General features: G+C 38.3%; 5 protein-coding genes and 1 pseudogene across 5 annotated transcripts; 3 read left to right on the forward strand and 3 right to left on the reverse strand.

Moving 5' to 3' along the window:
• Positions 1-1,848: 1,848 nt before the first annotated feature.
• Positions 1,849-2,796, reverse strand: OR52R1 (olfactory receptor family 52 subfamily R member 1). Its single transcript, XM_008524632.2, has one exon. It carries the CDS (start codon positions 2,794-2,796, stop codon positions 1,849-1,851), a length of 948 nt encoding a protein of 315 aa, XP_008522854.2.
• A 15,062-nt stretch (positions 2,797-17,858) lies between these two features.
• On the forward strand, positions 17,859-18,775 carry LOC103553229 (olfactory receptor 51F2-like; annotated as a pseudogene).
• A 4,582-nt stretch (positions 18,776-23,357) lies between these two features.
• On the reverse strand, positions 23,358-24,305 carry LOC103553886 (olfactory receptor 52R1-like). Its single transcript, XM_008524640.2, has one exon. It carries the CDS (start codon positions 24,303-24,305, stop codon positions 23,358-23,360), a length of 948 nt encoding a protein of 315 aa, XP_008522862.2.
• Positions 24,306-41,295: 16,990 nt separating this feature from the next.
• Positions 41,296-42,247, forward strand: LOC103553902 (olfactory receptor 51F2-like). Its single transcript, XM_008524664.2, is given in 2 exon segments — positions 41,296-41,472; positions 41,474-42,247. Coding segments are annotated over 2 exon segments (951 nt in total).
• A 4,772-nt stretch (positions 42,248-47,019) lies between these two features.
• On the reverse strand, positions 47,020-47,964 carry LOC103553893 (olfactory receptor 52R1-like). The gene has a single exon (XM_070626694.1). The coding sequence runs from the start codon at positions 47,962-47,964 to the stop codon at positions 47,020-47,022; it is 945 nt and encodes a 314-aa protein (XP_070482795.1).
• A 17,592-nt stretch (positions 47,965-65,556) lies between these two features.
• Positions 65,557-66,489, forward strand: LOC139084307 (olfactory receptor 51F2-like). The gene has a single exon (XM_070626695.1). The coding sequence runs from the start codon at positions 65,557-65,559 to the stop codon at positions 66,487-66,489; it is 933 nt and encodes a 310-aa protein (XP_070482796.1).
• Positions 66,490-72,089: the final 5,600 nt, after the last annotated feature.

The raw sequence follows: 72,089 nt of genomic DNA on the forward strand, positions 1-72,089 counted from the left end.
TGATTCCTCTTAAAGCACCTTCATCTGATGTTAGTTTTAGTAACTTAGCTTGAGTTCCAGAACCTTCTTCACTACTGGTTGACTTTGCAAGAAAGCTGGTGAATGAGGATAAAAACACAAATGCAATGAATGTGATGGATATGTTTATTACCTTGTTTGTTGTGATGATATCACGGGTGTATGCATATATCCCAACTTATCAAAATTATGCTTTAATTTTGTAAATTTGTATTTTTGTGCATATTTTTGTATGCTCAGAACACATCAATAAAGTTGAAAAGCTTGAAAAAACTAAAGGAAAGATAGTTCTCTAAAAAAAGCTTAAATTGTTTAAAGGAAATTGAATATTAACAAATATGATTAAAATTTCTAGTGGCTTTCTCCCTACCTTTTTTTTTTTATAGAACGCTTTATTTTTATTTTATTTTATTGGGTTTTTTTTTTTTTTTGAGGAAGATTAGCCCTGAGCTAACATCTGCTGCCTATCCTACTCTTTTTGCTGAGGAAGACTGGCCTTGAGCTAACATCTGTGCCCAGCTTCCTCTACTTTATATGCGGGACGCCTACAATAGCATGGCTGGACAAGAAGTGCATAGGTCCACACCCAGGGTCAGAACCAGCAAACCCTGGGCCACCAAAGCGGAATGTGTGCACTGAACCGCTGTGCCACCAGGCCAGCCCCTCTTTCTGCCTTTAACTGTGCATAATCTATGTTCAGAGAAAAATTTTCTTCCTCATTCTTTTCCAAAACTTCTTCATTCTGAAATCCACTGTCATCAGAGAATCAGCAAATTTTGGAAAGAGAGACCAACACTCAGCAAACCTAATCCTCATTGTTAGCAGTCTTGAGAAGCTGTGATTCTGGCAGCAATTTTACACTTAGATTTTCAAGCTTTTCTGGAACTAACTTTATTCTGGAGTGCCTCATCCTTTCAGATTGCCAACTCCACTCCTCTAGGCTTTGGCACTGAATTAACCTCTTCTGTACACTTTTGCTGTTGTTTCAACTACATTTTTCTCACACTAAAATTAAACTTCCACAATTGAGAATAATTTTTAAAAGTACATAAATGTGCAAAAAAAACATTAAAATGCCGCAAATCTCACTATTCTGAGTAGCTATTATTAGCCATCTGATGTATTTCCCGAATCCTTTTCTATGCACATGTAGGCCTTTTTAGAATTGGCATCAGTGTTATGCACCATTGTTTTTACTTTTTTTTCTTGTTTAATATTATGCCTTGATAATTTTTCAAATCCTTAGATACTCTTTGCAAATGCAGTACTTAAATAATACATGACATTCAATTGCTCATTGCTTTACCTGGTTTCTAGAATGTTTTCCGGTTTTCATTTTGATAAATAATGAATCTATGAATGTCTTTGTATCTTTTTTCTAAAATTCTATTTCTATAAGAGATTCCAAGATGGGGAAATTATATGCACTTTTCAACTGTTTTGATGGAAATTTCTAAACTCCTTCTTAACAAGGTATACCAACTTATATTTCTACCGATGGTGTAAAAATAATTTTCGCCTTAGTGGTCTGTAGAAGATGGCATTTCTTTCAAATCTTCACTAATTTGATAGGCGAACATGTCTTTTAATGTTTTCTTGTGATGATAAACATAGGGTCAATTCAGCATTTATTCTCAATAATGTCTCTCAGAGAGCTCTTGTTACGGCAATCCTAAAAATTGTTTCTTTAGCTTCTGGAGGTTGAGGACCTTTGAGCCAATTGTTCAGAGAAGACTTTGTGACAATATGTGATGGCCTGGCAATCTTTCTGCATTTATGTCCCCAGATCAGTGGGGCGATTGAGGTTGTTGTGATGTCATGCCTCTTGGATCAGGGGTCTTTGCCACAACATCCTTGAATAACCCTGTCCCTGATCTGTTTGGTTCTAACTCCGTAAATGATGGGGTTGAGCATGGGAGGGACCAGTAAATAGAGATTAGCGAACATGATGTGTACCACTTGGGGCACATGATGTCCAAAGCGGTGGGTGAGGAAAGTAAAGAGGGCTGGGATGTAAAGAGCCAAGATGACACAAATATGGGAAGCACATGTGCCAAAAGCCTTGAGCCGGGCTTCACCAGAGGGCAACCCCAGCACAGTTTTCAAAATCATCACATAGGATATACTGATGACAATCGTATCAAAGCCAACCACAGAGAAGGCCACAAAGAGCCCATATGCACGATTTATGGTAGTGTCAGCACACACCAGCTTCAGCACAGCCATATGCTCACAGTATGACTGGGGAATGACCTGGTTGGGGCAGAAGGGCATCCTGGAGACCATGAAGCAGAAGGGGCTCACCCACAGCAGCCCTCTCATCATCACTACTGCCCCCAGTTTACCCACCACAGATGGAGTGAGGATACTAGGGTGGCCGAGTGGGAAGCAGATAGCCACATAACGGTCCAAGGCCATAGCCATGAGCACCCCAGACTCCACAGAAGAAAAGGCATGAATGAAGAAGACCTGGATGAGGCAGGCATGGTATTCAATCTCATGATCATGAAACCAGAGTATAGCCAGCATTTTAGGTTGGGTGGAAGAGGAGAGGACCAGGTCAGTGATAGCCAGTATGGCCAGAAACAGGTACATGGGCTCATGCAGCGTGTGGTCAGTTCGGATTATATGAAGGATAGTGATATTGCCAACTATAGCCACAACATACATGGCACCTAGTGGAAAGGCAATCCAAAATTGGGAATGCTCGAGTCCTGGGATCCCAAGCAGGATGAAGGACACAGGATGAGAAGAGTTGTTGTCTGAAGCCAGCATCATAAGATTGTTAATTTGTTCTCTATTGAGAGGGTAATCTACTCTGTGCTGGTGATAACAACAAATTAATTGTTATTTTTATTTATAATCTTTTGGAAGGAGTAATTGAATAATAGAGCATTTCGGTTTAATGGTAAACTGGAATAATTTCAACTGTTTTAATAAATGGAATTTTGCAACATAAAGTGATGCTACTCTTTATCCTTGACTCATATTTATGTCATTCAAAAGGGGGTCAGAACATACTAACTGCAAGTATAATTTTTTAATAACAATCAATATTTTTCTTATAAGTAAAATCTGCTAAGGGATTTTTCTTTCTGTAAAAAGTCAGATCATAAATATTTTAGGCTCTGTGGGCCATGCAATCTCTGTTGCAACTACTCAGCTTAGCCATTGTTGAATGAAAACAGTTGAAGTTAATATATAAATGTGTGAGTGTGATTATATTTCAATAACCTTTATTTATAAAAACAGCCTGCAAGCCAGATATCGTCTGCAGGCAATAATTTTCTAACTCCTGTCCTAGATGATAAATTTTCATAAAGTCAGTCCTAAACCATGCACTATCCCCAGTGCCTCTGTTTTTGGAATAGAGTAAGAGTTTAATAAGCATTTGCTGAAGCAAATAACAAATAAATGCCATTATTCAGTGGCAATGAATTTATTACCTGAGTTTCTGTATCTTAAAACGTTCTGATAGAACCCTCTAAACACTACTTTGACACATTCCCACATGAGAGTTATGTCCATTTCTCATACTAGAGGCTGCTCTGCAGGCCAGTAAATGATTTTGTGAATGTCATCCTCAGCCTATACCTGCATTACATGGATTGATCGTACTGTCTGACCTCTCTGGTGACCACTACCTATCTCCGAGCCAATGGCACAAAAATTCATCTTGTTCTTACCCAAGACCTTTTCAGTATTTAAACTCCTCATGACCTGAATCTTTGTTTGAAAGTGTTAGTTCTTACCTCCTCCATAATAGAAACACCTAAATAGGAAGAATATCTTTTCAAATCCCCCTTAACAAATCACCTCTGGGGACTAACAAATATTTCATTCACCTGGACCCAATGGTTTCTCAAAGGTTTCTGCAAGATCCCAAATAGACCTAACCTCTTTCTGAGTTTCTCTAGATTTATAACTTGAGAGAAATGGGACTCAGACTTTTTGAGCCTTGTTCCAAGTTGGAAACTTTACCATCCTACCTAGATAATAGCTATAAATTTCCTCAAAACAAATACTCCTATCTACAGTGTGGTGAAAATTCAGAACCACACGCATTATGTTAGAGGATCTAAGTTCTGTTTTATCCCCTTCTGCCTGGCCTGGTCTTCCCAAACAGTTATATATTCTGTTTGAGTTAGAGTCTTCCTCTCTCCTTCCCTTTTGCCCCCTGTAAGTCACCTTCCACTTGTGAGGACGTAGTCACTGAGGTTGAGGGACACCTGGAAAAGTATACATAGACCATTCTCATTCCTACACTGGGTTCTAGTGAAGATGCTGGCTAAAGATATGATTTCTCCAAGTGCATGATAATCTCTTAGATTAATTATGGAAGACTTTTCTATTTTTATATACATAACTATAAGCTTTTAAATTTTATTGTTTCTAACTCTTGCAAAGCCTCTGCGTCCTTATTTTACAGTGAGAAAAATAGAGCTCAGAGTAGTTATATGATTTACCCAAGATCACATAATAAATGAACGCCAAGTGCACAACTCCACACCCAATGCTCTTGGTGGTATACACCACTGTCTCTGGCAGATAATGATTGATTGGGAAGCTCAACTTGGTTTGGGTTAAACAGAGATTGTTGCCCTATCATGAAAAAGGCAGATACAAAGGGGACTTGCAAATTATATACTAAATTATGGACGGGTCTGCATTTGGACTCAGAACCCCTGCCACTTCACTGGACTGACTCTACAATAGAGGCCAGGCTGGTCTTCTGGTGTTTCTGGGTACGGGCTATTTTCTATAGGATAGCATCTTTCTTAGATTCTGCCCGTAAGCCTTAATGGGGAACTCACCTCTTCTCCATACTGGTTTTGGGATGGTTATTCCTCTCAACTAGAGTTCAGCTAATCATATTCTGCAGTCCATTTCATAAGCCAGTTTCTTCTGCTTCTTCTATATCCCAGACTCTCCAATGACTTTTGCCCAGAACAAAGCTTCCTCATAAGAGATGCTTCTCAGCTTCCTCGTTCCATTCTCCTGGCTCTGGTATTCTGCTCTCAGATTTTCTTTCCTAGGCAGACAGTGGAGGAGTAGAGTTGATCTAGGACTCACATCTGGAGTAGGAGATGGGAGCCCTTGACTAGTGCCTTTTCCTCTCTGTGCTTTCCGCTGCTGTCCCATGAAATCTGGTGCCTTCACTACCTGCAATTCCCTTGTGTTTTTTCCCTAACAGCTTTATGAGCTCAACATGGACAGAGTTAAGACTGCAAGTCATGAGAGTGGACAGGGAGTTAACCAATCCTCAATCATTTTTGTCCAGCGTGTGACGTTTTCAATAGTATTTCTGATAGAAAGCACAAATTGCCAGCTTGCTGCTTGGTTGAGGGATGGAAATGTGCATTCTCTAAAGGGTAGGAAAAGGAAGAACAATATTAATTTCCCTTCTTGCGCAACATTCCTTCCTCTCTTCCCTGCTATCAAATATGCCTTGTAACTGCCACTGGCTAGAACTCTTGTGAGCCTACTGCATACTGAAAGGTGAAATTAAGTCATCTTTTTCAAGCATAGTAGCTGGGGCGATTGCACGTTGAATTTCAGATTCAATTTTCTGTTTCCCCGAATACAACCTAACTTTTGAGAACTCAGTGTAGCTTTTGGTTCAGAAAATATGGCAACAACAACTATGTTCTCACACTGATGGAGCTCAACTTTCATCTGTGAGTGTGGGCTTGAATACATCAAGGGTACTGACTGGCTCTGTTGGGCCTCAATTACTCCACTCATTATAATACGGAAATAGTTGTGCCACTCAACTCAACCATTGCTCAAGCCCAAAAGGATAAAGAATGAAATGGGCTGAGATCTTGCTAATGAATACCTTCAGGGAAACAGTTAGACTGTTTTCTAACTTTGGGGTATCTAAATATAAGGCATAGAGCAATATTGCTGGACCAATGTCAGGGGGTCCAACTTCCTTTATGGAGGGATTGTGTATGGAGGCAGTCTTCCTTCTTTCTACAGTTTCCCTGGAGGGCACAATGCAAGTAGTGAGTCTTCTCCCCATCTCAGAAGGAAGCTCAGCAATCTTGGATCTCTGGACCTGGAGCCCCCAGTGAGTCCAGCCATTCCTCACAGTGTGTTGCCTTGGCTTCCAGCTTCTTAGAACCTCTGTGAGTCCTACCCCTCTCTGGAAAGGGCAGAGATGTCTGGTACAAAGGGAACCACTCACCATGGTCTCTGCTGTATCTCTGACTGAGCCTGCACATGACCATAAGCAGATCTACCTGGCTCCTGGGATTCAGCCTTTAGCAGACACCATGGATTAGGCCCTATTTAAACACCTCCTAAGGTCTATCCCTTCCCTTCCCCCAAGCATTAATTCTCTCCCTCCTCCTAAACCTCACTGCCTCATACACACACTAGCTTCCTCTGAGACTGGAGACCAGAGCTGGAAGCATTAACCCCTAACTTTCCTCTCTCCTCTGTATCCACAAAAGGAAAGGCAGGAAATTTGAATGATTTCTCAAGAATTTGTGTTGCTGAGATTACACGAGTGTGAGTTTATCACTATGCATGTAGTTTTTGTTCATCAGAATGTGTCAGTTTACAATTGAAGGGATATTTTGTGCAATGTGAAAATATGTTGATAGGTTATGTATGTTAATGTGTCTATCTGAGAGATATGTTAATAAACATGTTTTGGGGGCTGGATTCGCATGTGAATGTGAGTGTGTATAATCTTGTGTGTATGTGCAAGTATGAATAATAATTTGCATTAAATACACATATTTAGTGTGGTAGCGTGGCTCTGTGAGTGCAAGGCCATTAAATACACATGCTTTCCAAGGAGCTCCAAAGCTGATAGTGTGCGATTACGTATCAGTGTGCAACCTGAACAGTTAAAGCCTATGCATAGCTTCTACTCTCTCAATCCCTATATAGGGCCCAGCTGGCACTTTTATTTATTTTTTCTCAGCATTCCCTGATATAGGAGATGTCAAAAGAAGATTTGAGCTAGATGTATTTAAAAACAGAAAGTAAAGATTTATTTGCAAAGAGTGCAAAGCAGTAAGATTTCAGAAGTTATGCCTCACAAAATCCAAAACCCAACATACATTTTTAGGGAAACAACACAAAAAGTGACCAAGGTTATCAGGTTTACATTAATCTCTTTATGGTAGAGTGAAATCAACATATTCACAAAGCTTGTTATTTATTTTAAGATATCACCATAACAAAAATCAGGGACACATATGCTATGGTTAGGGAGTACAGGTTTACAAGAGATATTCTACATTTTACTATTTTGGTGATCAGGCTGACTTTGTAATTTTGCGTTTATCTCAGGTTGCAAATTCCTTTTCTTCTTCTGCTTCTTTTAGCTGGAGTACATGAAGCACTCAATGTAATGAATGTAGAAGAAAGCATCAGGTTCTTCTTTTTTTTTTTCCCCATAGAGGAACTTTTGTCCCCAAACAGAATGCGACATCTAAGGATAGGACCTGAGTTTCCTCATCTCCTGGGTCTTCCACAGTGCCAAATCCCATGGTGATTCCAAGCAGAGGTGACACACAGGCTCTTGTGGAAGTTACTTGTTAGGCCAACCACACTATTTTTCAAGTTAGGTGGGCATGACTTGCTTAAATGAGTGTATAGTAGAAAGATCAGTCCTTCTCTAATTGAGCCACCTACAAGGGCCTCATGGTTTGTGTCTTTCAAAAGCTGGTACCTCTGCAGGATGCGTTGAGGACTTAGACATCTGGCTTATAGCCCCACTCTGAACCTACGTTTCCATTCAAATGTGTAAATATTTCTTGGAAGTGTTGAGAGCCCAGTTGAGGTTGGTTACCATAAACTTCTAGCTATACCAATCTGTGTGTTATGTTTTGTAGGGTTGCTAAGGCAGAGCCAGAGAAAGATGCCTGCAAAGGAAGTTTTGATGAAAGAATATTTTGTTGAGGATATTCAAGTGAGAATCCTGAGACACTTTAGTTTATCTATGTAGAAAGCTCATCCAAATCCGTAGGCTCATATTCCTTATACCCGCACTTATGCTGATCTTTGTTTCCACGGTACCTCAGTCACTCATGTGTGGACAGCACTAGGACCTTGTCAAAGCGCAGAGCTACTCAACCTCTGAATTCTGGAGATTTCCACTCTAACATAGCATCTTATCTTTTTCGTTCTTCCATTCATTCGATATTTTCTACATTCACAATTCCTTTAAACTCTCTGTATTTTTGAAAAAATTCTTTCACCTTTCTTTTCTTTGACAGTTCTTTTCTATAAATTCTAGTCCTTGTAGTCCATCATTTTAGTCATACTCATGTGAATAACCTCAACAAATATTTATCCTTCATAGCTATCTTCCATAGAGTTATTGCCTCCTGTTACCCTTGTACCACTGAGCAGCTGCTAGAAACAATATCCCGATAAACAGTAACACAATGATTAGATCAGGGCCATCTCAAGTTCATGGTAACCAACTTTACCTGGACTTTCAAACTAACCCAAAATATTTTTAGATTTCTCTCCCTTTAATTGTGCACGGACATGATGTTAGAACATTATAATAACTCACCTCTCTAGCTAACTATATTATTCAGACTCTGTCCTCTAAGTTACAGAAATGATCTCCTCTTGCTTTCTCTATCACATCCAGAAGCAGAACTTCCAACCACGATGTTGAAGATTAAACCTCCTTCTTTGGAACTGCAAAAGTGTAATGTGGGATGGCTTTTTCCTGTCTCATTTCTTCTTAATCACTTAAGTAAGCTGCTATCGCCATCATTCTTTCCACCATCCAGGGCTCATTACCACATTTAAATAAAGAAATCAAATATGGTTAGTTGGGAAATATCTAGGTCTATTCTTGCTGACGTCAATATTGTAGTGAAGGGTCTATACACTGCAAAAAGACAAGAAAATGTATGTGCATTGATTGGACAATTGTTATGGGTTGAATTGTGTCCCCCTAAAGATTCTGTGCCCATTGCCAATGTGTGTAGGGGATTATTTTTGGGTTCCTGGGTTCAATTCCAATGTATGTGTTGGGGTAGGGATTCCCATACAATACCAAGCAATTCTCCGACACCAGGGTTTCTGAGAACTCAGCTCAATTCTGACACTATCTACCTGAAGATAGTGTCAGATTCCACAGTTTGAGGACTCAGTCCTACCAGACTGCACTCTTCCACACACACATCAGACAGCAGTTGCAAGCCCAGGCAATCATTTGTGCTTTTGATCAACTGGATACAAATTGGAAGGTCCAATGACCCCCTCGAACTCAGCATGCCAATCACAAGTCCAGGTTGTTACCTGTACTTTTAACTGACTACCTACAAACTGGAGGTTCCTATGATCCTTCATCGGGGTTGATTAATTCACTAGTACAGATCACAAAACTCGGAGAAAAATTTACATACTAAATCACCAGTTTATTATAAATTGTTGTAACTCAGTGACATCCAGATGGAAGATGCATAGGGCAAAGTATGGGGGAAGGACCTGGAGCCTCCATGCTCTCCCCTGTACCCCATTCTCTGAGCACTTCCATTTGTCCATCAACCCAGAAGCTCTCTGAACCCTATCCTTTTTGTTTTTTATGGAGGCTTCATCATACAGTCATGACTGATTAAATCATCAGCCATTGGCCATTGATTCAACTTCCAGCCCTCTCCCCTCCCCAGAGGTTGTTGGGAGTAGGACTAAAAATTCCAATCCTCTAATCACATTGTTGGTTTCCCTAGCAACCAGCCCCCATGCTTAGGTTTTCTAAGGGCTTTCCAAAAGAGACACTTTTTGCTCTTCTCATAAAAAAAATTACAAGGGTTTTAGGAGCTCTGTGTCAGGAATGGGATGAAAAACCAAAGGTATGCTTATTATTATTAATCACAATGTCATAGGGATTTCCCCCACACTACCCAGCAATTCTTGGAGACCAGCTGGGTGTCCTACATTTCAACTCAATTTGACACTATTAATTTCAAGATAACATCAGATTCCACAGGTTTAATACTCAGTCTTACAAAACTGTCCCCTCTCACACATACTTCAGTGGGCTATCACAAGTCCAGGTCCTTACCTGTACTTCTGATTGACTGGCTATGAATCAGAAGTTCCAAATACCCTCTCCTTGGATTTGATTATGTTGCAAGAGTGGCTCAAAGGACTCAGGAAACCCATTTAAGCACTAGATGATAAGTTCCTTAGAAAGGGTACAAATCAACAGCCAGATAAAGGGATACATAAGGTGAGGTCTCAAGCAAAAACTGAAAGTTCCAACCCTCTATTTATGATTGTTTCCCTGATCACCAGCCCCCATCCTAAGTGCTTTCCAAAGTCACCTCATTAACTACAACCAAGTCATGGAAGAAAGGGGCTTCTTTGAATAATAAGACACACAATTTGACTTTTCTGGTTCTGAAGCAATTTCAGGAACTAAGGACAAGAGATTAAATGTTATAAAAATGAGGCTCCCACTGATCTTATGACTCAGGAAATTCCAAGGGTATTGGAAGTGTTGATATATATTTTTTTAAGATTGACACCTGAGCTAATATCTGTTGTCAACTTTTTTCCCTTCTTCTCCCCAAAGCGCCCCAGTATATAGTTATAGATTTTAGTTGTAAGTCCTTCTGGTTGTGCCATGTAGGATGCTGCCTCAGCATAGCCTGATGAATGATGCCATGTCCATGCTCAGGATCCGAACAGGCCAAACCCTGGGCCTTATCAGAGTGTGCAAACTTAACCACTCAGCTGTGGGGCCAGCCCCAGAAGTGTTGATCTTTAACAAATCCAGTTACTTCTCTAACAAAAATGGGTTTATTCTGAGCCAGCCCTGATGGTCTGGTTTTTAAAATTCAGTGCTCTCACTCCTTTGGTGGCGTGGGGTTCATTTCCTGGTCAGGAAAGCACACTACCCATCTCTCAGTTGCCATGCTGTGGTGGTGGCTCACATAGAAGAATATTAAGGACCTATGACTAAGATATAAAACTACACACCAGGGCTTTGGGGAGAAAGAAAAAAAGAGGAAGATTGGCAACAGATGTAAGCTCAGAGCAAATCTTTCCCTGAAAATAAAAAAAAAAAAAGGGTTTATTCAGGATCTGCAATGAATTGTGATTCCAGGTCTATAACCATGGCCAGCCACTAGTCCTCCAGTAGCAAGTGAGGAGAGACTTTTATAGAGGGGAAGAGGAAGTTGGAGGGCTATTGTAAACAAAGAGTTCGAGATGTAGTGGCATTTCATGGCTCAGTTGTGACAGTCTCTCATTGGTGAGCTTCTTGCCTGTCAGGAAGAGGAAGTCTTTCTTCTTCCTGTTGGGCTCTGCAATCATCAGAAGGCATGAGAGCTCCCCTTTCTGGCTCCCCAACTCCAATTCAATGAGGTTTGTGTTTATCAATTTGACAGAAGCTATGAGCCAGGAGCTGTGGACAAAGACAAAACATAAGTGAGAAATGACAATATCGTAATTTCCCCAAAATTCATCTGTTAAAGTTCTAATCCCCTAGTACTTCAGAATGTGGCCTCATTTGGAAATACGGTCATTGTAGATGTAATTAGTTAAGATGAGATTGTACTGAAGTAGAGTGGGTCCCTATTCTAATATGACTGGTGTCCTTATAAAAAGGGGAAATTTGGACACAGAGATATGCACACAGAGAGAATGCCATGTGGACATGAAGGCAGAGATCAAGGCAATGTGTCTACAAGCCAAGGTTTCCAGCAAACCACAGGAAGCTAGGAAAGAGGCAAGGAACCGAACTCCTTAACAGCCAACAGAAGGAAGCAACCCTGCTGATACCTCAATCTCAGACTTCTAAGCTCCAGAACTATGGTGCATATATTTCTGTTGTTTAAGCCATTCATTTTGTGGTACTTTGTTATGGCAGCTTCAGCAAACTAATACAACAATAAATGCATTTCTATTCATTATTCTAAATCTTCATCTTCAAATCATTATACTTCACATGAGCCAGTAAATTGTTAATAATAGTTCTAATGAAATGATATGTCTAGACAGAGACCCTATACAACATATTTGCCTCATTTTACAAATACCCTGTAGGTGGCCTTGTACATTATTGAAAAAATTATAAAGAGAGCAGAAAATCCCTAAACACAATTAATTGATTTTAAACAGATATCAATGCACTTCAGTGACGGAAAAATGCCTTTACGGTACTAGAACAATTGGATATCTGTGTGTAAAGCAAAATGATCCTGAATTGCTACCTGAATATAAAAATTATTTATTTGAGATGTAACCTGAACCTCAACTTGAAAGCTAAAACTATAAAGAATGTTAAAAACATAAGATAATATTGTCATGAACTTGAGGAAAGCAGAGCTTTGTTAGACAGGACATAAAAGGCATTAGTCACAGAATAAAAAAATATCAACAACTGAACTTATGAAAAAAAAAACCCAACAATAATCTACTACAAAAGATACCATTACTAAAGTGAATAGGTAAGCCACAGGTGAAGAACATATTCACAATGCAAATATCAGAAAAGCAAAGTCCACAATCATTAATAGGAAGACAGACAACTCATTAAAAGTTAAAGCAAATGGTTTAAAGAGGCACTTCATAAATGGAGGTAAATGAATGGCTAATACACATATGAGAAGGTGCCTAACATTATCATTCATTAGGGAAATGAAAATTCAAGCCACATCATGATGCCAATGTAATTCATTAGAATAACTAAAATTGAATACATTGACTATGCTAAATATCTGCCAAAGTGTGGGTCAATTGGAGCACTCATACACGGAGCACAGCCACATCAGCGATCTTTTTTGCAATTCCTGATAAAGATAAGCATCTTTTTGGACCAAGTAGTTCCACTTTAAGTTGCATACTCCAAAGAAGTGGTCTATATTTACACCAAAAATGTCAAGAGATTTTATAGTCGCCATAGGAAAAAAAGCTAAAGTGTGGAAACAACCCAAATATCTGTCAATATCTGTCAATAGAGGTAAGTTAAATTTTGCAGCACTCATCCAATAAAAACTACAAAGCAAAGAAGCAAAAGAAGGGAAAAGAATAAGGAACTGTAAAAAAGTATATATAAAACTATATATATATTTTTATATAAAAAGTATATATAATATGTATATATATATACACAACATATATTGCACTATATATATATATATATGTATATATATATATATATAGTGCAATTTCAAATGACCAAAGATAAAGAGTAGGGACTAATGCTTTAAAATAGGGAAAAGATGACCTGCAAAGGAAAGCCAATAAGTTTAGTTTTAGTCTACACAAGTCTAGTAATGAAAGGGTGAGATTTGTTTAATAGGTTCTATAAGCCAGCTTCTACTCTAAATGTTTTAAAACCACATAGTTACATAGTCTCTACAAACCCAGGAAATGGATATCAATATCCTCATTTTAGAGGTAAAGAACCAAAGGCACAGAGAGGTTAAGGTGTTACAGTGTAGACATATAGAACCAGAGTTTTATCCCTAGTATTATTCACTATATTAAACTAAATCTTCAAGTGTTCAGAGACCATTATTTAAAAGCTAACTGTTCTATATACAGCCAATCTATCAATAAAGTTTAAGAGAAAAAAAGAGTGGTTTTACACAGGTAGGAACAAACAGAGAATGTATAATTTATGCATCATATCCACTTTTTTTCAGAAAAACTGGATTATGTGTTTTGGCAAAATGAAATGGATATTCAATATAGTTCAAGAATTTATAACCAAGTATGAGTGGAAATTCCTCAGGGGAGCCACATAAAGGAATCTCAGAAAAGAAAACATTCGACATGCTCTGAAAATGCCGACTGTATTAAAGCCTTGCACAAAATATGGCCTCAGAGCAGCAGTGGCGTCAGAAGTTCAGAACTCAGGCCCCACCCCAGACCTAATGAATCAAAATTTTCATTTCAATGAGATCTTGAGGATATTTATATACTTATTAAACTCTGCAAACATTTAATTACCATTATGAATAAATAGTGATAAGTCGTTCGTGAGATGATGAAGAAAGCTTGTCTTTGTCCTGCTAGCAGGCAAAAATGAAAGATAATTTGAACTCCAGAGAAAACAGAAACTTGTCCCAGGAAATCATGGTCCACTATAAATTAAACAGAAATTTGACATAAATACTGGCAACTGAATCAATGTAAAAGGAAAAAAATTAATTTTATTTTGGGGACTGGATGCCTCCTTTTCTAGAGATATGTATTTAGTGATATAGGATATGTCATTGTTTTTCTGGTCACACCATGTATTCAGGATTCTGTGTGATTAAATAATTTTTATTTAATCATATTTCAATCAAAATGTATTTGCTTTAAAGTTCAAACAACTAAAACGTGAATATGTAATATTTAATCATAGCTACAGGGCCATATGTACATTTATATATCTTATTCAGGGAAATATGCTCTAGGTGACTAAAGATGAAGATGGAGAAAGAAGAGAAGTGAAGTATAAGGACATCTCTTGCGTGCACCCTGTTAAGCAGTGAATAGAATATAAAGTTAATGGAGGAAAAAAAGAATGTTTATATTCATTGAAGAATATTATAGAGATAAAATAATTAAAAGGGAGATGGTAAACATATCATTTAGACCTGCTTTCAGTCTAACCGTGTAGTGAGCCCCCTGGGAATTTCTATTCCTCTCACCTAGGATCACACTGCTCATGTGATTATATTATCTCCAAGCCCTAAGGGTCTCTGGCAGCAGGGCTGGGTTACATGCTGGGCTCCTTATAGAAGGCAAGGTCTGAGAGCCACCTACATATACACTTGGCTGGGCAGTGAGTGGAAAGAGCAGCTCTCCCTCTGTTGGGAGTCCGGAAAGAGGCTAGGACCAGCTAGAGCCAAGAAGAGGGACTGTTGAGAGCTAACCTGGAGGCCAAGGGATAGAGCCTGGGAAGGACAAGGGGTGGGGAGGCAGGTACTTAGAGGCAAAGGACAGCAAATCAGAGAGGAAAGAGTAGAGATATTGGGAAGAGGGGCTCAGAGCGACAGGCTGAAGCTGAAGGTTGTGGTAGTTAAGTGAGAAAACAGCAAAAAGTTTTCATCTTTGCTATTCTCCTGGGCCAGAATAATACATTCCTATATCTACCATTTCCTTCATGACCAAAACTTCTGGACACAGACATCTATTTACTGTTATTGCTCCTCTTCCCAACTGGCTCACCATCTATCACATTTCAGACCTTCACCAAACAGAAACGTAGTCTAGGTTAAAGCAGCTGCAGCTGCATTCTTTTGTCTTGGCCTTCTAATGCATAAATGCCGTGCTGCACTTATTTTGTTTATACATTTCTTTTGCAATTAGTTGTATTTAAGTTTGATGCATTGTTCTGTATCAATATTTTACTTAATGGCTTTAATTTCATCTTACTTAAGAAAGCATTCCCTAAAAAAGTCATAAATGTATTTTCATTTATTTATTCTAATGTTGTTATAGCTTGTCTTGAAATTCTTAATGCAAATACTGAGATGCGTAAAATAGGGATCTTTTTATATTTTTTTACAGATCATTAGTAAACTCTCCACACATCATTTATCACATATCTGTTCTTTTGCTAATGTTATAAGATGCCGTTGTTATCATATTCTTTATCCTTATTTATACATTTTTTAAATAGTATTTCTTTCTGAGGATATATATTTTTAAACCTTTAACTATTGCATTTTGTTGATTACAATAGCTTTGTATTAACTTTTGTCAGATGAAATGACATCCTCTCTCTCTGTCGTTTTCAATATTATACTAAACAGATTTGCACATTTATAGTACCTAATATATTTTAGGATCCGTCTGTCACTATCCATTGAAAACTCTTCGTGTTTTTGGTTGATAAGGCTTTGAATATAGGAGTGTTAGTGGGAGAATTCACATCTTTTCACTATTGAATATTTATTCCTATCTTTAGGAGAGGACAAAAGGACCCATAAGCTTTATACTGAATATATAGGAAGAATAACAATTATAGGGAGAAATGATCAACTTCCTTTTGCACATAATAATTTGATTTACTGGTTAGAAACCCATATGGCAATGTCCAGAAGGAAGTTCTGTCTTCAGGAACCTGGAAACCAGAGCTGGCTTTCAGATATTTATTTGAAATTTGTCATTAAATAGGTGAAAGATGAAGCTGTAAAAATGGACAAGATAATTTTTTTAATGACCTGAGAATGGGCAAAGTGTAGATCTCCAAAGGATACCATATTTAAGGTTCTTGGGCGAAAAAAAGTCAGAGAAAAAAATTAATGAGTGCTGGGAGAAAAATATTAGGGACTAATGCCATCCAATACACGGGAGAAAACATTTCCAGGAAGAAAGTATCATCAGCATAATACATAAGTGATGGATAAATAAAGTGTCTCTAAATGAGTCAATTGAATTTGGCAGTTCTAATTGGTGCTATTTTCTGTGGTAGGTGTATCCTTGACATCTGATTCTCTGGGCCCTTTGCACACAGACCATTAATGGTGAGATAGATTCCTTTCCTGAGAAGCCTAAAGAGCTTTGTATCTGTACAATTCACATGGAATTAAGATCTGAAACTTAGGACTCTACTCCAAAGATGGCCCCTTGACTATAATGCGTCTCCTAAAGTACACATCTGAAAAACGTGTGTCAGGGTTGTTTGTCAAACTGGTTTAGAGCTTCCTTCTATGCATTCCTCAGCCTTATGGAATGAAGATATTGGGGTCATATATGCAGGTTGCAACCTCCAATCTTCTATTGCCTCACTGCAAAATTTGGGGCATATTACTTAATCACTTTAATCATGTTTCCCCATACGTATATTAGGAATGACATTTTTTTCTGCTTCATTGGGTAGTTATGAGTATTGAATGGGATTATGGATATGAAGTTGATTGCATCTGGCAAATGGTATATGTTCAAGAAATGTTGGCTGTTATGGTTCTTTGTGTTTTAGCAGTAGCCTGTGTGACTATTCACTGAAACGTAGCTTGCTGCACTTTGTTACAATAATGGCAACGTTTGCCTTTCTGCCTGCCTTTCTCCCTTCCTTGCTTCTTTATTTTTTTCCTTTCCTTATTCCTTTCCTCCTTCTTTCCTTCCTCCCTCCCTCCCTCCCTCTTCTCTCTTTGTTTCTTTTCTCCATCTTTGTTATATAATATGTGGTTTTTCTCAACAGTTGGGCATTTCCTAGTAAAGATAAACTTGGAAGATTATTTAATTGTTGAGTCTTAGTTTCCTTGTGTGCAAAATGCATAGATGACTCCCTACCTTCTAGAGTTGTTGTATGGATAAAATTACATAATGCATATGAATGTCAGTAACACATGGAACTCTCAACAAATGGGAGCTATTCTTATTTTTCATATGAGGGTTTGGGCAACCTTGTCATCATGTATATAAACATCTGTGTCTTGAGTATGTCTTGGTCATTCTTCTGGATATATCTCAGGAAAACCTAATAATAGCCATATTTTAAAGGTGACTTCATTTTTATGGCTTTTTTCTAGACTCAATAATTTATTTCCAAAAATTACTGGAAACCAGATTTCTTACCATATTGTTTACATATTCTACTGGAGACTCTATAGTCAAGGTGATTTAATTTTGATGTTTGTTGCCACTAAAGAGAATTACAGATCTAAGAAATTTTGATTTGGAATTAATCAGGGAATCCTCTCGTCTCAACAAAAGAAAATACTGAGGGGCAGGGAAAGAAGATTGCAGCTCTCGAAAACTCAGAAAATTCTAAAGTTCTTGGAGATTCAGCAATAGGAATTCAGTGAATCTCAGAGTGCTGGAAACATATTCTACATGACAAGCTATTTATTCAGCATTTGTCATGTTTAATTGTTCAAATATCCCTTTCTTCACAGTCCCTCATTATGTTGGTCCTCAATAACACCAATGCTCAGCTACTGACCTTCCTCTGAGAGCAGCCTCGGTCTGGATCTCCATGTTTTTTTGTCTCCTGTATGTTATTGTCCTTTCTGGGAACAGCTCCATCCTGATTGTGATCCTCCGTGAGCAGAGCCTCCATGAGCCCATGTGTTATTTCCTCTCTGTACTTTCAGCCACAGACCTGACCTTGTCCCTGTGCACAATTTCCACTACTCTTTGGCGTCTCCTGGTTTGAAGCCTAAGAGTCTCCTTAAATGCCTGCATTGCCCAGATGTTCTTTCTCCGTGGATTTACTTTCATGGTGTTTGGGGTTCTGCTATCCATGGTCTTAGATCATTTTGTGGCTATCTGTGATGCAATGAGATACACCGCCATCGTCACCAATGCCAGGATTGCCCAGATTGGGGTGAGCATGTTGATAGGGTATGTTGCTGAGATGTTACCAGTTGTGCTCTTTGTCAAGAGGCTATCCTTCTATGGTCCTTTCACCTTATAACTGCTATCGTATTGATCTCCTTCAGCTCTCATGCACAGACAACAGAATCAACAGCATCCTTGGTCTGATTGAACCATTCTCCATGACAGCGGTGCAACTTGCTCTCCTATGTCCTGATCATCCATCCGATCTGTCCTCAGCATTGCTTCTTCAGAGGGGCAGCAGAAAGCCTTCAACATCTGCATGTCTCAGATCAGTGCTATTGCCATCTGTTACATCCCTCTTATCAGCTTGCTTCTTGTCCATCGCCATGGCCATTCAGCACCTACATTTGTTCATGCCATCACGGCCAATGTTTTCCTGCTCATGTCTCCTGTGCTCAGCCCTATCATCTACAGTTTGAAAAGTAACCACATTCAGAAGGCTATTGTCCAGGACTTAAGTCAGCGGTGGCTCCAAATCTAATCATTAGTTATCTCAGAGTAGAGATAAAGCCACTTATGAATGAATGGTTTGGTAGAATGTATTAATTGTCCCCAAAATGCCTACATATGCTTCCAACAGTCCAAACTACGCAACTTATAGGTTTTATATTTGCTTAGTTAGTTTCCTTGTCAGAGTCCATATTAATACCACTTAAATTTTGGTTTTGTTTTCAAGATAAAGTGAGATAACATATGTAAACAACTAATTATATTTGCAAGTAGTACAAGACCTATATAAAATACTCATTCAGACATTTCATACAGTTCTGAAAGTCCAGATTTAATGTAGGAAATTTTGTTAATAAGACAGTTGTACTTTTCTGAATGATACATAAAAAACACTTCAATTAGTTGTATTTTTTTTCTTTAAAACTGTCAATTCTCTGCATGCTTCCTAACTAGCTATACTATAGAGTGAATGGTAAAATACACATCAATAATACCACATTAGATCTCATGTAAGTAATTTTGGAAGGGTCAATTCCTACAAGGAGCTCTGGGTTTTTAAAAGTTTATTCATCCTCCATCCCCACTTTCTGGTTTTGCTGTACATCCTGGCTTAGAAATAAACCCAAGGATATAATTTAGATTATTTTTATTCTGTTTCTTCCTCTACAGGATGTCACTGGACAATTACAGCTACTTGTACATATGCACCTGCAGTGGTGCAAAGGCCTGTACAAAACATCAGGGTTGGTATCTTGAGGGCTTCCAGAAACTAGAGAATCACAAATCTTTTCCATGATGGTCCATACTTAAGACAGACACATTGAGATACGGAACCTAAAGACTGAAACTCCAGCTTTATTTGGGATGAAGATGAGGTGAAGGCTGTGTTCTTCTATGTCAGGAATTGTACCTCCTTGAGACTTTCTATTTTACCTCCTCTAGCCCTGGGAGTTCGAGGCTCAGAAGATAGAATAGGGTAGTCAGTGACTCCAGGATTAGCAGCCTGAGAATCAACATTAAAACACACAATCAGATCCTTAGAGTATAGAGGAGCAACTGTGATAGCAGCAGATTTTTTCGGGTGGTGTGAGAATAGAGAGGAGGGGTTTTTAGGATGAAGTATGAACTTTTTATCTCTATAACGCTCACTAAGCACAGTACTGGCACACAGTAAGTGATGAAGAAATGCTTGTTGAATGTGAGTATGAAATGCCATCATACTAATGACACTGTGTTTGGCCCTGTGCTGAGTAGACAATACTGACGAAGGATTCCTCTTTTGTAATTACTCTAGAACTGAGCCCTGAGAACATGGTTTGACTCTGAGTAACATTTAAAAACCAGGAGAAGCTGACCTGCCAGGGACTGCTTTTGTGAAGTTCTTTCTGGCCTTTCTTAGTCACTATGTCACATTAGAGATGTGCATTACTTGAGAGGAGAGAGCCACTGTAATGACTGTTCATCTTACAAGTGGGAAAATGAGTCCCTCCCTCCAGGTGCTCACTTGATAGCTTTTGCAAATGACCATAGACAAGCTTGTGTTTAGTTACAAATTTGATGACCTGGACCTACTGGTTTTTTAGGTTGTAATGAAGGTAATCATCTATTTTAATTGATTTAGAATACTTTCGGATGCCTGTGATCATGATAGAGCTGCGTAGCTTAAGTAATTAATTTTTATATTGGAGCTTTAATTCTAGGTAATAGCTAATTATCTCATGCTAATTATCTCATAATTATTATTATTATCTCATGCTAATTAGATGCCCTGATTGCCGGCTTCTCTAGTTTTCCACTCTATCTCCTTCTTACACAATACTTGGTGCAAAGTAATTGTTAAATAGATATTTCTTGAATAGAAATTTAAAATGTTTCAAATAGTTTATACTTGTTAATAAAAAGGAGTCATGGAAAATTTTTACTTATAATAACAAATTTAGCTTATTTGAGAAACAACATCCTTCAAAATTTCCATGGAAATAATGAAAGGAACCCTTACAACTGAGCAGTCTGGAATCCAGTTTTGGAGGAAGGAGGCAAAAATGATCCTACAAATGCCACCTTGTGTTCAGTAGTGGAATTGTTGGGACAATAGTATCAGGGACAGGTATAAATTCAATCATTTATTCATGTAACTAGATTTTTTTTGTAGTGAACTAGGTTTGGGGATAGAATAATGAACAATTATGAGATACTTTATGGAATTTATATTCAGGTCAGAGGAACAGATTATAATAAGTAACTTAAATAATTACATGTTGTGTTAAGATATGGAGGAAATTAAATCTTTTTGCTGAAATAAAATTTTAGGAGGCAGGATTTGGTTGAGATATGTAGGTTGGGTTACATATTGCCGATAAAGTGGTATTAGTTGAGACATGAAGGATGATGTGAGGGAGACAGAATGTCCTAGAAAAGAACAGTGAGGGGAATTGGGATGATAAGAGCAAAGCCCTAAGACAGAGAAGAGGTTGATGTGTCTGGAAGTAAAAGAAGGCCAGAAAGGCTGAAGCAAAGGAGAAAGGTAACAATGGACCAATTGACGCATGTTAAAGAAGCATCCTATACTACTCAGCAATAATAGGAAATGAACTACTCATACATGTAACAGTGTGGATGAATCTGAAAAACCTTATACTGAGTGAACCGCACCAGACTCAGAGAATGAACCATTTATTCTTTTATTTATATAAAGTTCTAGTGAGAGAAAAATTAATCTATAGTGAAAGAAATCAGATCAGGGTTTGCCTGATTGGGTTAGAAAGGATGTGGTTGACAATAAAAAGGCAGGAGAAGTCTTCATGAAGTGATGGAAATGTTCTATACCTTAGTTGGCCTGATAGCTACACAGGCATTTACGTGTCAGAGATCCTTAAACTGTGTATTAAAATACTTGCATTTTATGGTCACAAGTTATACAGCAGTAAAGCTAATTTTAAAAAGAAAAAAAGAGATAGCCACAAATATTACTTGATATGCTGATATGGGGATCATAGGCCCATAAAATTCTCAAAATTGGAAATTATGAAAATATTCCTTCAGAATACCCATTTGTTTCTGAGGGGCTCTTTTAGAATCTAATAGCTGTTTCTTTCTGAGAGAAGGAAACATGTTCCCGATTCTTAGAGCAACTTCATCTGCTGTTACTTTCAGTAACTTAAGAGATTGATTCTAAAACTTTCTTCACTATTGTTTGACTTTGCAGGGAAGGTGGTGAATGAGGATAAAAATACAAATGCAATGATTGTGATGGCTATGTTTATTACCTTGCTTGTGGTGATGGTATCAGGAGTGTATGCATATGTCCAACCTCATCAAAATTATGCATTAAATATGTGCGACATTCTGTATGCCAAGAAGACCTCGATGAAGTTGAAAAATAATAAAAAAGGAAATGTAGTTTTATGAAATTAATTTTTTACTTTAAAGAAAATTGAATATTAAATATTATTAAAATTTCTAGTGACTTTCTCACTATCTTTAACTGTGCATAATCTATCTTCAGAAGAAAATTTTCTTCCTCATTCTTTTCCAAAACTTCTTCAGTCTGAAATTCATTGTCATCAGGGAATCACCAAATTTTGGAAAGAGAGACCCACACTCAGCAAACATAATCCTCGTTGTTAGCAGTCTGAGACGCCGTGTGTCTGGCTGAAATTTTACATCTAGATTCTCAAGTTTTTCTGGAACTTACTTTATTCCAGAGTCTCCCATCCTCTCAGATTGTCAACTCCACTCCCCTAGGCTTTGGCACTGAAAAAACCTTTTCTGGACACTTCTGCTGTTGTTTCAATTACTTTTTTCTCATATTAAAATTAAAATTCATCAATCGAGAATAATTTTTAAAAATACATAAAGGTGTAAAAAGAAAATTAAAATACCACAAATCTCATTATTCTCAGTAGCTATTATTAGTAATTAGATGTATTTCCAGAATCTTTTTCTATGCATATTTCATTCTTTCTAGAATTGTTTACTTTTTAATTTAATATTATATTTGGATCATTTTTCAAATCCCTACGTACTCTTCACAAATGCATTAGTTACATGATAATATGATATTGAACTGCGCATTGTATCACCCAGTTTCTTATAGGTCAATATTTGAATGTTTTTCTGTTTTTGTTTTTACAAATAATGAATCTATACATGTCTTTGTAGTTTTTGTCTAAAATTCTATTTCTGTAAAGTGATTCCAGGATGGGGGAAAATATATGTACTTTTTAACTGTTTTGATGGAAATTTCTAAATTCCTTCTTACCAAGGTATACCAACTTATACTTCTGCTGATGGTGTAAAAATAAGTTTCACTTAGTGATCTGTGGAAGATAACATTTTTTTCGTCTTACTAATTTGATAGGTAAATGTATTTTTTAATGTTTTCTTGTGATGATAAACCTAGGTCAACTCAGCATTTATTGTCAATCCCATCTCTCAGAGAGTACTAGTTGTGGAATCCTGAAAATTGTTTCTTTTGTTTTTGGATGATTGACGACCTCTGAGCCAGTTCTTCAGAGAAGACTTTGTGACAATATGTGATGGCCTGGCAAACTTTCTGCATTTATATCTCCAGATCATTGGGGCAATTAGGGTGATTATGATGCTGTACCTCTTCATTCGGGGTCTTTCCCACAACATCCTTGAACGACCCTATCCCTAATCTGTTTGGTTCTAACTCCGTAGATGATGGGGTTGAGCATGGGAGGGACCAGTAGATAAAGATTAGCCAACATGATGTGTACCACTTGGGGCACATGATGTCCAAAGCGGTGGGTGAGGAAAGTAAAGAGGGCTGGGACGTAAAGAGCCAAGATGACACAAATATGGGAAGCACATGTGCCAAAAGCCTTGAGCCGGGCTTCACCAGAGGGCAACCCCAACACAGTTCTCAAAATCATCACATAGGATATACTGATGACACTCATATCAAAGCCAGCCACAGAGAAGGCCACAAAGAGCCCATATGCACGATTTATGGTAGTGTCAGCACACACCAGCTTCAGCACAGCCATGTGCTCACAGTATGACTGGGGAATGACCTGGTTGGGACAGAAAGGCATCCTGGAGATCATGAAGCAGAAGGGGCTCACCCACAGCAGCCCTCTCACCATCACTACTGCCCCCAGTTTACCCACTAGAGATGGGGTGAGGATACTAGGGTGGTGGAGTGGGAAGCAGATAGCCACATAACGGTCCAAGGCCATAGCCATGAGCACCCCAGACTCCACAGAAGAAAAGGCATGAATGAAGAAGACCTGGATGAGGCAGGCATGGTATTCAATCTCATGTGCATGAAACCAGAGTATAGCCAGCATTTTAGGTTGAGTGGAAGAGGAGAGGACCAGGTCAGTGATAGCCAGCATAGCCAGAAAAAGATACATGGGCTCATGCAGGGTGTGGTCAGTTCGGATTATGTGAAGGATAGTGATATTGCCAACTGTAGCCACAACATACATGACACCTAATGGAAAAGCAATCCAAAATTGGGCATTCTTGAGTCCTGGGATTCCAAGAAGGATGAAGAAAACAGGATGAGAAGAGCTGTTCTCTGAAGCCAACATCACAGGATCATTAATTTGTCCTCTGTTGGGAACGCAATCTACTCTCTGCTGGTGATAACAGTCAATAAATCGTTACTATTATTTACGGTCTTCTAGAAGGAGCAATTGAATAATAGAGCATTTGGGTTTAATGGTAAACTAGAATAATTTCAACTGTTTTAATAAATGAGTTTTGCACCATAAAGTGATGCTACTCTTTATCCTTTACTCATATTTATGTCATTCGAAACAGGGTCAGAATGTACTAGCTGCAAGTGTAATGTTTTTTTCTAACAATCAATGTTTTTCTTTTAAGTAGAATCTCCTAAGGGAAAATTATCTGACAAATAATGTCATAGTAATTCTTGCTCTTCTATTTAGAACAAACAACTGATCTATTTAATCTTCCCCATAGGTCTTTTTCATCAATCTGTTTTGGCTACTTGGGTAACTCTTCAGGTCGGAAACCAGTTTGGAAAACACTTTGACCTAATGCCCATAGCAGTGTATGTAGTGATGTTGAGTGAGCTTTGACTCTAGGACAGTTGCCATGAAGATCTGAGCTGTGAGATAATTGATTTAACAATTTTCACCAGTAATTACACCTATTATCTTTAACGTATGGCTCATCCTAGAATTAGGATTCAGCAAACTCTTTTTCTGTAAAAAGTCAGATCATAAATACTTTAGGCTTTGTGGACCACACGGTCTCTATTGCAACTAGTCAGCGTAGCCATTGTAGCATGATAGCAGTTACGGTTAATATATAAATGTGTGTGTGTCTATATTCCAATAAAACTTTGTTTGTAAAAACAGACTGCAAGCCGGATTTGATCTGCAGGCTATCATTTTCTAACTCTTGTCCTAGATGATAAATTTTCATGAAGTCAGTCCTGAACCATGCACTATCCATAGCACCTCTGTTTTTGGTACAGAATAAGAATTTAATAAACATTTGCTGAAGCAAATAATAGATAAATGCCATTATTCAGTAGCAGTTAATTTACTAACTGATTAACAATATCTTAAAATGTTCTGACAGTACCCTGTAAACACTACTTTGACACCATTCCCCCAAGAGAGTTATGTTCATTTCTCATACTAGAGGTTGCTCTGCGGGCCAGTAAACGACTTTGTGAATGTCATCCTCAGCCCGTACATGCATTACATGGGTCAATCCTACTGTGTGACCTCTGGTGACCACTACTTAACTCAGAGCCAATGACCAAAATCTCACATGGTTCTTATCCAACACTTTTTCACTATTTAATCTCAGTAGACTTGTGCCTTTGTTTGAAAGCTGTAGTTTTTACCTCTTCCATAATAGAAACACCTAAGCATGAAGAATATCTTTTAAAATCCCCCTTAACAAGTCACCTCTGGGGACTAACAAATGTTTCATTCACCCAGACCCAATGGTTCCTGAAAAGGTTTCTTCAAGATCCCAAATGGACCTAACCTCATTCTGATTTTCCCTAGATTTATAACATGAGAGACATGGGACTCAGACTTTTTGGATCTTGCTCCAAATTGCTAACTTAACCATCCTACCGAGATAATAGCTATAAATTTGCTCAAAACAAATACTCCTATCTAGGGTATGGTGAAAATTCAGAAACACACACATTATCCAGGGTCTAGGCTCTGTTTTGTCTTCTTCTGCCTGGTGTGGTCTTCCCAAACAGTTACATATTCTGTTTGAGTCTTCCTCTCTCCCTCCCTTTTTCCCACTGTCTATTACCCAACGCTTGTGAGGACATAGTCACTGAGGTTGAGGGACACCTGGAAAAGCATACTTAGACCACTTTTGTTCCTACGCTGAGTTCTGGTGAAGATGCTGGCTAAAGATACAATCTCTCAAAGTGTAAAATAATCTCATTGATTGATTGTGGTGGGCATTTCTATTTTTGCAGATATAATTCCATAAGCTTTTAACTTTCATTTCTAACTCTCATAAAGCCTCTGCATCCTTATTTTACAATGAGAAAAATAGAGCTCAGAGTAGTTACATAGTTTGACCAAGATCACATAATAAATGAGTGTCAAGTGTACCACTCCAGACCCAGTGCTCTTGGTGGTATACACCACTGTCTCTGCCAGATAGTGATTGATTGGGATGCCCAACTTTTTTGGATTAAACAGAGATTGTTGCCATGTGATAACAAAGGGAGATATGAAGGGGACTTGCAAATTATATACTAACTTACGGACAGATCTGCATTTGAACCCAGAAGCCCTGCCACTTCACCGGACTGACTAGAATAAGCTACAGCACTAGATTAAGCTCCATGTTGGTTTTCTGGTATCTCTCAGTATAGGCTGTTTTCTCTAAGAAGACATCTTTATTAGTTTCTGCTCATGGGCCTTAATGGAGAACTCACCTGTTCTGCATACTCTTTTGGGGGTGGTGACTCTTTTCAACCAGATTTCAGCTACTCATATTCTGCAGCCCCTTTCAAAAGCCAGTTTCTCTCCTCTGCTTCAGCTATATCCAAGATTCCCCAGTGGTCTTTCACAGAGCAGAGTTCCCTCCTAAGAGATACCTCTCAGCTTTCTCATTCCATTCTCCTGGATCTCATATTTCTGCTCTCGGATTTTCTTTCTTGGGTTGACAGTGGAGGAGTAGAGCTGCCTTGGGGCCCAAGTCTGAAGTGGGAGATGAGGGCCCTGATTGGTTCTTCTTTCCTCTTTTCACTTTCTGCTGCTTTCCCAGGGAATCTTCTGCTTTCACTACCTGCAATTCCCTTGTCTCTTTTTCATTCAGAGCTTTATGAGCTTGAAAAGAACAGAGTTAAGACTGCAAATCATGTGGAGTGGACAGGGAGTTAACCAATCCTCACTCATTTCTGTCCAGTGTGTAAGTTTTCAATAGTATTTCTGAGGGGAAGCACAGATTGTCAGCTTGCTGCTTGGTTGAGGGATGGAAATATGCATTCCCTAAAGGGTAGGAAAAGGAAGAGAAATATTAATTTCCCTTCTTGCCCAACATTCCTTCCTGACTTCCATGCCATCAAATATGTCCCTTAACCCCATGGGCTAGAACTCTTGTGTGCATAGTGCATACTGAAAGGTGAAATTAAGTCATCTTTTTCAAGCCTGATAGCTAGGGTGAGCACATATTGAACTTCAGATTCGATTTTTCTGTTTCCCGAAACACAATCTGACTTGTGAGAACTCCGTATAGCTTTTGGGCCAGGAAATACGGCAACAAGAATTATGTTTTCACACTGATGGAGCCCAACCTTCAACTACAAGTATGGGTTTGAATACATCAATGGTACCCAATGCTCTGTTGGGCCTCAATTACTCCACTCCTTATTGGGAAATACTTATGCCACTCAATGTAACCATGTTGCTCAAGCCCGAAGGGATAAGAATAAAATGGGGTGAGATCTTACTAAGGAATAGTCTCAGGGAAATTTAGACTGTTTTCTAACCTTGGGGTATCTAAATATAAGGCATAGAGCAATATTGCTGGACCAATGTCGGGGGTCAAACTTCCTTTATGGAGGGATTGTGTATGGAGGCAGTCTTCCTTCTTTCTACAGTTTCCCTGGAGGGCACAATGCAAGTAGTGAGTCTTCTCCCCATGTCAGAAGGAAGCTCAGCAATCGTGGATCTCTGGACCTGGAGCCCCCAGTGAGTCCAGCCATTCCTCACAGTGTGTTGCCTTGGCTTCCAGCTTCTTAGAACCTCTGTGAGTCCTACCCCTCTCTGGAAAGGGCAGAGATGTCTGGTACAAAGGGAACCACTCACCATGGTCTCTGCTGTATCTCTGACCGAGCCTGCACATGACCATAAGCAGCTCTGCCTGGCTCCTGGGATTCAGCCTTCAGTAGACACCACAGATTAGCCTATTTAAACACCTCCTAAGGTCTATCCCTTCCCTTCCCCCAAGCATTAATTCTCTCCCTCCTCCTAAACCTCACTGTCTCATACACACACTAGCTTCCTCTGAGATTGGAGACTAGAGCTGGAATCATTAACCCCTAACTTTCCTCTCTCCTCTGTATACACAAATGCAGCAGCAGGGAATTTGAATCATTTCTCAAGAATATGTGTTATTGAGACGGCATGAGTGTGAGTTTATCTGTATGCATGTATTTTTTGTTCATCAGAATGTGTCAATTTCTATTTGAGGGGATATTTTGTGCAATGTGAAAGTTGTTGATAGGTCATGTATGTTAATGTGTGTATCTGAGAGATATGTTAATAAATATGTGTGTAAGGGGCTGGATTTGCTTGTGAATGTGAGTGTGTATAATCTTGTGTGTATGTGCAAGTATCAATAAACATTTGCATTAAATACACATATTTAGTGTGGTAGCATGGCTCTGTGAGTGCAAAGCCCCTTGATACACATGCTTTGCAAAGGCGTATGCTGAGCTCCAAACCTGATGAGATTACATATCAGTGTGCATATATATGAGTATATATGTGCAAAGTGTGTGGAAAGGATGAGCAAATTGATAATCTATTGGTGGTTTAGGAGGTACCAAGGTAGCTATGGTTCTGAGGCTCTCCCACTTTTGAGTGGGTGATTATCTAGAGAGGCAAAAGGACTTCCGGATGGAGATCTTGCCATAGATATTTCTGAAACTTTGTGAGACTGGACAGCCCTTCCCTCTCAACCTGAACAGTTAATGCCTATGCAGAGCTTCTTATCTATCAATCTCTATATAGGGCCCAGCTGATATTCTCTTATTTATTTTTTCTCATCATTCCCCAATGTATGGGTTGTCAAAGGAAGATATAAGGAAGAGGTATTTAAAAACAGAAAGGAAAGATTTATTTGGAAGGAGTGTAAAGCAGTCAGATTTCAGAAATTATGCCTCACAAAATCCAAAAGCCAACATACAGTCACAGGGAAAGAACACAAAAAGTGACGAACATTATTAGGTTTGCATCAAGCTGTTTACGGTGTAGTGAGATCATCGTATTCACAAATTTCGTGATCTAGTTTAAGGTATCATCATAACAAAATTCAGGGATATATCTGATTTTTTTAGGGAGTCCAGGTTTAGAAGAAATAGTTAACATTTTATTATTTTGGTGATAAGGCTGACTTTGTAATTTTGGGTTTATCTCAGGTTGCCTATCATTTTTCTTTACTTGCTTCTTTTAACTGGAGTACATGAAGCACTCAGTATAATGAATGTAGGATAAGCATGAATTTCTTCTTTTTATTTCCACAGAGGAACTTTTGTCCTCAAACAGAATGTGATGTCTAAGGATAGGAACTGAGTTTCCTCATCTCTTGAGTCTTCTGCAGTGCCAAAAGCCATGGTGGCTCCAAGAAGACATATGCATGGCCTCTTGTGGGAGTTCCTTGTTTGACTCATACACTATTTTTCAAGTTAGATGGGCATGGCTTGCTGAAATGAGTGTATAGCAGACAGATCAGTCTTCCCCTAATTGGTCCTCCTACAAGCCCCTCCTGGTTTATTTCTTTCAATAGCTGGTACCTCTGCAGGATGCATTGAGAATTTAGACACCTGGCTCACAGCCGTTCTCTGAACCTCATTTTCCAGTAGAATGTGCAAATATTTCTGGGCAGTATCGAGAGCCCAGTTTAGGTTTGTTACCATAAACTTCTAGCTACATCAATCTGCCAGTTACATTTCGTAGGGTTGCCAGGGCAGAGGCAGAGAAGGATGCTTGGGAAGGAAGTTTTGATGAAGGAAAAGTTTGCTGAGCATATGGACATGAGAATCCTGGGACACTTCAGTTTATCTGTGTAGAAAGCTCATCCACATCCATAGCCTCACAGTCCTTATAACCTCATTTCTGTTGACCTTTGTCTCCACAGTACCTCAGTCAATCATGTATGGACAACATCAGAACCAAGTCACTGCCCAGAGTTAGTCTCTGAATTTTGGAGCATGCCACTCTAACTACATCATCTTATCTTTTTAAGTCTTTTATTCATTCCGTGTTTTCTACATCATCAATTCCTTTTACTTCTCTATATTTTTTCCAATCCTTTAAACTCTCTTTTCTTTGAATGTTCTTTTCTATAAGATTTAGTCCTCATAGTCCATCATTTTAATCATAGTCACGTGAATAATCTGAAAAACTATTTATCCATCATACCTATCTTCTATAACATAATTGTCAGAGAAACATTTACTTACTAGATTACCAGTTTATTTGAAGTAGATATAACTCAGGATAATCCAGTTGGAAGAGATGCATAGGGCAAGCTATGGAGGATGGGCCCAGAACTTCCATGCTCTCTTCAGGTGCCCGACTCTCTGAGCCCCTCCACTTGTTCACCAACCCAGAAGCTCTCTGAACTCTATCCTTTTTAGTTTTTATGGAGGCTTCATTACACTCGTGATTGATTAAATCATCAGCTGATGGCAATGGATTCAACCTCCTGTCGCTGTACCCTCCACAGAGGTTGTTGGGGGTGGGACTGAAAGTTCCAACCCTCTAATCTCATGATTCCTTCCCTTGGCAACCAGCCCCCATCCTTAAGTTTTCAAAGGGCCTTCCAAAAGACAGCTTTATCACTCTTGTAAGGAGAAATCCCAAAGGTTTTAGGAGCTCTGTGTCAGGAATGGGGTGGAAAACCAAAAGTATATTTCTTATTATAAATCACAGCATCACATGGGGTTTCCTCACACTACCAAGTGATTCTTGGACACCAGCTGGGTGTTGCACCATTCAAGTCAATTCTGACACTATCTATCTAGAGATAACATCAGATTCCACAGGGTGAAGACTCAGTCCCACAACTCTTTCCCCTCTCACACACACTTCAGAGGCCAAACAAAAGTCCAGGTGGTTACCTGTACTTATGATTGACTGGCTATAAATCAAAGGTTCCCAATACTCTCTCCTTGGATTTTATTATTTTGCAAGAGTAGCTCAGAGGACTCAGTAGAAACCAGTTTACTCTCTAGATTATCAGTTTCTTAGAAATGGTACATATCAATAGCCAAATGAAGAGTTACAGAGGGTGAGGTCCAAAAGAAAAAAGTTTCTGTCCACATAAAGTTTTGGACCTCACCATGGTGGCCCCTGGAAGCATTCCACTTCCACAACCTGGAAGCTATCCATACCCTCTCCTTTTGGGTTTTTATGCAGGCTTCATTACATACGTATGATTGATTAAATCATTCACCATTGGTGATTGATTCAGCCTCCAGTACCTCTCTCTCTCAGAAAATCAGAGGGCAGGACTGAAATTTCCAGCCCTCTATTCATGGTTGGTTTCTCTGACAAGCAGCCCCTATCCTTAAGTGCTTTCCACAAGTCACCTCATTAACATAAACCCAATAGTGGTAGAAAGGGGCTTGTCTGAACAATAAGACCCACATTTCACTTTTCTGGCTCTGAAGCAATTTCAGGAACTGAAGACAAAAGATCAAATTTTTTATAATATTTTTATAAAATGATGTTTCCATTGCTCTTATTGTTCAGGAAATTCCAAGGGTTTTGGAAGTGTTGTTCTTAAACAAATCCAGTTACTTCTCCAACAAAAATGGATTTATTCTGAGCCAGTCAGGATGGCCTAGGGGTTAAAGTTCAGTGCTCTGACTGCTTCGGTGGCCAGGGTTGATTTCCCGGTCATGTAACTACACCACCCATCTGTCAGTTACCATTCTGTGTTGGCGCCTCACATAGAAGAACTAGAAGGACTTACAACTAGGATATAGAACTATGCACTGGGGGGATGGGAAGAGAAAACAAAAAGAGGAAGATTGGCAACAGATATAAGCCCAGGGTCAATCTTTGCCTGAAAAAAACAATGGGTTTATTCAGGATCTGCAAAGCACTGCAATTCAAGGTCTATCACATGCTAGACCCCAAATAGCAAGAGAGGAGAAACTTTTACAGAGGGGGAAAAAGAAGCTGGATGGCTATTCGAGGTGTAGTGGTGTTTCATTGGCTCAGTTGTGATGGTCTCTCATTGGTGAGCTTCTTGTTTGTCTACAACAGGAAGTCTTTCTTCTTCCTGTTGGGTTCTGCAATCATCAGAGGACATGAGAGCTCCTCTTTTTGGCCTCCCAATTCCAATTTAATGAAGTTTGTGTTTATCAGTTTGACAGGAGCTATGAGCCAGGAGCTGTGGACAAAGACAAAACATATGTGAGAAATCACAATATTGCAACTTCCCTCAAACTCATATGTTAAATTTCTAACCCCCTAGTACTTTAGAATGTCACCTCATTTGAAACAGGGTCATTGCAGATGTAATTAGTTAAGATGAGGTTGTAATGAAGTAGCGTGGGTCCCTAGTCTAATATGACTGGTGTCTTTATAAAAAGGGGAAATTTGGATACAGACATATGCACACAGGGAGAACGTCATGTGGACATGAAGGCAGAGGTCAAGGTAATGTGTCTACAAGACAAGGTTTCCAGCAAACTGCTGAAGATAAGAGAGAGGCGAGGAACAGAAGCTCATTCATAGACAATGGAAGGAACCAACCCTGAGATGCCTTCATCTCTGACTTCTAAGCTGCAGAGTTATGACAACAAATTTCCGGTTATGCTACTCATTTGTGGTACTTTCTTATGACAGCCTTAACAAACTAATACACAATAAATACATTTCTATTCCTTATTCTAAATGTTCATCTTTAAAAAATTACGCTTCACATAAGCCAGTGAATTTTTAAAAATAGTTCTAGTGAAATTATTTAGTTAGACAGAGCCCCTGCGGAACATATTTGCCTCATGTTCCAAATACCCTAGCGGTGGCCTTGTATGTTATTGAAAAAACTATAGAGAAGAAAAGCCCAAACCATAATTAATTGATTTTAAACAGAGAAATGAGTGCCCTTCAAAGACAGAAAAATGCCTTTATGGTGCAAGAACAAATGGATATCTGTATGAAAAGCAAAATGATCCTCAGCTCCTACCTCAATATAAAAAATCTTTGTTTCAGATGTAACATGAACCTAAATTTGAAAGTTAAAATTTTAAAGATACCAAAGGAAAAAATGGGATAATATCATCCTGAACTTGAGGAAAGCAAAGGTTTCTTAGACAGGACACAAAAAGCATTAGTCATAGAAGAAAAAAATTCAACAACTTATCAAAACAAAATAATCTACTACAAAAGATACCATTATGAAAGTGAAAAGGCAAGCCACAGATGAAGAAAATATTCCCAATGCATATATCTGAAAAGCAAGGTCCATCAATGAATAGGAAGACAAACAGGTCATTAAAATGTTAAGCAAGTGATTTAAAGAGGCACTTCACAAATGGAGGTAAATGAATGGCTAATACACATATAAGAAGGTGCCTAACATTGTTATTCAGTAGGGAAATGAAAATTCAAACCACATTATGATACCAAGGCAAACTCATCAGAATAACTAAAATTGAATACATTGACTATACTAAGTATCGGCAAAAATGTGGGTCAATTAGAGCACTCATGCACATCAGGAATCTTTTTAGCAACTTCTAGTACAGTTAAGCATTTTTTGGACCAAGCAGGTCCACTTCAAGATACATACTTCAAAAAAATGATTTATGTTTACAATATAAATGTCAAGGGATGTTTATAGTACCCATAGACAAAACAGGTAAAATGTGGAAACAACTCAAGTATATGTCAATCAGAGATTAGTTAAATTTTGCAATACCTATGCAATAAAAAAATTCTTAGCAAAGAAGAAAAATGAATAAAGAACTCAAAAAAAGTACTTATATGAGAATATATGTATTTATATAAAAGTTATGTATATAATAATTATTAAGTATATATATAGATATATATCATATCTCTCTCTCTATAAGTATTGGAGAACTTTTAGCACCAAGGATAAAGAGTAGGACCTGATGCTTTAAAAGAGAGAAAAGATGACCTGCAAAGGAAAGCCAATTAGTTTAGTTTTCGTCTGCACAGGCCTAGTAATGACAGGTGAGATTTGTTTAATAGTTTCAACAAGCCAAGTTCTACTCAGAAGGTTTTAAAACTATATAGTTACATATTCTCTACAAACCCAGTGAAACAGGTATCAATCACCTCATTTTGCAGGTAGGAGAACCAAAGGCACAGAGAGGTTAAGGTTTTACAGTGTAGACATATAGAACCAGAATTTGATCTCTTATTCACTGTATTAAACTAAACCCTAAACTGTTCAGAGAAGGTTATTTAAAGCCTAACAATTCTATATACAGCCAATTAACAATACATTTTAAGAATAGAAAGGAGATTTTAGACAGGTAGAAAGAAGGAAAATTTATTATTTATACCTCACATCCATTTTTTTCTGAATAAAACTAGATTATGTGCTAGAGCAAAATGAAACAAATATTCAGCAAAGTTCAACAATTATTAACCAAGTAGGAATGGACATTACTCAGGGGCACCAGGTAATGTAATTTCAGGAAAATAATCATTCAACATGCCCCCAAAATGCAAAATATATGAAAGGCTTGCACAAAATATGGCCTCAAAGCAGAAGTAGTTTCAGAAATTCAGAACTCAGGCTCCAGCTCAGACTTAATGAATCAGAATTTTCATTTTAACAAGATCTTAAGGATATTTGTATACTCATTAAACTCTGCAAACATTTAATTACTGTTATGGATAAATAGCAGTATGTCATGAGTGAGATGATGAAGAAACCTTGTCTTTGTCCTGATAGCAGGCAAAATGAAAGAAAATTTGAATTCCAGAGAAAATAGGAAGTTGTCCCAGAAAATCATGGTCCAATATAAATTAAACAGAAATTTGACATAAATATGGGCAATTGAATCAGTGTAAAAGGAAGCAGTCAATTTTACTTTAAGGAATGAATGCCTCCTTTTATAGAGATATGCATTTAGCGATATAGAATAGGTGATTCCTTTTTCTGGTCACACCATGTGTTCAAGATTCTGTGTAGAATAATTTTTATTTAATCATATTTCCATCAAACTTTATTTGCTTTAAAGTTCAAACAATGGAAACATGAATATGTAATACTTAATCATAGCTGCAAGGCCATATGTACATTTATTTATCTTATTCAGGGTAATATTATGCTCTAGGTGACTATTGTTGAGGGTAGAAAAAGAAGAGAAGGGAAGTATAAGGACATTTCTTGCCTGCACCCTATTTAGCAGTGAATAGAATATAAAATTAATCAAGAAAAAAAAGACAATGTTTATATTTATTGAAAAATATTATAAAGATAATAAAATAATTAAAAGGGAGATGGTAAACATATCATTTAGACCTGATTTATTCTAGTGTGGTAAGTCTCCTGGGAATTTCTAGTCCTCCCACCTAGGATCACACTGCTCATGTGATTATATTATCTCCAAGCCCTAAGGGTCTCTGGCAGCAGGGCTGGGTTACATGCTGGGCTCCTTATAGAAGGCAAGGTCCGGGAGCCACCTACATATACACTTGGCTGGGCAGAGAGTGGAAAGAGCAGCTCTCCCTCTGTAGGGAGCCAGGTAAGAGGCTAGGACCAGAAAGAGCAGACCAAGAACAGGGACTGTTGAGAGCTAACCTGGATGCCAAGGGATAGAGCCTGGGAAGGACAAGGGGTGGGGAGGCATGTACTTAGAGGCAAAGGACAGCAAATCAGAAGGGAAAGAGTAGAGATATTAGGAAGAGGGGTTCAGAGTGACAGGCTGAAGCTGAAGGTGGTGGGAATTGTGAGAAATCGTCGAGAAGTTTGTAAAGAAACATTTCTTTCCAGGAGAAAATATTAAAATCAGTCACGTCAAGGAAATGGAGCAAATTGTTGTGATTCTGTGTGGCTCAAATTTGACATTGATTGTATATTTTACTGTTGCTTCAGTCAGCTTTTAAATTTGACAGATTTCTGTATCCCTATTTGCTAGAAATTCAGATCTTTGAGTTTCTTCACTTGGCATCAGATCAACCTTTTTATAGGATCCTTGGTAGTCTGAGCTTTCTAATAGCTCTCAATAGAGATCATTTGTCTTTAGAAAGAAGTGCTTCAACACATCTTGGCACTTGACCATTACAGAACCAGCTGGAAAGAGACAGACCAGGTATATTTTTAAAGTCCAAGGTTTACAGATGAAGAATCTTAGGAAAGATTTATCAACGTCCTGCCTCCTGCCAATGTTGGAGCAGGGACTTCTACTTTCATCTTTATTATTTTCCTGGGCCAGAGAATTGCATTCCAATGTCCACCATTTCCTTCATGACCCAAACCCCGGGACACAGAAATCTATTTAGTGTTATTGCCCCTTTCCCAACTCCCTCACCGTCTATCACACTACAGACCATCACCAAAGAAGCAGCAGGCACATAATCTAGTTTAGGGTCGTTGCAGAAGCATTCTTTGGTCTTGGCCTTCTAATGTATATATACGGTGCTGCCCTTTGTAGTTTACACATGTCTTTTGCAATCAGTTGTATTTAAATTTGATGCAGGCAGTGTTCTGTATCAATATTTTACTTAATGGCTTTAATTTCATCTTATTTAAGAAAGCACTCCCTAAAAAAGTCACAAATGTGTTTCACTTATTTATTCTAATATTACTATAGCTTTTTTTGCCTTGAAATTCTTAATGCAAATACAGAGATGTGTAAAATAGGGTCCTTTTTATATTTTTACAAATCATCAGTCAACTGACCAAACATCATTTACCACATATCAGTTCTTTTTCTAGTGATATAAGATTCCGTTGCCATCATATTCTTTAACATCATTTATACATTTTTTAAAAATAGTATTATCTTCTCAGGATATATATTTTTAAACATTATCTATTACATTTTGTTAATTACAATAGCTTTATATTACATTTTGACATATCACTTTGACTAATCACTTTGTCATTTTCAATATTATAGTAAACAGATTTGCACATTTATAGTACCTAATACATTTTAGGATCCATCTGTCACTATCCATTAAAAACTAATGTGTGTTATTGATTGATAAGGCTTTGAATTTAGGAGTGTTAACGGGAGAATTCACATCTTTTCACTATTGAATATTCATTCCTATCTTCAGGAAAGGATTAAAGGACTTTCTCCATGTTCTTCAGTAAATTTTCACAGACCATCCCTAACTTGCCAAATGCAAACTTTTATTATATTAATATATTGTATAGTTTTGTGTCTATTGTAAATAAGTCCTTATTTTTATAAAATTTCTTCAGTGGTTATTTTCTGTGAACAGGAAAAGCCATAAATTTGTGATCTTGGTCTTTTATTTGGTCACTTTGGTAGATTGTATTAATAGAGTTTCCAGTCTGTTCTTTTGGATTTTTCAGTTAAAAAACCAACTAAATCCTAAATGAAGACAGTGTTATTTCTTTCCAAAGGTAACAGTATCTGCTTTTATTTCCTTGTCTTTTTTCATTTTCTAAGACTCTGTTCTATGAAATGTTGAATAGTAGTTGTGTTAGCAGATGTCCTTATTTCATCAACAATTTCAATAGAAATGCTTTTAATAGGTCACCAGTGAATATGTTTGCTCCAGGTTTCTGAAAGATACCTTTCATTTGGGAATTTATTTTCTTCCTAAATTTTAAAAATTTTGTCATGAATTGCCATTCAATTTTCTGATTTTTTCCTCATTGCTTGAAAAAATCATGCTTTGCCTCCTTTAATCTGTTACTGTATTCATACCATTGATAGATTTCTTATGCTGAATGACTTTTTCATTTATAAGACACGGTCTACTGTGTCAAAATACAATATTCTTTAAGAGCACAGTTGCATCTGGCTTGCTAAAAGTTATTTATAATGTTTGTTTATCTCATCATAAATTATTAGATGAATAACTTTTCATCTTCTTTTTTCCTCTGGTTACAAAACTCATTCTCATTTGTTTGAGAGACATATGTACTCTCTGAAATCTTTTCCCAGTCTTACTGAGATTTAACTGACATGCATCACTGTGGAAGTTTTAGGTGTACCTTCTGTCTTTTTATATGCTCTAGAATAGGACTGCTCAACATCAGCTCTCCTGACATTTTGGGCTGGATAATTCTTTTTTGTTTTTTGCATTTTTGGACTTATGCCTTCTGGCATCCACCTACTAGATGCCAATAGTACTCGCTCCCCAATTGTGACACCACAACTGCCTCCAGGCATTGCCAATTGTCCCTGGGGGGCAAAATTCCCTCTCTTCTGCTCTATTAAAATTCATAAAATGTAAAAATACTTCAGTTTTTTTCACTTTTTTTGATTCTTGGTGGAGTTTTTCCTGTCACTGACATTTCTTCTCTGCTGGATTTGATTTGTTGGGCTAGTTTGGTGACTGGCGCTATCCTAAAAAATTATTCATTTTATATCTGTTGCCAAATATAGTGTTGTACATACTATTGCAATCTATTTAAAGTTTTATTTATCTAGCTATATTTTTGTTTTCTTTCTTACTTCTCATGCAATTAATCATGCTTTGTCTATGATTTTCTTGGCCACTTTTGAAAAAAGTTTACATATTTTCTTTTTAAATAATTAGGTTTGGGTGTATTGTTAACTCATTCATTTCTGCTTTTTGTCTGTGTTAATTGCTTTTTTTGACATTTATTCAAATATTTTCATAGTATCTTATATTAGAAACATAAACAATAATATTCTAGCTCCTTGTTTTCTAATAAATGCATATTCTTCAGGCTGTACATTGCACTCCAATGTCTTGCCCCACAGGTTTTGGTACATGCATTTCTCAATTTATTCACTTCAAAAGATTCTTTTTCTCATTTATATTTTTATGACATAGAGAAGATGCTTAATAAATGGATGGGGCTATTGCTTTGGACCTTTGTTATTATCTATCTATAATAAATGATTACTATTTTTAGGTTAATTTAATAGTCCAGATTATGCACTATGAATATCTGAAAGAGATTATTTTGTTGTTTAAATAAAGAGGTGGTGGAAGTAAAAAGAGATATAGTAGAGGCTGAAGAGAAAACACTTGGTAATTGGGAGTGGTAGTTATTTGAAAGATAAAAGACTACAGTGTAACTCTCAGAGTTCTGATTTAGATAACTGGTTAATTTTTTTTGTGAAAATTATAAGATTTATACAGAATATTTAGGAGTAAGAACAATTATAGAGAAAAATGATCAATTTGATTTTGAACATGCTAAATTTGATATACTGATTAGAAATCCAAATGGCAATGTCCAGCAGGAAGTTCTATCTTTGGGAACCAGGAAACTAGAGTTGGCTTTCAGATATTTATTTAAAATTTCTGTTTAAATAAGTGAAAGATGAAGCTGCAAAAATTGGTACAATAATCTTTTAGACATGAGAATGGGCAAAGAGCGGATTCGTGAAGGATACCATAGCTAAGGTTCTCGGAGCAAAAAAAAGTCAGAGAAAAAAATTGCTCAGTGGTGGGAGAAAAATATTAGAGCCTAATGCCATCCAATACATGGGGAGAGAAGATTTCCAGGAAGAAAGTATCATCAGCATAATACGTAAGTGGTGGATAAATAAGATGTTACTAAAGGAGTCAATTGAATTTGGCAGTTCTATTTTGGTGCTATTTTCCATAGTAGGTGTATCCTTGACATCTGATTTTCTGGATCCTTTGTACACAGAGACTATTAATGATGAGATAGATTCCTTTCCCGAGAAGCCTAAAGAACTTCATATCTGCAGAATTTATATGGAATTCACATCTGAAACTTAGTACTCCACTCCAAAGATGCCACATTGACCATAATGTGTCTCTGTAAGCACACATCTGAGAAACTTTTGTCAGGGATGTTCATCAGACTTGTTTGGAGATTTGTTCTATGCATTCCTCAGCCTTATCGAATGAAGATATTGGGGTCATATTCGCAGGTTTCAACTCTAGCTCTTCTGCTGCCTCACTGCATAATTTGGGGCAAATTGCTTAATCACTTTAAACATGTTTCCACATGAATATATTAGGAATAACAATTTTTTATTCTTGATTGGATAGTCATGATTAATGGATGAGATTATGAGTATGAAGATCATTGCATCTGGCACATGGTATGTGTTAAAGAAATGTTGGCTGTTACGGTTCCTTGTGTTTTAGCAGTAGCCTCTGTGACAATTTATCAAAATGTAATGCTTACTGCTCTGTGTTACAATAATGGCAAGATTTGTCTTTCTGCCTGCCTTCTCCCTCCCTCCCTCCCTTCCTTCCTTCCTTGCTTCCTTTCATCCTTCCTTCTGTCCTTCCTTTTTTCCCTCCTTTCTCCCTTCCTGCTGTCTTTCTTTTCTTCCTTCCTTCCTACCTTCTTTCCTTCCTTCCTTCCTTCCTCACTCCCTCCTTCCCTCCCTCCCTCCCTCTTCACTCTCTCTCAATTTCTCTCTTTATTTCTTTTCTCCATCTTTGTTATATAATATATGGTTTCCCTCAACAATTAGACAGTCCTTTATAAAGACAATCTTGTGTGATTATTTAATTTTGAGTCTTAGTTTCCTCAAATGCAAAACACATAGAAACCTATGTACCTCCTAGCATTGGTGTATGGAAACAATTACATAATGCTATAAATGTCAATAAGACAGGCAACTCTCAACAAATGAGAGTAATACTTATTTCTTGTAGGGTGGTTCTTTAGACCACCTTGTCATCACATATATAAACAGTACACTTGTGTGTCTTGAGGATGTCTTTGGTATCCTGGATATATCCCGGGAAAACCTAATAATATCCATATTTAGAATGTGACTTGATTTTTCAGGGCTTTATTCTGGGATCAAAAATTTATTTCCAAAATTAGTAAAATCCAGATTTCTCATCATATTGTTTAGGTATTATATTGGGGACTCTATAGTCAAAGATGATTTAATTGTGATGTTTGTCGTCACCAAAGATATTACAGATCTAGGAAAAATTTAACGTGGAATTAATCAGGGAATTCTCTCTTCTCAAGAAATGAGAAATGTTGAGAGGTGGAGAAAAGAAGCTTGCAGCTCTAGAAAATTCAGAAAATACTAAAGTTCTTGGAGATTCAGCAATAGTAATACAGTGTATCTCAGGGTGCCAGAAAGATATTCTCAGTGATAAGCTATGTATTCAGTGTCTGTCATATTTAATTATTCACATATCCCTTTCTTCTCAGTCCCTCATTATGTTGGTCCTCAATAACACCAATGCCCAGCCTCTGACCTTCCTCTTGACGGGTATCCCAGGCCTGAAAGAAGCCTTGGTCTGGATCTCCATCCCTTTTTGTCTTCTGTATATTATCGCACTCTCTGGGAACAGCATGATCCTGTTTGTGATTCTCCGTGAGCAGAGCCTCCATGAGCGCCATGTATTATTTTCTTTCTATGCTTTCAGCCACAGATCTGAGCTTGTCCCTGTGCACACTTTCCACTACCCTTGGGGTCTTCTGGTTTGAAGCTCGAGAGATCACCTTAAATGCCTGCATTGCCCAAATGTTCTTTCTCCATGGATTTACTTTCATGGAGTCTGGGGTTCTCCTGGCCATGGCCTTTGATCGTTTTGTGGCTATTTGTGACCCACTGAGATATACCACCATCCTCACCAGTGCCAGGATCGCCCAGATTGGGGTGAGCATGTTGATAAGGGATGTTGCTGTGATGTTACCAGTTGTGCTCTTTGTCAAGAGGCTATCCTTCTGCAGTTCTATGGTTCTTTCACATTCTTACTGCTACCACGTTGACCTCATTCAACTCTCATGCACAGACAACAGAATCAACAGCATCCTTGGTCTGATTGCACTCTTCTCCACGACAGGGTTTGACTGCCCTTGCATCTTGCTCTCCTATGTCCTGATCATCCGCTCTGTGCTCAGCATTGTTTCTTGAGAGGGGCAGCAGAAGGCCTTCAACACTTGCATATCTCACGTCAGTGCTGTTGCCATCTTCTACATCCCTCTCATCAGCTTGTCTCTTGTCCATCGCTACGGCCATTCAGCACCTCCATTTGTCCACACCATCATGGCCAACGTCTTCCTGCTCATCCCTCCTGTACTCAACCCTATCATCTACAGTGTGAAGACTAAGCAAATTCGAAAGGCTATTGTCAAGGTCCTAATTCAGAAGCGTCTCCAAATCTAATCACTGTTATCTCAGTGTAGTGATAAAGCCACTTATGAATGAATGGTTTTGTAGAATGTGGTGATTGTCCCCACAGTGAATAGATATGTCTCCAACAGTCCAAACTATCAACTTATAAGTTTTATATTTGCTTCATTAGTTTTCCTGTCAGGAATTCCTTATTAATACCAACTAAATCATGATGCTGTTTTCAAGATAAAGTTAGATAATATATGTAAACAGCTATTTATATTTGAAAGTAGTCCAAGACCTGAACAAAATATTCATTGAAACTTTATACAATTCTAAAAGTCGAGATTTAATGTAAGAAATTTTGTTACTAAGCCAGTTGTTATTTTCTGAATGATATGCAAAAAGCACTATAATTAGTTGATTTTTTCCCCTTAAAATCTCAATTCTCTTCATACTTCCAAAATAGCCGTACTATAGAGTGAATCCTAAAGTACACATCAGTAATACAATATTGGATCTCACTTAAGTAATTTGGGAAGGGTCAATTCCTACAAGGAGCTCTGTGTTTTTTAAATTTATTTGTCCCGCAGCCCCACTTTCTGGCTTTGTTGTACGTTCTGGCTCAGAAATAAACTCAAGGATATAATTTAGATTATTCTTTTTCTGTTTCTTCCTCTACAGAATGTCACTGGACAATTACAGCTACTTGTACATATGCACCTGCAGTGGTGCAAAGGCCTGTACAAAATCTCAGGGTTGGTATCTTGAGGGCTTCCAGAAACTAGAAAATCATAAATCTTTTCCATGATGGTCCCTACTTAAGACAGACACATTGAGAATCGGAACCTAAAGACTGACTCCAGGTTTATTTGGGATGGAGATGAGGTGAAGGCTGTGTTCTGCAATGTCAGGAATTGTACCTCCTTGAGACTTTCTCTTCTACCTCCTCTAGCCCTGGGAGTTCGAGGCTCAGAAGATAGGATAGGGTAGTCAGTGACTCCAGGATTAGCAGCCTGAGAATCAACATTAAAACACACAATCAGATCCTTAGGGTATAAAGGAGCAACTGTGATGACAGCAGATTGTTTCAGGTGATGTGAGAGTACAGAGGAGGGGTTTCGGGGATGCAGTATGAAATTTTTACCTCTATAAGCCAACATCAAACACAGTACTGGCACATAGTAATTGACGAAGAAATGCTTGTTGAATGTGAGTGGAAAATGCCTTCATACTAATGACACTGTGTTTGGCTCTGTGCCGAGTGGACAATACTGACAAAGCATTCACCTTTTGAATTACTCTAGAACTGAGCCCTAAGAGCATGATTTGACTCTGAGTAACATTTAAAAACCAGGAGAAGCTGACTGGCAAGGGACTACTTTGTTAAGTTCTTTCTGGCCTCTCTTAGTCACTATGTCACATTAGAGGTGTGCATTACTTGAGAGGAGAGAGCCACTATAATGACTCTGTCCATATTACAAATGGGAAATTGAGTCCCTCACTCCAAATGCTCACTTGATAGCTTTTGTAAATGACCATAGACATGCTTGAGTTTAGTTACAAAGTTGATGTTCCGGATCTACTGGTTTTTTAGGTTATAATGAAGGCAATCATCTATTTTCATTGATTCAGAATCCTTTAGGATGCCTGTAACCATGATAGAGCTGCATAGCCTAAGTATTAGTTTTTATATTGGTGCTGGGATTGTAGATAATCAGTGTGCTTATTTCATTCATCTTGTACTAATTAGATTCTCTCATTGCCAATTTCTCTTGTTTTCCTCTCTATTCCATCATCTAACAGAATGTTTCGTGCAAGGTGATTTCTCAATAGATATTTCTTGAATAGAAATTTTAAATGTTCTGAATACTTTATGTTTCTTAGTAAAAAGAAGTGAGTGAGGGAAAAATTTTACTTATATAACAAATTTACCTTATTCGTCGAACAACATCCTTCTTAATTTCTGGGGCAATAATGAAAGGAGCCCTTCTAACTGAGGAGTCTGGAATCCAATTTTGGAGGAAGGAGGCAGAAATGATCCTCCAAATGCGATCTTGTGGTCAGTAGAGGAATTGTTGGGACAATGGTATGGGGCACAGGTACAAATTTTTTTTCATAGCGAACTAGGTTTGGGGATAGAATAGTGAACACTTATGCTATAGTTTATGGAATTTATATTCAAGTAAGAGGATCAGATGATAAATAAGTAATTTAAATAGTTACAGGTTGTGTTGAGATATGGAGGAGATTAAATCTTTTTGCTAAAAGAAAATTTTAGGAGGCAGAATATGGTTGAGGTACGTAGGTTAAGAAGCATCTCGTTGATAATGTGGTATTAGTTGAGATTTGAAGGATAAGAGGGAGACAGAATATCCTAGAAAATGACAATGAGGGGAAGTGGGATGATAAGAGCAAAGCCCTAAGACAGAAAAGAGCTTGATGTGTCTGGAAGTAAAAGAAGGCTAGAAAGGCTGAAGCAGAGGAGAAAGCTGACAAAGGACCAATTGACGCATGTTGAAGAAGCATACTATACTACTCAGCAATAATAGGAAATGAATTACTCACAGCTGCAACAGTGTGGATGAATCTGCAAAACCTTATACTGAGTGAAAGACACCAGACTCAAAAGAATGCATCATTTATTCTTTTACCTATATAAAGCTCTACTGTGAGAGAAATTAATCTATAGTGAAAGAAATCAGGTCAGGGTTTGCCTGGTTGGGGTGGAAAGGTAGTGATTGACAACAAAGAGGCAGGAGAAGTCTTTATAAAGTGATGGAAATGTTCTATATCTTAATTGGGTGGTAGCTACACAGGCATTTACATATGTCAGAACTCATCAAGCTAGATATTAAAATATTTGCACTTTATGGTCACAAGTTATACAGCAATGAAGCTAATTTTAAAAAGAAAAAAAGAGGGGCCAGCCCTGTTGCCAAGTGGTTAAATCTCCATGTGCTCTGCTTTGGCGGCCCAGGTTCGCAGGTTTGGATTCTTGGCGTGGACCTGCATCACTCACCATCCATGCTGTGCAGGCATCCCACATACAAAATAGAGGAAGATTGGCATGGATGGGAGCTCTGGGCTAATCTTCCTCAAGGAAAAAATGAAAAGAAAAAAAAGAGAGAGAGAGATGTACAATCCTTAACTGATTTGCTGATACAGAGATCCTGGTCCCTTATAATTCTAAAATTTTGGAATTATGAAAATGCTCCTTCAGAATATCATTTTGGGGGCACTTTTAGAATCCAATGGCTAGTTCTTTCTTGGGGAAGCAACCATGTTCTTGATTTCTCTTAAAGCACCTTCATCCAATGTCAGTTTTATTAACTCAGTGCTTGAGTTGTAGAACCTTCTTCACTATTGGTTGACTTTGCAAGGAAGCTGGTGAATGAGGATAAAAATACAAATGCAGTGATTGTGATGGATATGTTTGTTGCCTTGTTTGTGGTGATGGTATCACGGGTGTATGCATCTGTCCAAACTCATCAAAATTATGCACTAAATATGTGCAACATTCTCTGTGCTAAGAAGACCTCGATAAAGTTGAAAAATAAGAAAAAATAAAGGAAACGTACTTTTATGAAATTAACAATTTTTTACTTTAGAAGGAAATTGAATATTAAGAAATATGATTAAAATTTCTAGTGACTTTCTCACTGCCTTTAACTGTGCATAATCTATCTTCAGAAGAAAATTTTCTTCCTCATTCTTTTCCAAAACTTCTTCATTCTGAAATCCATTGTCATCAGGGAATCAGCAAAGTTTTTAAAGAGAGACCCACACTCAGCAAACATAATCCTCATTGTTAGTTTTGAAAAGCTGTGATTCTGGCTGAAATTTTACACCTAGATTCTCAAACTTTTCTGGAATTTACTTTATTCCAGAGTCCCTCATCCTTTCAGACTGCCAACTGCACTCCCCTAGGTTTTGGCACTGAAAATTCCTTTACTGTACACTTTTCTTGTTGTTTCAATTACTTTTTTCTCATACCAAAATTAAACTTCCTTAATTGAGAATAATTTTTAAAAATACATAAATGTACGAAAAATAAAACTAAAATACCACAAATCTCCCTATTCTCAGTACCTATTATTAGCAATATATTTCCCAAATATTTTTCTATACATATGCAGTCGTTTTTAGAATCGGTGTCAGCCTTGTGTACAATTGTTTTTTCTTTTTTATTTAATATTATATCTTGAACATTTTTCAAATCCATAGATACTCTTAGCAAATACAGTAGTTCAATGATACATGATATGCAATTGCTCGTTGCTTCATCTGATTTCTTGTAGTTCAATATTTGAATGTTTTTCTGTTTTTTTGAAATGAATAATGAATCTATGAATGCTTTTTGTTGTTTTCTAAAATTCTAATTCTATAAAGAGATTCCAAGTTGGGCAAAATGTATGTACTTTTTAACTGTTTTGATGGAAATTTCTAAACTCCTTCTGAACAAGGTATACCAACTTATACTTCTACCAATGGTGTAAAAATAATTTTCACTTTAGGAGTCTATGAAAGGTTACACTTTTTTCAAGTCTTCACTAATTTGATAGGTGAACATAATTTTTATTGTTTGCGTGTGATGATAATCCTAGGTCAGTTCAGCATTTATTATCAATCCCATGTCTCGGAGAGTTCTTGTTCTGGGCATCCTGAAAATTCTTTCTTTTGCTTCTGGATGGTGGCTGACTACTGAGCCAGTTGTTCAGACGTGACTTTGTGATGATACATGATGGCCTGGAAAACTTTCTGCATTTAGGTCCCCATATCAGTGGGGTGATTAGGGTGGTCATGATGTCGTGCCTCTTGGCTCAGGGGTCTTTCCCACAACATCCTTGAATAACCCTGTCCCTGACCTGTTTGGTTCTAACTCCGTAGATGATGGGGTTGAGCATGGGAGGGACCAGTAAATAGAGATTAGCGAACATGATGTGTACCACTCGGGGCACATTATGTCCAAAGCGGTGGGTGAGGAAAGTAAAGAGGGCTGGGATATAAAAAGCCAAGATGACACAGATATGGGAAGCACATGTGCCAAAAGCCTTGAGCCGGGCTTCAGCAGAGGGCAACCCCAGCACAGTTCTCAAAATCATCACATAGGATATACTGATGACAATCGTATCAAAGCCAACCACAGAGAAGGCCACAAAGAGCCCATATGCACGATTTATGGTAGTGTCAGCACACACCAGCTTCAGCACAGCCATGTGTTCACAGTATGACTGGGGAATGACCTGGTTGAGACAGAAAGGCATCCTGGAGACCATGAAGCAGAAGGGGCTCACCCACAGCAGCCCTCTCGCCATCACTACTGCCCCCAGTTTACCCACCACAGATGGGGTGAGGATACTAGGGTGGTGGAGCGGGAAACAGATAGCCACATAACGATCCAAGGCCATAGCCATGAGCACCCCAGACTCCACTGAAGAAAAGGCATGAATGAAGAAGACCTGGATGAGGCAGGCATGGTATTCAATCTCATGAGCATGAAACCAGAGTATAGCCAACATTTTAGGTTGGGTGGAAGAGGAGAGGACCAGGTCAGTGATAGCCAGTATGGCCAGAAACAGGTACATGGGCTCATGCAGCGTGTGGTCAGTTCGGATTATATGAAGGATAGTGATATTGCCAACTATAGCCACAACATACATGACGCCTAATGGAAAAGCAATCCAAAATTGGGAATTCTCGAGTCCTGGGATCCCAAGCAGAATGAAGAAAACAGGATGAGAAGAGTTCTTCCCTGAAGCCAACATCACAGGCTCATTAATTTGTTCTCCATTTGCAAGACAATCTACTTTCTGCAGGTGATAACAATCAAATAAATCATTGTTATTATGTATAATCTTTTGGAAGAAGCAATTGAATGTTAGAGCATTTGAGCTTAATGGTAGACTTCAATAATTTCAACTGTTTTAATAAATGAAATTTTGCAACATAAAGTGATGCTACTCTTTATTCTTTACTCGCATTTATGTCATTCAAAAGGGGATCAGAATATAGTAGCTCCAAGTGTAATTTTCTTGTAAGAATCCAATATTTTTCTTCTAAGTAGAATCTGCTAAGGGAAAATCACCTTGACATACAATGTAATAGTGATTCTTGTCTTTCTATTCTTTAGATCTAAGAAGTGATCTGTTTAACCTTTCCCAAAGGTCTTTTTCCTCCTTCTGTTTAAGCCACTTGGGGAACTTCTCAGGGTAGGAAACCAGTTTGGAAAACACTTTGACCTAAAGGCTCAAGCAGTGTACGTAGTGATTTTGAGTGACCTTTGACTCTAGAACAGTCACCGTGAGGATTTGGGCTGGGAGATTACTGACTGACTGACTGTGCACCTGTGATTAAACTGGTTATCTTTAACGCATGACTCCTCCTCGATTAGGATTCAGCAAACTTGTTTCTGTAGAGGTCAGATCATAAATATTTTAGGCTTTGTGGGCCATACAGTCTCTGATGTAACTGGTCAGCTTAGCCATCGTAGCATGGAAGCACCTACAGTCAATATATAAATCTGCACGTGTGGCTATATTCCAATAAAACTTTGCTGGAACAACTAACAAATAAATGAAAGAAATAATTGCTGATATTCAGTGGCAATGGACTTGTTAACTGATTAACCATATCTTAAAATGTTCTGATAGAATTTTCTAAATACTACTTTGACACCATGCCCACAAGAGAGATATGTCCTGTCCTCATATGAGAGATTGCTCTGCTGACTTTGGAATGTCATCCTCAGCCCATGCTTGTATTACATGGGTTGATCCTACTGCCTCATGTCTCGGGTGACCACTACCTTTCTCAGAGCCAATGGCCCAAAAACTCACCTGGTTCTTACCCCACATCTTTTCACTATCCAGTTTCAATTGACCTGAGCCTTTGTTTGAAATCATTAGTTTTTACCTCCTCCATAACAGAGACACCTAGTTAGGAAGAATATCTTTTCAAATCCCCCTTAACAAATCACTTCCGAGGACTAACAGATGTTTCATCCCCTCAGACCCAATGGTTCCTAAAACGATTTCTCCAAGAACCCAAATATATATAATGTCTTTCTGATTTTCCTTAGATTTGTAATATTAGGAGAGAAATGAGGCTCAAACATTTTAAGTCCTGCTGCTAATTGTAAACTTTACCATTCTACCTAGATGATAGCTATACATTTCCTGAAAACAAATACTCCTATCTAGGCTATGATGAAAATTCAAAGACACACATTTTATCCAGGTCTAGGGCTCTGTTTATCCCCTTCTGCCTGGCCTAGTCTTCCCAAACAGTTATATATTCTCTTTGAGTCAGAATCTTCTTCTCTCCTTCCCTTTTGCCCCCTGTATGTCACCCTCCACTTGTGAGGATATAGTCATGGAGCTTCAGCGACATGTGTAAAAGCATCCTTAGATCATTCTCATTCCTCCATGGGTACTGGTGCAGATGCTGGCTAAAGACACAATTTCTCAAAGTGCATGATAATCTCTTTGATTAATTGTGTAAGGCTTTGCTGTTTTTATAGAATAACACTATAAGCTTTTAAATTTTATAGTTTCTAACTCTGACAAACCCTCTGCATCCTTATTTTGCAGTGAGAAAAATAGTGCTCAGAGTAGCTATATGATTTTCCCAAGATCACATAATAAATGAGCGCCAAGTGGACAACTCCTCACACAGTACTCCTGGTGGTACATAACACTGCCTGTGCCAGATGATTGACTGGGAAGCCTGACTTGGTTGAGTAAAACAGAGATTGTTGCCCTATCATGGCAAAAGCAGATACAAAGGGGACTTGCAAAATTTTATACCAAATTACAAAGAGAACTGCACTTGAACCCAGAACCCCTGTCACTTCACTGGACTGGCTCTAGAATAAGCTCCAGGTTGGTCTTTAATCTCTGAGTATAGGCTGTTTTCTCTAGGATGACATCTTTATTAGTTTCTGCCTATGAGCCTTAATGGAGAGCTCACCTCTTCTGCATGCTCTTTTTGGAGTGGTGGCTCTTCTCAACCAGATTTCAACTACTCCAATATTCTGCAGCCTCAGTCAAATGCCAGTTTCTCTTCTCTGCTTTGTCTATATTCCAGACTCTCCAATGGTCTTTCACAGAGCAGAGCTCCCTCCTAAGAGACACTTCTCAGCTTCCTCGTTCCATTCTGCTGGCTCTGATTTTCTGCTCTCAGATTTTCTTTCTTGGGTGGACAGGGGAGAAGTAGAGCTGCCCTGGGAAGCCAGTCTGAAGTCGGGAGATGAGGGCCACTGATCGGTGCCTCTTTCTTCTCTGCGCTTTCTGCTGTTGTCCCCTGGAATCTGGTGCTTTCACTACCTGCAATTCCCTTGTCTCTTTTTCATTCACAGCTTTATGACCTCAACATGTACAGAGTTAAGACTGCAAGTCATGAGAGTGGACAGGGAGTTAACCAATCCTCACTCATTTCTGTCCAGTGTGTGAGGTTTCAATAGCATTTCTGAGGGGAAACACAGATTGCCAGCTTGCTGCTTGTTTGAGGGATGGAAATGTGCATTCCCTAAAGAGTAAGAAAAGGAAGAGCAATATTAATTTCCCTTCTTGCCTAATATTCTTTCATCTTTTCCCTCCTATCAAATATGTCCCCTAACCCCCACCGGCTAGAACTCTTGTGTGCATAGTGCATACTGAAAGGTGAAATGAAGACATCTTTTTCAAGCATGATAGCTAGGGTGATCACATATTAAACTTCAGATTCAATTTTTCTGTTTCCCAAAATACAACTAACTTGTGAGAACTCAGTGCAGCTTTTGGTTCAGGAAATATGGCAACAAGGACTATGTTCTCACGCTGATGGAGCTCAGCTTTCATCTGTGTGTATGGGCTTGAATCTAGCAATGGTACTCACTAACTTTGTTGTGGCTCAATTATTCCACTAATATGGAAATAGTTATGTCTCTCAACTCAACACTGTTGCTCAAGCCCGAAGGGATAAGAATCAGATGGGTTGAGATCTTGCTAAGGAGTGGTTTTGGGGAAATTTAGACTGTTTTCTAACTTTGGAGCAACTACAACATAAGGCATAGAGCAATATTGCTGGGGCAGGGTGGGGAAATTCAACTTCCTTTATGGAGGGATTGTGTATGGAGGCAGTCTTCCTTCTTTCTACAGTTTCCCTGGAGGGCACAATGCAAGTAGTGAGTCTTCTCCCCATCTCAGAAGGAAGCTCAGCAATCGTGGATCTCTGGACCTGGAGCCCCCAGTGAGTCCAGCCATTCCTCACAGTGTGTTGCCTTGGCTTCCAGCTTCTTAGAACCTCTGTGAGTCCTACCCCTCTCTGGAAAGGGCAGAGATGTCTGGTACAAAGGGAACCACTCACCATGGTCTCTGCTGTATCTCTGACCGAGCCTGCACATGACCATAAGCAGCTCTGCCTGGCTCCTGGGATTCAGCCTTTAGCAGACACCACGGATTAGGCCCTATTTAAACACCTCCTAAGGTCTATCCCTTCCCTTCCCCCAAGCATTAATTCTCTCCCTCCTCCTAAACCTCACTGTCTCATACACACACCAGCTTCCTCTGAGATTGGAGACTAGAGCTGGAAGCATTAACCCCTACCTTTCCTCTTTCCCCTGTATACACAAATGCAAAGGCAGGGATTTCTCAAAAATGTGTGCTGCTGAGGTTACATGAGTTTGAGTTTATCTGTATGCATGTTATTTTTATTAGTCAGAGGGTGTAAATTTATAATTGAATGGATATTTTTTGCAATGTGAATGTATGTTGATAGACCATGTATGTTAACGTGTGTATCTGAAAGCTATGTTAATAAATATGCATGTAAGGAGCTGGATTTGCATGTGAATGCGAGTGTGTATAATCTTGTGTATATGTGCAAGCATGAATAATAATGTGCATTAAATACACATATTTAGTGTGGTAGCATGGCTCTGAGAGTGCAAGGACACTTGATAACACACATTTTGCAAAGGCAGAGGCTGAGCTCCAAACCTGATAGTGTGAGATTACATATCAGCGTGCATGCGCGTGTGCAAGATGTGTGAGTTTGATGAGCACGTTGATAATCTATTGGTGATTTCAGATGTAGCAAGGTAGCGATGGTTCTGAGGCTCTCCCGCTTCTGAGTAGGTGGTTATCTGGAGACGCAGAAGGACTTCCAGATAGAGGTCTTGCCATAGATATTTCTGAAACTTTGTGAGACTGGATGGCCCTCCTCACTCAACCTGCACAGTTAAAGCCTATGCTGAGCTTCTTCTCTCTCAATCCCTATATAGGGCCCAGCAGGTATTCTCTTATTTACTTTTTCTCATCATTTCCTGATGTATGGATTGTCAAAGGGAGATTTGAGGAGGACGTATTTCAAAACAGAAAGTAAAGATGTATTTGGAAGTAGTGTAAAGCAGTCAGATTTCAGAAGTTATCCCCATAAAATCCAAAACCCAACATACATTTACAGGGAAACAACACAAAAAGTTTCCTAGGTTATCAGGTTTACATTAATCTGTTTATAGAGGATTGAGATCACCATGTCAACAAAGGTCATGATTTATTTTAAGATATGAGCATAAGAAAATTAGGGATACTTCCGTTTTTGTTTGGGTGTCCAGGTTTACAGGAAATATTCAACTTTTTATTATTTTGGTGATCAGGCTAACTTTGTAATTTTGGGTTTATCTCAGGTCCATTTTATTTTTTTTCATCTGCTTCTTTTAATTGGAGTACATGAAGCACTCAGTATAATGAATGTAGAAGAAAGTGTCAGGTTCCTCTTTTTTTCCCCTGGAAGGACTTTTGTCCCCTAAACAGATAGTGACGTCTAAGGACAGGAGCTGAGTTTCCTCATTTTTTGAGTTTTCCACAGTAGCAAATACCATGGTGGCTTCAAGAAGACATGATACACAGCCTCTGGCAGAAGTTACTTGTTAGGCCGACCACGTTATTTTTCAAGTTGGATGGGCATGGCTTGCTGAAATGAATGTATACTAGAATGATCAGACTTTCCTTAATTGACTCTCCTACAAGTGCCTCATGGTTTGTGTCTTTCAAAAGCTGGTACTTTGCAGGACGCATTCAGGACTTAGACACCTGGCTCATAGCCCTGCTCTGAACCTGTTTCTATTAGAATGTGCAAATATTTCTGGACGGTATGAAGAGCCCAGTGAGGTTGCTTACCATAAACTTCTACTGCACCAATCTGTGAGTAATGTTTCGTAGGGTTGCAAGGGCAGAGGTAGAGAAAGATGCTTGCAAAGGAAGTTTTTGATGAAAGAAAAGTTTGTTTGAGGGTATTGCCATAAGAATCCTGGGGCACTTCAGTTTATCTGTGTAGAAATCTCATCCACATCCATAGCCTTATACTCCTTATATCCTCACTTCTGTTGACCTTTGTCTCCACAGTACCTCAGTCAATCATGTATGGACATTGCCAGACCTTGTCACCACCCAGAGTTACTCAATCTCTGAATTCGGAGGTTTCCACTTTAACTACAGCATCTTATCTTTTTAGTTCTTTCATTCATTCCTTGTCTACATCATCAATTCCTATAACCTCTCTATATTTTTTCCAATCCTTCAACCATCTTTCTTTGAAAGTTCTTTTTAAAAACCCTAGTCCTCATAGTCCATCATTTTAATCATACTCATGTAAATAATCTCAACTACAATTTATCCATCCCAGCTACCTTCCGTAAAGTCATTGTCTTCTCCTATCCCTGTACCACTGAGCAGCAGCTAGAAACTATAACCTAAAGCACAATAACACAATGATCAGATCGGTGCCATTGCAAGTCCAAACTTACCTGGGCTTTCAAAACAATCCAAAATATTTTTACACTTCTCTCTCTTTAATTGTGCAGGGACATGATGTTAAAAAACTATAACTCACTTCTCTGGCTAACTATATTGTCCGGTCTCTGTCCTCTAAGTTACAGTAAAGATCTTCTGTTACTCTGTGTATCACCTCAAGAAGCAGAACTTCAAGCCATGATGTTGAAGATTAAACCTCCTTCTTCAGACCTGTGAAAGCGTAATTTGGAATGGCTTTTTCCTGTCTCATTTCCTGTTATTCACTTATGTAAGGTTCTATCACTGCAATTCTCTCCACAATCTAGAGCTCATTACTACATTTAAATAAAGAAATAAAATCCGGTTACAGGGGAAATATCTAGGTCTATGCTCTGCCTTCCTCAAACTTCAGGGAGAAACTTGCTGATGTCAATATTGTAGTGAAGGTCCTAGACACTGCAAAAAGACAAGAAAATGTATGCTCATTGACTGGAAAATTGTTGTGGGTTGAATTGTGTCCCCCTAAAGATCTGAATCTAATGCCAATATATGTTTGGTGGTATTTTTCGGGTCCTGGACCCAATTCCAATGCATATGTTGGGGTAGGAATTCCCAGACCATACCAAGCAATTCTCCAACACCAGGGGGTATGAGAATTCAACACAATTCTGATACTAACTACCTGGAGATATTGTCAGATTCCACAGGTTGAGAGCTCAGTCCTACAAGACTGCACCCCTCCTCCTTCACATGCACTTCAGACAGCATTTGCAAGCCCAGTATCTATGCTTTTGGCCAAGTGCCTACAAATTGGAGGATCCAGTGACCTCCTCCAACTCAGCATGCCAATCACAAGTCCAGGTTGTTACTTGTACTTCTACTGACTGGCTATAAATCAGAGGTTCCTATGACCCCTCTTTGGGTTTGATTAATTTACTAGAGAGGTTCACAGAATTCAGAGAAACATTTACTTACTAGATTACCAGTGTATTATAAATGGATGCAATTCAGGAACATCCAGATGGAAGAAATGCGTTGGGCAAGGGATGGGGGAAGGGCCTGGAGCTTCCATGCTCTCTCTAGGCACTTCATGCTCCCAGAACCTCCAAGTCTTCCCCAACCCAGAAACTCTCTGAACCCTGTCCTTTTCGGGTTTTATGGAGGCTTCATTGCATAGTCATGATTGATTAAATCATCAGCCTTTGGCAATTGATTCAGCTTCCGGCCCCTCTCTTCTTCCTGTAGGTTGTTGGAGGTGGGACTGAAAGTTCCAATGGCCTAATCTAAAGGTTAGTTCCCTTGGCAGCTAGATTTCATCCTTAGGTTTTCTAAAGGCTTTCCAAAAGACAACTTTATCACTCTTATCACAAGAAATTCCAAGGGTTTTAGGAATTTTTAGGAGCTTAGTGTCAGGAATGGGGTGAAAAACCAAATGTATAGTTCTTATCATAAATCACAATTGTCAAAGGGGGTTTCCCCACACTATCAAGTGATTCTTAGACACCAGCTGGGTGTCCTACCGTTCAACACAATCCTAACACTATATATATGGAGATCACATCAGATTCAACAGGTTTAAGACTCAGTCCTAAAGACTGTCTCCTCTCACACACACTTCAGAGGCCAATCACAAGTCCAGGTCATTCGTTACCTATACTTCTGATTGAGTGGCTGTAAATCAAAGGTTCCCAATACCCTCTCATTGGATTAGTTATTTTGCAAGAGCAGGTCAGAAAACTCAGGAAAGAAGTTTACTTTCTAGATTATCAGTTTATTAGAAATGGTACAAATAAAGATATACACAGGATGAGATCCCAAACAAAAGAGCTTTGTCCTCGCGTGTGGAAGCATTCCAGTTCCCCAACCAGGAAGTTATCCACACCTTCTCCTTTTGTGTTTTAATGGATGCTTTACATAGGTATGATGGATTAAATCATTGACTATTGGTGATTGATTCAACCTCCAGCATCTCTCCTTCTCAGAAAATCAGGGAGCAGGACTGAAATTTCCAACCCTCTATTCATGTTTGGTTTCCCTGACAACCAGCCTCCATCCTTAAGTGCTTTCCAAATTCTCCTTATTAACATACACCCAGTGGTGGTAGAAAGGGGCTTGTCTGAATAACAAGACACACATTTCACTTTTCTGGCTCTGAAGCAATTTCAGGAACTGAGGAAGAGATCAAATATTACAAAAATGATGTTCCCATTGCTCTTATCACTCAGGAAATTCCAAGGGTGTTGGAAGTGTTGTCCTTAAACAAATCCAATTACTTTTCCAACAAAAATGGGTTTATTCTAAGCCAGCCTTGATAGTCTAGGGCTTAAAGTTCAGGGCTCTCACTGCTTTGGTGGCCCAGGGTTCATGTCTTAGTCACGGAAACACACCACACGTCTGTCAGTTGCCTAATGTGGTAGCAGCTCACATAGAATAACTAGAAGGAGTTACAACTAGGATGTACAACTACAACTATGCACTGGGGTTTTGGGGAGAAAAAAGAAAAAGAGGAAGATTGGCAACACATATAAGCCCAGGGTCAATCTCCCCCGCCCCAAAAAATAATGGGCTTATTCAGGATCTACAAAGCATTGCAATTCGAGGTCTATAACCATGGCCAGCCACGTGCTAGTCCCCCACTAGGAAGAGAGGAGAAACTTTTATAGAGGGGAAGAGGAAGTTGGAGGGCTATTGTAAACAAAGAGCTCGAGGTGTAGTAGTGTTTCATTAGCTCAGTTGTGACAGTCTGTCATTGGTGAGCTTCTTGCCTGTCAAGAAGAGGAAGTCTCACTTTTTCCTGTTGGGCTCTGCAATCATCAGAGGGCATGAGAGCTCCCCTTTTGGCCGCCCAACTCCAATTTAATGAGGGTTCTGTTTATCAATTTGACAGTAGCTATGAGCCAGGAGCTGTGGACAAAGACCAAATATATGTGAGAAATCACAGCATTCCAACTCCCCCAAAATTCACGTTAAAGTTCTAAGCCCCTAGTACTTCAGAATGTGGCGTCATTTGGAAACAGAGTCATGGCAGATATAATTAGTTAAGATGAGGTCGTACTGAAGTAGAGTGGGTCTCTAGTCTAATTTGACTGGTGTCCATATTAAAGGGGAAATTTGGACACACAGATATGCACACAAGGAGAATGCCATGTGGACATGAAGGCAGATATCACGGTAATGTTTCCACAACCCAAGGTTTCCAGCAAACTGCCAGAAGCTAGGAGAGAAGCAAGGAACAGAAGCTTCTTCACAGCCAACAGAAGGAACTAACTCCGTGATTGCTTAATCTCAGCCTTCTAAGCTCCCGAACTACGGCACAATGAATTTCTGTTGCTTAAGCCACTCATTTTGTGGTACTTCGTTATGGCAGACTTAGCAAACTAATACAACGATAAGCACATTTCTAGTCTTTATTCTAAATGTCCCTCTGTAAAAAATTATCCTTCATGTGAGCTAGTGAGTTTTTAAAAATAGTTACAATGAAATTATTTTTCTAGACAGAGACCCTGCGGAACATATTTGCCTCACGTTCCAAATACCCTAGTGGTGGCTGTGTACATGTTGAACAAATTATAAAGAAAGCAGAAAAGCGCCAACCATAATTAATTGGTTAAACAGAGAAATCAAAGCACTTCAGTAACACTAAAACGCCTTTATGGTGCTAGAAGAATTGGATATCTGTATGAAAAGCAAAATGAACCTCAACTCCTACCTCAATATAAAAAATTTTTATTTGAGATGTAGCATGAACCTAAATTTGAAAGTTAAAATTATAAAGATTCTAAAGGAAAAAATAGGATAATATCGTCCTAAACTTGAGGAAAGCAAAGATTTCTTAGACAGGACACAAAAAGCATTAGTCATAAAGGAAAAAACATTCAACAACTAAACTTATCAAAACAAAATAACAATCTATTACAAAAGATACCATTATAAAAGTGAAAAGGTAAGCCACAGATGGAGAAAATATTCCCAGTGCGTATATCTGAAAAGCAAGGTTCATTAATTAATAGGAAGGCAAACAAGTCATTAAAATTTAAAGCATATAATTTAAAGAGGTGCTTCACAAATGGAGGTAAATGAATGGCTAAAACACATATGAGAAGGTGCTTAACATTATTATTCATTAGAGAAGTGAAAATTCAAACCACATTATGATACCAAGGCAAATTCATTACAATAACTAAAATCGAAAACATTGATTATACTAATTATCAGCCAAAGGGTGGGTCAATTAGAGCACTCATGCACAGAGTACAGCCACATCAGGCATCTTTTTAGCAATTTTCTAATAAAGTTAAGCACCTTTTGGACAAAGCAGGTCCACTATAAGATACATACTCCAAAGAAATGATTTATATTTACAACATAAATGTCAAGGGACGGTTATAGTAGCCATAGACAAAACAGGTAAAATGTGGAAACAACCCAAGTAGACGTCAAACAGAGATTAGTTAAACAAATTTTGCAACACTTATCCAATAAAAAACGTCTTAGCAAAGAAGGAAAAAGAATAAATAACTGGAAAAAAGTATATGAGTGTATATGTATTTATATAAAAATTATGTATATAATAATTGCAAAGTATATATGTATAAGTATATATATATATATACGTATATAGATAAATATTACAGATCTTTAAGACCAAGGATAAAGAGTAGGGCCTGATGCTTTAAAAGAGGGAAAAGATGACCTGCAAAGGAAAGCCAATTAGTTTAGTTTTCGTCTACACAGGCCTAGTAATGACAGGTGAGATTTGTTTAATAGTTTCAACAAGCCAAGTTCTACTCAGAAGGTTTTAAAACTATATAGTTACATATTCTCTACAAACCCAGTGAAACAGGTATCAATCACCTCATTTTACGGGTAGGAGAACCAAAGGCACAGAGAGGTTAAGGTTTTAAGTGTAGACATATAGAACCAGAATTTGTTCTCTTATTCACTGTATTAAACTAAACCCTAAACTGTTCAGAGAAGGTTATTTAAAGCCTAACAATTCTATATATCTATCAATAAATTTTAAGAAAATAAAAGAGATTTTAGACAGGTCGAAACACAGAATATTTATTTGTGCCACATATCTATTCTTTTTCTGAATAAAACAGGATTATGTGCCTGAGCAAAATGACGCAAATATTCAATAAAGTTCAACAATTACTAGCCAAGTGTGAATGGACATTCCTCAGGGGCACCAGGTAAAGTAATTTCAGGAAAACAATCATTCAACATGCCCCGAAAATGCAAAATGTATCAAAGCCTTGCACAAAATTTGTCCTCAGAGCAGAAATGGTGTCAGAAACTCAGAATTTAGGCCCCAGCTCAGACCTAATGAATCAGAATTTTCACTTTTACAAGACCTTGAGGATATTTGTATACTCAAACTTTGCAAACATTTAATTACCATTATGAATAAATAGCAATAAATCATTAGTGAGATGATGAAGAAAGCTTGTCTTTGTCCAGCTAGCATGCAAAATGAAAGAAAATTTGAACTCCAGAGAAAATAGGAAGTTGTCCCAGAAAATCATGGTCCAGTACACATTAAACAGAAATTTGACATAAATATGGGCAACTGAATCAGTGTAAATAGAAACAATTAATGTTATTTTAAGGAATGAATGCCTCCTTTTATAGAGATATGTGTTTAGTGATATAGAATATGTGATTCCTTTTTCTGGTCACACCATGTGTTCAAGATTCTGTGTTGAGTAATTTTTATTTAATCATATTTCCATCAAACTTTATTTGCTTTAAAGTTCAAACAATGGAAACATGAATATGTAATATTTAATCATAGCTACAAGGTAATGTGTACATTTATATATGTTATTCAGGGAAATATTATGCTCTAGGTGACTATTGTTGAGGATGGAGAAAGAAGAGAAGGGAAGTATAAGGTCATTTCTTGCCTGCACCCTATTTAGCAGTGAATAGCATGTAAAATTAATTGAGAAAAAAAGAATGTTTATATTTATTGAAAAATATTACAAAAGTAATAAAATAATTGAAAGGGAGATGGTAAAAATACCTCTTAGACCTGCTTTATTCTAGTGTAGTGAGTCTCCTGGGAATTTCTAGTCCTCCCACCTTGGATCACACTGCTCATCTGATTATATTGTCTCCAAGCCCTAAGGGTCTCTTGGCAGCAGGGCTGGGTTACATGCTGGGCTCCTTATAGAAGGCAAGGTCCGAGAGCCACCTACATATACACTTGGCTGGACAGAGAGTGGAAAGAGCAGCTCTCCCTCTGTAGGGAGCCAGGTAAGAGGCTAGGACCAGAAAGAGCAGACCAAGAACAGGGACTGTTGAGAGCCAACCTGGAGGGCAAAGGATAGAGCCTGGGAAGGATAAGGGATGGGGAGGCAGGTACTTAGAGGCAAAAGACTGCAAATCAGAGGAGAAAGAGTAGAGATATTGGGAAGAGGGGTTCAGAGTGACAGGCTGAAGTTGAAGGTTGTGGGAATTGTGAGACAGCATGAAGAAGTTTGCAAAGAAACACTTCTTTCCAGAAGAAAATAGTAAAATCAGCCATGTCAAGGAAATGGAGTGAATTTTTGTAATTCTGTGTGGCTCAAATTTGACATTGATTGTATATTTTATTGTTGCTTCACTCAGCCTTTAAATTTGACAGATTTCTCTATCCCTATTTGCTAGAAATTCATATCTTTGAGTACCTTCACTTGGCATCAGATCAACCTTTTTATAGGATCCTTGGTAGTCTGAGCTTTCCAATAGCTCTCAATAGAAATCATTTGTCTTTAGAAAGAAGTGCTTCAACAAACACATCTTGGCACTTGACCATTACAGAAACTGCAGAAAGAGATAGACCAGAGATAGTTTTAAAGTCCAAGGTTTAAAGATGAGGAATCTGAGATAGGAATGATTTATCAAGGTCCCACCTCCTGCCAATGCTGGAGCAGGGACTTCTACTTTCATCTTTTTTTTTTTTTTCTCCTGGGCCAGAGGAATACATTGCAATGTCCACCATTTCCTTCATGACCAAAACCTCTGGACAGAGAAATCTATTTCGTGTTATTGCTCCTCTTCCCAACTCCCTCACCGTCTATCACACTACAGACCATCATCAAACAAGCAAGAGGCAGGTAATCTAGCTTAAGGCAGATGGCAGCAGCATTCTTTGGTCTTGGCCTTCTAATACATATACACAGTGCTGCCCTTTGTAGTTTACATATGTCTTTTGCAATCAGTTGTGGTTAAGTTTGATGCAGTGTTCTGTATCAATATTTTACTTAATGGCTTTAATTTCATCTTATTTAAGAAAGGACTCCCTAAAAAAGTCACAAATGCATTTCACTTATTTATTCTAATATTAGTATAGCTTTCTTTGCCTTGAAATTCTTAATCCAAATACAGAGATGTGTAAAATAGGGATCTCTTTATATTTTTACAAATCGTCAGTCAATTGAGCAAACATCATTTATCACATATCAGTTCTTTTTCTAGCGATATAAGATGCCATTGCCATCATATTCTTTATCCTCATTTATACATTTTTTTGGAAATAGTATTCTTTTCTAAGGGTGTATATATTTTTATTTTTTTAAGGATTTTATTTTTTCCTTTTTCTCCCCAAAGCCCCCCGGTACATAGTTGTGTATTCTTCGTTGTGAGTTCCTCTAGTTGTGGCATGTGGGACGCTGCCTCAGCGTGGTCTGACGAGCAGTGCCATGTCCGCGCCCAGGATTCGAACCGACGAAACACTGGGCCGCCTGCAGCGGAGCGCGCGAACTTAACCACTCGCCCACGGGGCCAGCCCGCTAGGGGTGTATATTTTTAAGTGTTTACCTATTATATTTTATTAACTACAATAGCTTTATATTACATTTTGACATTTGACTTTGACAAATCACTTTGTCATTTTCAATATTATAGGAAATAAATTTGCACATTTATAGCACCTAATACATTTTGAGGTCCATCTGTCACTATCCATTAAAAACTCGTGTGTGTTATTGATTGATAAGCTTTGAATTTAGGAGCATTAATGGGAGAATTCACATCTTTTCACTATTGAGTATTCATTCCTATCTTCAGGAAAGGATTAAAGGACTTTGTCTATGTTCTTCGGTAAATTTTTACAGACCATCCCTAACCTGCCAAACACAATATTAATACATTGTATAGTTTTGTGCCTACTGTAAAAAACACTTATTTTTATAAAATTTCTTCAGTGGTTATTTTTTGTGAACAGGAAAAGCCATTAATTTGTAATATTGGTCTTTTATTTGGTCACTTTGGTAGACTTGTTAATAGAGTTTCCTGTCCCTTCTTTCAGATTTTTCAGTTAAAAAATCAACTAAATCCTAAATGAAGACCTTTTTATTTCTTTTCAAAGGTAACAGTATCTGCTTTTATTTCCATGTCTTTTTTCATTTTCTAAGACTGTTCTGTGAAATGTTGAATGGCAGTTGTGTTAGCAGATGTCCTTATTTCATCAACAATTTCAATAGAAATGCTTTTAATAGGTCACCAGTGAATATGTTTGCTCCAGGTTTCTGAAAGATACCTTTCATTTGGAAATTTATTTTCTTTCTATATTTTAAGAATTTTAGGATGAATTGCCATTGAATTTTGTGATTCTTTTCCTCATTGCTTGAAAAAATCATGTTTTGCCTCCTTTAAACTGTTAGTATATTCATACTGTTGATAGATTTCTTATTCTGAATAATTTTTTCATTTGTAAGACACAGTCTACTGTGTCAAAATACAATATTCTTTAAGAGAGCAATTGCATCTGGTTTGCTAAAAATTATTTATAATGTTTGTATATCTCATCATAAATAGATGAATAGCTTTTCATCTTTTGTTTTTCCTCTGGTTACAAAACCCATGCTCATTTGCTTGAGAGACACGTACTCTCTGAAATTTTTTTCCAGTTTTACTTGTTTAATTGACATCCATCACTGTAGAAGTTTTAGGTGTACCTTCTGTCTTTTTATATGCTCTAGAACAGGACTGCTCAACCTCAGCCCTCCTGACATTTTGGGCTGGATAATTCTTTGTTGTCTTTTGCAGTTTTGGACTTATGCCTTTTGGCACCCACCCGCTAGATGCCAATAGCACTCCCTCCCCAATTGTGACACTGCAACTGCCTCCAGGCATTGCCAAATGTCCCTGGGGGGCAAAATTCCCTCCCATCTGCTCTACTCAAATTTGAAACATGTGAAAATACTCTACTTTTTTTTCACTTTAAGTTTGGTCATTGGTGGAGTTTTTCCTGTCACTGCCATTTCTTCTCTGCTGGATTTGATTTGTTGGGCTAGTATGGTGACTGATATTATCCTACAAAATTATCCATTTTATATCTGTTGCCTAATACAGTGTTATACATACTATTCCATTCTAAAGTTTTATTTCTTTACCTATATTCTTGTTTTCTTTCTTATTTCTCGTGCAATTAATCATGCTTTTTCTAAAATTTTCTTGGCCACTTTTGAAAAAAGTTCACATATTTTCTTTTTAAATAATTAGGTTTGGGTTTATTGTTAACTCATTCATTTCTGCTTTTTGTCTGTGTTAATTGCTTTTTTTGACATTTATTCAAATATTTTCGTAGCATCTTATATTGAAAACATAATAATATTCCACCTCCTTGTTTTCTAATAAATCTATGTTCTTCAGCCTGTACATTGCACGCCAATGTCTTGCCCCACAGGTTTTGGTGTGTGTGTTTCTCAATTTATTCACTTCAAAAGATTCTTTTTCTCATTTATATTTTTATGACATAGAGAAGATGCTTAATAAATGGATGTGGCTATTGCTTTGGACCATTGTTATTTGATATCTATAGTAAAGTATTATTATCTGTAGGTTAATTTAATAGTCCAGATTGTACACTATGAAGATCTGAAAGAGATTATTATATTGTTTAAATAAAGAAGAGGTGGAAGAAAAAAGAGAGATAATAGAGGCTGAAGAGCAAACACTTGGTAATTGAGAGTGGTGATTATTCGAAAGATAAAAGATTACGGGAAAACTCCCAGAGTTCTGATTTAGATAATTGGTTAATTTTTTGTGAAAATTATAAGCTTTATACAGAATATTTAGGTGTAAGAACAATTATAGGGAAAAATGATCAGCTTGGTTTTGAACATATAAAATTTGATATACTGATTAGAAATCCAAATGGCAATGTCCAGCAGGAAGTTCTATCTTCAGGAACATGGAAACCAGAACTGGCTTTCAGATATTCATTTGAAATTTCTGTTTAAATAGGTGAAAGATGAAGCTGTAAAAATGGACACAATAATTTTTTTAATGACTTGAGAATGGGCAAAGCGTGGATCTGTGAAGGATACCATAGCTAAGGTTCTTGGCGCAAAAAAAAGTCAGGAAAAAAATTTGCTCAGTGGTGGGAGGAAAATATTAGAGCCTAATGGCATCCAATACATGGGGAGAGAAAATTTCCAGGAAGAAAGTATCATCAGCATAATATGTAAGTGGTGTATAAATAAGATGTTACTAAATGAGTGAACTGAATTTGACAGTTCCATTTTGGTGTTGTTTTCCATGGTAGGTGTATCCTTGACATATGATATTCTGGACCCTTTGTACACAGAGACTATTAATGATGAGATAGATTCCTTTTCTGAGAAGCCTAAAGAGCTTCATATCTGCAGAATTTATATGGAATTCACATCTGAAACTTAGGACTGTACTCCGAAGATGCCACATTGACCATAATACATCTCTGAAAGCACACATCTGAAAAATGTTTGTCAGGATGTTCATCAGGCTTGTTTAGAGATTCATTCTATGCATTCCTCAGCCTTATTGAATGAAGATATTGGGGTCATATACACACGTTTCACCTCTAGCTCTTTTACTGCCTCATTCCATAATTTGGGGTAAATTACTTAATCACTTTAAACATGTTTCCACATGAATATATTAGGAATAACAATTTTTTATACTTGATTGGAGAGTCATGGTTATTGGATAACATTATGAGTATGAAGATCATTGCACCTGGCACACGGTATGCGTTCACGAAATGTTGACTGGTATAGTTCCTTGTGTTTTACCAGTAGCCTGTGTGACTATTTATCAAAATGTAATTCTTACTGCTCTGTGTTACAATAACGGCAAGACTTGCCTTTCTGTCTGCCTTCTCTCTCCCTTCCTTCCCTCCTTCCCTCCTTCCTTCCTTCCATCCTTCCTTCTGTTCTTCCTTCCCTCCTTTCTCCCTTCCTTCCTTTCTCTGTTCTTCCTTCCTTCCTTCTTTCTCTCCTTCCTTCCTTCCTTCCTCACTCCCTCCTTCCATTTCTCCCTCCCTCCCTCTTCTCTCTCTCTCAATTTCTCTCTTTATTTGTTTTCTCCATCTTTGTTATATAATATATGGTTTCTCTCAACAATTAGACAGTCCTTTATAAAGACAAGCTTGGGTTATCATTTAGTTGCTGAGGCTTAGTTTTCTCATATGCAAAATGCATAGAAACCTACGTACCTCCTAGCATTGGTGTATGGAAACAATTACATAATGTATATATTCTCAGTGATAAGCTGTATATTCAGTATCTGGCATGTGTAATTATTCGAATATCCTTTTCTTCTCAGTCCCTCATTATGTTGGTCCTCAATAACACCAATGCTCAGCCTCTGACCTTCTTCTTGACGGGGATCCCAGGCCTGAGAGCAGCCTTAGTCTGGATCTCTATCCCTTTTTGTCTCCTGTATATTATCGCCCTCTCTGGGAACAGCATGATCCTGTTTGTGATTCTCCGTGAGCAGAGCCTCCATGAGCCCATGTATTATTTCCTTTCTATTCTTTCAACCACAGACCTGACTTTGTCCCTGTGTACACTTTCCACTACCCTTGGGGTCTTCTGGTTTGAAGCCCGAGCGATCACCTTAAATGCCTGCATTGCCCAAATGTTCTTTCTCCATGGGTTTATGTTCATGGAGTCTGGGGTTCTTCTGGCCATGGCCTTCGATCGTTTTGTGGCTATCTGTGACCCACTGAGATGCTCCACTATCCTCACCAATACCAGGATTGCCCAGATTGGCGGGGGGATGTTGATAAGGAATTTTGCTGACATGTTACCAGTTGTACTCTTAGTCAAGAGGCTATCTTTCTGTAGTTCTACAGTCCTTTCACTTTCTTACTGCTACCATGTTGACCTAATTCAACTCTCATGCACAGACAACAGAATCAACAGCATCCTTGGTCTGATTGCACTCTTCTCCACGACAGGGTTTGACTGCCCTTGCATCTTGCTCTCCTATGTCCTGATCATCCGCTCTGCGCTCAGCATTGCTTCTTCAGAGGGGCAGCAGAAGGCCTTCAACACTTGCATATCTCACATCAGTGCTGTTGCCATCTTCTACATCCCTCTCATCAGCTTGTCTCTTGTCCATCGCTACGGCCATTCAGCACCTCCATTTGTCCACACCATCATGGCCAACGTCTTCCTGCTCATCCCTCCTGTACTCAACCCTATCATCTACAGTGTGAAGACTAAGCAAATTCGAAAGGCTATTGTCAAAGTCTTAAGATAGAGTTATTTTCCTGTTTATTATGTGTAAGGTCATATCCGATGAAAACACAAAACGCCGTATCAAGTGTTCAGGAGCAGTTACTGTTGCTGTTAGCTGAATATTAAAAGATGGTAATAACATTACTAACAATCTAGAAAAGAGGGTCATGCAGTTTTCCCAATATTATCCCCAAGATTAGCTTTGGTAAAAGGGAACTCATACTTTTGGCTCATACTTAATCTTTGTCTCTGCTGTTATGACTTCATCTATGGGTGCACTGGATCAGCAGTGTGGAGTCAAGGCTGGCTGACATTTACGTGTAGCTTCTTTCTACCTAGTTGTTGAGTTCCTCCTCTGAGGTGAATACTGTTTGGCAGGTTTTAGCATGAGGTGCAAAGATTTTCACCCTTTGTGCCTGCTTCAAATGTATTTCACATACATTTTCCGCAGACTTCCTTATGTCTCTTCTTCCAAGCCTGTCTGTTCTGTCCCCTGACCAACTATGCAAGCCTTGCAGCAAAGTACAGAAGTTCATGCATATCCATGTGCCTCATACAACCTCTCCTTCACAAAGTTAACAACCAAGGGCACTGCTCATTATGAGAATTTTCCTTCATCACTCTTTCTCATGGCCACATGTGTGGAGTTGTTGTGCCACTGAATTATATTTTTGATTAGCACTGACTTGTTCACCAGCCCATCCATGAACAAAGCCTGAATATTTTCTTCCTCTTCCAGAAACTTATCAGGAACCTCCAGTGAGACCACGGATATGAATTAATTGGGAGGTATCTATATAACAGTGATAAGAGTCATGGGAATCTGGGACAACTATTCACACAGGTTATTTGTGCTCCTTTTGATTTTGAATTTTGTCCTTACTACTATAATTGCTCAAAGTTCATGGATGTAATAACAATATGAGAATTATTCTAGCTACTACGTGTGATATTACCAACCATATACTTAGGTGTCTGGGGAATAGCTACATGTAGATCTGAAAATTATTGGGTTCGCTATGGAATAAACTTTGTCCAGAATTCCATTAATCATCTTGTCTCAATAATCTCATACTTTAACCATCCCCAAAATAGCATAATGGTGTGTTTCTTTGCCTATTTTCAGTGACAGATTGTATGCTATATCCAATAGTCCTCAAAGAGCCTGGGTCTTCTCTTTTCCCCAATGAATAGGTACATTTGCAAATGGACAGGTCTACTTTGGGAAAGATCTGGATAATTTTTATTGCATACTTACAGTGGCATTGCAGGTTATTCCATCAAGGGAATCAAGACATGTTCAATTAGTGGACTCTGAATATGGGAAGTGATTTAAATCTTTAAATAGACTGAGTGACCCTAAATTCCCTTTAGGGGTTTCATGTCAGTCTGATGCTCAGAAGTTCTCTATTTAAAATGTATTTCAAGTAACACCCTAGTCTCTGTACCCTTCACTTTTCCCAAGAACACCGTTGCCAATTGCATCAGATCACTCTGAGTCCTGTCACCCTGATTGCCATTCTAGCCTTACTACTTTCTACAGAAATTACATTTATCTTACTTCTGATTGTTAAGTACTGCCATGTGGTCTCAGGATCCCTTCATCCTCACTGTTAGTAGGGAGTCCAGTTCCATAGAAGCAGCTTTCTTTGCCAAGTCCAGCTTACAGAACACAGCAACTACTGAACTATTTCATAGATATCAGCTATCCTCTTACGAGTGCATTCTTTATAGCCTCAGTGAAGGAGTGTCTTCTCTTTACTTCCAGAAAAAGTAATCCTGTGATAAATTCTCTGATCCTACATGATAAATTTACTCTAACATGCCAACCTCTTTGAGATTTCTATAGTTTATATTATGCCAAGCAAATCTAGCATCTCCTCCTAATTTGCTATAGGTAATCATCATGTCCAAGCTTCAAGCAACCATCTCAGCAGTGCATTATCATAGTTTCCAGGTATTCTTGATATGATGGCAAACTACCAATCATGGATGAGTGTCCTTATGTCAGTAAATTCTTCTCTATGTCAGTTTATGTTTCTACTACCAGCCACTTCCTCTGCTGTCAAGATCTAACACTTCCAAGATCTACTCATATAAGTGTTTATTTGATTCTAGTTAGTCCAATTAAACTCTGCAATGACTTCAGTGGAGAAGCTGTTTTCTCCCAAAGTGTTAATAACATTTCCTTGCTTGGGCTTTGCTGAGATCTGACTGCTCATTGGCTTGGATACAATGAGAAGAGATGGGGCAGATCTTGCATAGGAAAAGCATCATCTTGTAAGGCCTTGTCCTCAGGTTTGGATTTTGTAAGGTCTCCAGACAAGATAAAATAAATAGCTTTTGTAAAATGAGAAGAGAGTTCCTTTGGTTGGCATGGGATATTCAAATGTTTCAAGATTTTTAGTCTCATTTACTCAAATGTCAACATTCCAGGAGTGATTTTTGTGGTAAATCCCTGTTTTTTTTTTATTCCTAATATTTTTCAGTGTTCTGACTTTATAAACGAAAATTTGTCAAAACTAAGATTTGGTTGGTCTTGCAGCTCTGTTACTCGTTCAAGTAAATTATCTTCTGGATCATTAGAACTCTATGATCTTTGGCTGAAGAAATAAAGCTTTCCTTAAATGTTCCTGTGGGAGCCCTCTGACTTTCACTGCATGCCCTGAGTTGTCAGTTGGCTGCCCTAATCTTATCATTTTCTATTTGAAGTTTCCAATGCAGATACCAACAGTTAGCCCACCCATAATCTTGATAGCTAATGTTTTTAGTTATAAATGGGAGACTAGACTCAGGAACCACAGTCACCATGTAACCTAACATCTCACTTTTCACCTGAATCTCATCCTACCAACAACAAGTAAGAGTCTTAGTAACTGTGATGCCATCGCATTTCAGGAATCCTGGTCAGCCCACTGACCACTTGCAATAGGGTCTTAGTTGTCAACTGACCATATTATTGATAATGTGATTCCAGGGAACATGATTGAGGGATAGCTAAAGTTGAAGATGGAAGGACAGTAAGATGATACAAAATTTCTTATTGATTTGGATACTGTGTTATTTAGGATCCAAATAGGAGACAGAATCAACACAATGATTTGAAATGGAAAAATTTAATATAAAGACTTATAGTAACAGGGAGATAGACTAGTGGGTAAATTGGCTAGTTAGGGTTATAAGAGAATTATAAAGGACCTATATACTCTACTATACCCACTACTCCTAGATCAGAAATGGAGTACCCGAGGAAGAGCCCACCTCTCCTTCCTCTAAGCCCATGAAGTTACTAAGGTGCTTACTGATAAGCCTTGTCAGAAATTTGCCCCAAGGAAGGGCTTCCACAGGAAAGAGCCAACTCTCTGAACTCTAGGTGGAAGGGAAGCATATGACTGCTGGTCACTGATGGAACAGGAATATGGAAAGGTGGCCCTTTGCAGAATTATAATACATTTCCATGTGAGGCTCAGGCTGGGGTAGCTCTAGGCTGCCCTTTGGGGATGAAGGTTGGGTGGCCAGCTTGCTAGACAGCTAGCCCCGTGTTGCCCCGATGTACATACATATGGACACTAAGGTGAAGATGTAGGAGAAACTGCGTCAGTTGGAGTTCTGGGCCCCTGGTTATGTCACTGTTGTCCCAGTGGAGAGCTGGAAAATAAGCTCAGTGTCTGATTGCTGAAGGAAGCTGTGCACTTCTGGAACTGAGCACTGAAGAAATCACACAGTGCCAAGCAATGGAGAAACAGCATGTTCTGTGAGAATCTGGCCAGCGAACCATGCAGAAACCAGGAAGAGAAATCCATCCGTTAAATATGTCTCATGATGGTCCATCCAGGAAAATAAAAATAAACATTTCTTCATTGGATCCTATTTCCCATTGGTCAAAATTGACCCTATGAGTTGTTAATTCCCCCATGGTTCTGGGTTGCACTTGCATGAGCGTTATCAGGTGAGTACCTGTGAATGTCTCATGTCTCAGTGGCAGCCCTGGGGCAAGAAGCAAGAGGTTCATGTTGCAGGCCTAAGGCAAGGCGTTATGATGTTCTTCCTGTGTGAAACCCACCAATGACTGATGGGGCTGGTTGCTGCAACAACGGCTAGACAATGAGGCCGAAAGATTTGACGTGGTCTACTTGATCCGTGAGGTAAACTCAAACCCTGATGTTCTAACCTGGAGAGCTTGGGGATTGACAGAAGATTCGGTTGCTTCGGAGCAAGTCGTCTCTTCTGTTGAACTAAAAAGCCATCTTCGTTCTTTTAGTTGCTGTTTTTGGTGCAAGTTCTATTTCCCCATTTAATCCCGTAAGTCAATTAGTGTGACATACTTATCAACTTCTGTTTATTTTTTTTAACCTCATATAGAGAAGAGAAATGGTCCATAAAAATATTTTCATGAACCTTTTGTTTTAGGAAGGATGAAGATAGCCCCAGAGCAATGGGGGAAGTGCTATGTGCACTTACAGCATGCAGAAGGGATCTCAGAGAGGGCTGCTGATTATTTGTCATTCTTAAATTCATATAATTTTACTTTAAAATTATAATATTAACAATAAAAGAAAAAGAGGAATAAGGAAAGAGAAGAAACAGAGGAAGGGCTAGAGTAGCAATTTGATTTGGAGAAAAAAAAATAGAAAGATAAAACATTTTATTTCATCTTTTACCTAAACTTACCTAAGTATGCTTAGGTAAATTTACCTTTTACCTAAATTTAGCCATTCTAAGGCCAAGGTTCTCATTGCCTTGCTCCCTGAAAAGATAAAGAAAAAAAGTATTTTTTTCCTAGGTTCAGCTGGTTTTTCTCTTGGCGACCTTGAAGCCACTTCTGGACGTGGAAGCCAATGAATTTTCAACTTAGAATGATGCAGATACACGTCAAGGAGTGATGGGCAGACGTGGCATACAGAAACTTCAGTCATATAATCCTATTATGATCCCAGACAGATGCTGGATTAAGTACATCAAGGTTAGGAATTTGTATTACTTTATCTAATACTCTAACTGGAATCTACATTTTTTTTGTTAGAATGTAGAACTATTCAAATGAATAGTTTATAGGCTTTTTTCCTCCAGTTTTCTGCCTGACCTGACTTGATGACTGCATCACTCACCTCTGGCACATCCCCTTTTGTATTAACGAGAAGACAGAGTCATCATTGTTGGCTTACAAAGTTAGCTCATTTATCTGTTGTTACTTTGTTTCATGTCTAAGGTGTTTTGCTAGATCTTATTTTTTATTCTGTGTCTGAAAAATCATGTGTCCTCCTATAACATGCCACTGGAATTATACCTTTTGTCTATTTCCAATTTTAACAGTTGAAGGCTGAATAAAAATTGGTATCCTCTTCCGAACTTGAGGGTCCAAGACGTCAGGAATGCTTGTGACCCCAGGCTTTCTTTTCTGTTCTCTGAGATTAAATGTCTACAGTGGTCAGTAGATGTGAAGGGACTGGATATAAGACAATGAAGAAAGGAGGATTCTACAATAAATTTGAGAGCTTGTGACTTACCTAAATCCGTTCACATTAAAAATAAAATAAAACATTGTTATGAGCAACCAGAACACATCTGTGGGCAGAATGCTGCCTAACATCTGCATGTCTCTGACTTCGGTGGTAGTCTTAG

The sequence above is a fragment of the Equus przewalskii genome, chromosome 6 (genome assembly GCF_037783145.1).
Source record: "Equus przewalskii isolate Varuska chromosome 6, EquPr2, whole genome shotgun sequence".
Classification (NCBI taxonomy): Eukaryota; Metazoa; Chordata; class Mammalia; order Perissodactyla; family Equidae; genus Equus; species Equus przewalskii.

Bases quoted from the DNA above. Each gene is read 5' to 3' on its own strand.
- OR52R1 (XM_008524632.2), bottom strand. From the start codon at position 2,796: ATGATGCTGGCTTCAGACAACAACTCTTCTCATCCTGTGTCCTTCATC.
- LOC103553886 (XM_008524640.2), bottom strand. From the start codon at position 24,305: ATGTTGGCTTCAGAGAACAGCTCTTCTCATCCTGTTTTCTTCATCCTT.
- LOC103553893 (XM_070626694.1), bottom strand. From the start codon at position 47,964: ATGTTGGCTTCAGGGAAGAACTCTTCTCATCCTGTTTTCTTCATTCTG.
- LOC139084307 (XM_070626695.1), top strand. From the start codon at position 65,557: ATGTTGGTCCTCAATAACACCAATGCTCAGCCTCTGACCTTCTTCTTG.